Source organism: Leuresthes tenuis, unplaced genomic scaffold (genome assembly GCF_036924035.1).
Source record: "Leuresthes tenuis unplaced genomic scaffold, fLeuTen1.0.hap1 SCAF_8, whole genome shotgun sequence".
NCBI lineage: Eukaryota > Metazoa > Chordata > Actinopteri > Atheriniformes > Atherinopsidae > Leuresthes > Leuresthes tenuis.
This window is the reverse complement of record NW_027325362.1, coordinates 14,091,277-14,162,044: the sequence shown is the minus strand read 5'-3', so window position 1 is coordinate 14,162,044 and position 70,768 is coordinate 14,091,277. Positions and strand designations below refer to the sequence as shown.

The following is a 70,768-nucleotide window of genomic DNA, read 5'->3' as shown; positions in this document are numbered from 1 at the left end:
TGGGGACAATAGACCTTGTTGTACTCTCCAAGTGATCGGCTGCAAACTGGAAGGTCCCTCCAACTGAAACTACTGCACTACTGAAAACTTGGGAAGCAGCTAAAAGGCATCACCATAACGTCTACCTGACCAGGAAACAAGTGATGAGACTATCTGATTGGCAGTGACTGCACTTTCTAAATACTTGTATTCATCAGCTGCAAGTTTGTTAAAAGTGAAATCCACTTTAGATGGCTCTTCAAGTCCATTACCATCAATATTGAGAATGAATGAAAGTCTTTAAAAATGCATAGGCCATCTGTGCACGTCTGTGCAAACAAACTTTGGCTAGCTGCCCTCTTGTCTGAATCAACTCCTCATATGTATTTATATTCCCATGTGGCTTCAAACCATGTAAAAGTTTGTAGATCAGATATCTTTCTGCGGCTGAGAACTCAGTGCTGATTTTTGGATCAGACGAAAGGCTTGACAGCACTTGTCTCTCTGGACAATATTTAGGTGAGGTAGATCACACTTTTTTCTCTCTCATGCTCGGTCCTTAAATAATATTTCTAATTTTGATTGGTTTTGTGCAGAAAAAAATTTGAGAATAAAGGTAGCTCAATGGTTCAAAAAGCAGGAATGTCTAAATGTGGACTTTTTAGTCCATAACAATGAGTCATGAGACAGGCACCGGGTAAGAACAAGCCCTCTACAGGAGAGCTGGATGTCTCTACACAGAGCTCTCATCCGGCCTGGGCAGCAGCTGAGTGCGTTTCCTCTTCTCTAAGATCCTGTTGAGCTCGTCAGCGAAGGAGTAGTAGAGCGGTGATGTGTTTTCAGAGTCACTTTGCCTCAGCAGCACATAGCTGTTCCCGTTCATCCTCCTCAGGACAGTGGGTAATGCGGACGACAGCCCGTTGGGGAAGTCACACTCTGGAGAGGGAAGCTGCGGGGTGGAAGGGAGAGGTGGGGCTGGGGGAGGAGACTCTTTATTAGGTGATGTTTGACCCTCACCGGGGACGATCTGTAGAAAGCCTCCATCCTGAATGTTGCCATTATGCATCTTTGAACCTCCATTACAAATGCCGTTGCCATTACAGTGACTTGAGATGGTCTTCAGCTCCATGTGGGAGGAGTTCCTGTGTTGTTTTCTGCTCCTGTTGTTTCTCTTGTTGCTCGGGTATGCTGCAGCTGCAGCACGCAGTGAGTACTTCCCTCTGTTGCCCACTCGCAAGCAAAAGCCCACATAGATGAGGACAACGGTGAGGACCACACACAGGCCACCGAGGATGGTGACGAGGGACAGGTACATGGTCGCCATGTTCCTGGGGGACAGTAGCTCTGAGTGGGTGGGGAGTAATAGAGGTGCCTCAGATGAGGGACGCTCGGATGGCGCTGGCAGGGTGGGAAGAAGACTACGACCTGGATCAACAGGTGGGGGAGGGGGCAAGTCAAGGCAGATGGTTACGTTGTAGGTTACAATGGCGACCTTGATGTCGTTCTCAACAGCATGACAGGTGTACAGGCCACTCTGCTTCTGTTGGGCTTCGATGATCAGCAGGCCATCTGTGCCGGTTCTGAAGCCAGAGTTGAGATCGTATCCCTGCACCTCGTCACCATCCCGCGTCCACAGGGGCGTCGCCAGGTTGGAACTCAGCTCACACTGCAGCAGGACGTCATCGCCCACCCGCACACTGCGGTTCCGCTGGACAACATCTGAAACACCAGTGTGTGTTTTAAAAACAACTCAGCTTCTGATTAATCTCACATACTAACATCTTAGCTTCAATTACATTAAGACTTGTTGATGCATGAAGCCCAATTATAAATCTATAATATCAAACCGACATATTAACTTGTACAGAGGGAGAAGAAGGAGGCAGAAGATGCAACATTTTATCAGATTGAAACTGAAAAGCAGGGGGAAGGCATTTGCCTGCCTTGAATATCAAACAGATTTCTCTCCAGAGATGGCAAAGATGTGATTAAAGACGGGAGGAGAGGATTTTAACAGCACATTGTGCATAATAAACTTTCAAAGAGGCCTTCATGTCACTTGACGACAAGTGTGGATCTTTTGAGCCTTGTGTTCTCTATTTATAATCAGCCTTCAACATGTTAAAAGCAAACATTTTTTTAAATGGAGCGGCAGATGAGATTTCTGCTTACTGTATTGTATCTTCTCACATCCCATTCTGCCTTGCTGGATGTCTTGGATTAAAGCGGATCTGTGAAGAGAAAGAAAAATATAACAATAAGCGTATTAATGCAAAGAGTAACCAGTCACTGAGATTTATTTCTTCGTGTTTCTGCTCGCTGCTGCTCCAGTCTGAACTATTCATATCTGTCATATCTTTCAGGGCTCCCACAGCTGCTTTCTCCTGACTAAGCTTAAATGTCCAGATTAATCAGCTCAGTCCAAGTACCCAGCTGGATGCTTTGTTTACTATCACAGCCGGTTTCAGGTTTCTGCCAGCACTGTGATTATGCAATTGTTCTGGGAGCTGACACTGTGACAGGGCATGGTGATACTTCAGGTTACTCAGATTAAACTAACAAAAGGGCACCTGCAGCATTTTAATCACCTGATCCAACCGAACGGACACACACAGACTTTAGCACCAACCTGTCTGTCTGTGTTGTTACATCTGTGCACTCGGCCACATTCCAGGCACAGTGAGGGTCCCTGGCGAAGATACAGTCATAGCAGGAGGTGTACCTGCTACAATTAGAGAGCGGCAGCTGAACCACGCCTGATGGAGACCCCACATACACACTCATCTGGGGAAGAGAGATCATTTTAATGCTGTAGCTTTAATCGTGAACTATGTGTGTGTGTGTTTGTGACGGACTGATGGGCTACCTGCTTTGTAGATATCTGAAGATTGGTAATAGGTTGTGGTTCATCAAACAGCTGAAGCTCCTCAATAATGTGAAGCTGACCATTGACCTTTACAGCTTTGTGTAACCAGCCTTCATCTAGACGAACACAACAGAGAACAGAAAAAACAGTTAATCATTAAAACACCAAATTCTAAGTCATTGATTATGATTATATTGATATGTAATCTTCCAAACACTTGCAACTAACTTAATTCCAGAAGCTTCGGGCATCGAGTTTTTTTATAGAGCCACTGAAGCACAATGAGTTTTGGCTTCTAAAAAATTTTTGGCAGTTGCAGGCTGCTGAATTCTATTTGACTTATTTTACCAGTCACTCTTTGGCGCTTGTTTTAATAGATCTTGTTGGTTGTTTCGGTCATAATGTCTGGCACTGATTTGGAGGAGGAATCTGAAAAACCTTTGTTGATTCTTTTCCAAATGCAACATGACGTGATGATTACGAGAGTAAGTAAAACAGGTTGGCAGTAGTTTGGGAAGAGATAGATTTATTTCCAGTCTACCAGTATGTAACACAAAAGCTTTTTCTTTTCTGTTTTCCTTAACTCAACAGATCTTGAACCATTGTAAAATCACTACTACAACAAATGCTTTTTGTCAGCTGGCTCACAGCTAGCACAGCTGGCACAGCTGGCAGACATCAAGACACTGAACATAGAACAAATGTAAATTTAAACAAAACCAATAACAGCAAATACAAGGATTTGCGCCATTACTGATGCCACTACTGATGCCACTACTGATGCCATTACTTTAGCTGCCTACAAGGTGAGTGTAGAAGTGTTCAAACTAGAATGACCCATGGAGTGGGTCTGTTTCAGTCAGTCCCCTGAAAGCAAATACATATATTTCCCAAAAGCTCTTATTTCACATACCTGTGCCCATGTATAATACATGGTACATTTGTCCATCTAACCCCTGGACCATATGTGCCGCCATATGCATGTAGTCTGTTGTCCTCCTGAATAAAAGTGGGCGTCTGTCTAAAGGCTGGACCTGCTGGGACATCAGAGGATGGCGTCTGACAAAATCCAGCACATCATCGGGCAGGGAGGTGGAGATGTTTATGCCTCTGGCCCTCAGAGCGTCAGTTATACACTGTTGTAAGAAAAACAGAAGGCAGAGAGTAAAAAGAAGAGGGACGATGAGAAAGTAACAAGGCACCATGCGGGCTGCAGGGAAAAGAGAGACATGTTTGACTCATTTGTGATAAACATCTCCTTAAATAGAGGCCAACGCTAAGGGGATGTCATGAAGCTTAGTGAAACAGTCTGCGGGAAACATCAGGGAACAGGAGGAAAGTATGAACCTGTGAAGGAGTGTGTCTGGGAAAAATGTAAATCTTCACATAGATTACAATGAACCTGTGTGAATAAAGCATCCGGCTGGTGCTGACATGTTGGGTGACTCAGCTCCCTCTGCACCCGACTGAAGGAACAACTTTCTTTCTCTCTTTGTCCTTTTTCAAAAGACTTGATCCAACTCCTCTAAGAAGCTTTCACGCTCCCGAGTTAAAACCCTTGACCATTTCGGCTTTCCGTTTAATAGCAAAGTTAAAGTAAGTCAGACAAAGTGCTGAAATGACTCTGCAGTGGATAATGTCACGCCTTGCTAACAATGCCTTTGCCCTGGTTGCTAACGCACTGAGATGGGAGTTAATCGCTATGGTTTTGGCTTTCAGGTGTGTCTTGAATCTCATACTTGAAGCTGTCACTCATCCTCTATGACATTTTCCCTCCATATTTCCCTGAACAGCTTCTCTATATTCATCTTAACGTTGGATCATTTTCATCCACTCTCTGTTAGAGGTTTTCCACTCTGCATCCCTGGAGGCGGAAGAGTTTAGCCCTATGACATCAGTCCTTGTGTGAGTACGTGCATGTGTGCTTACTGTTCCAGGCCGTGGGTCAGGGATCTTTCCAATGTATTCCTTCCACTTAGAGCCAGAGTCCTGGTTCTCCATGTAGGGTCCTTCAAAGGCCTCTTGGACTTCAGGCAGAGAGAACTGACACACTGCAGATGCCTTCACGTTTTTCCTTTAGAAATCAAGTCACACAGTGAGAAGGACCAGAGCACAAGCCAGGAGCAATAACACTGGTAAACCCATGGTTGCCATAGAGACAGTCGTAGAGGTAAAGTAGATCGGTAGCTAACCTAGTCAACACGATGGGGAAGGATAAATGGAGCGAAAAACGAGAAATGGGAGAGGGGACGGACACTCACAAGAGATAGTATGAAGCTGTTTAGAAGTCATATATGTCTAAGAAAGGCAGGAGGGAAGGAGGGAAGAACAAAACAGTTTCAGAGATGCGTAGTAGAGGCTGAGGCAAGAGACAGAAGAAAGAAAGATGGGGGGGCCATACGTACAAAAGGAAAAAGCTAAAGAGAAATGAATGTTGATGCTTTTCCTGCTGCTAAACTTTTTGCTTTAGAATAATGTTCAGTCTTTCCTAAACACAGCTTTGTGGTGAAAGGAATACTACATCTATGCAGCTTTTCTCCCACATGAAGGATTTACAGGAGAACCGTGAAAGCATGAAATCCAGAGCACTTTTGTCTTATCAGTAGCAGCATCATCATTTGATTTTTTTTTTATCCTATATGAGAGCTAAAGGGAATTACTATTGAAGCATAGAGATCATCCCTCCTACTGCTTTCTATTGAAAGCCCTGAACTGCTAAGACAAGAAGGGGATTTATTGTGAAGCAGCAACATAAAACAACATATCTGTCTGACACTTGCTAACCTCAACTGTTCATGATATACTTCTTTTGTCAATTTTGTCAAGTGTTTTGGCTAAAATGGCCCAAAAACTTTTCAGCATATTGTAATTAAAGTGTCCTGAGAATAAACGAGACTGCTCCAGCTTCCCTTGGCTTGCTGATGGGAGACTTTGGCTAGTTGCAGGCTTTTTCAGAGATGAAGCTATTCTACAAATACAGGTCCCACTTGCAAGTCTCTTTAAGGTGGAAGGTCTGGTTCGATCGTGGGAAACCTAACAGGGAAAGTTGTTTTTCCAGCATTGCTAACAATTGCCTACACTGCAAGAAGCTCAGAAGGATAGACAGGGTTATCAAAATACTTCCACACAAAAGTCTCACAATGAAGAAAATAAAGCACATTCCAATGTTGGCAAAAAGATGGAGAAAAGTATGCAACTGCAACCCTCTCAAATTGGAGCTTGGGCTTGTTTTCCTCTCTTATGTGAATGGGACGGGAGAGCTGCAGGAACAGGACTATATTTTCAAATTTGGCTTTTTGTCTCCCTTTTACAGACTCCCTCCACCTGCGGCTTTAATCAGTCAAAGTAATTTAAGCAGAAACCAAGCAAGGCTACAACCTTTGAGGTGTGGATATCATTGATCACATTCTTCAATAAAACAAGAGCCTTGTAAACAGCAACAGCTGCTCCTCTTGTTTCTAATTAGGCTGCCGCTAAATGAGTACATGCTGTAGTATCAAACCACAGAAATGAAAGTTTTCGATACAATAACTTGCGAAATTCAGATTAAAACTTTTTAAAGCAACCGTAAATCCAATCGACGCTCGTTCTTCAAACATCTGGAAAACCCCTGCCTACCCTCTACTTATCAAATCATTGGGACAATCAGGTTATTTGGGCTTTGTTTCTCTCCTCCCTTTCATCTCCTCCCCTCCTTTCTTCTTCGACAGCCTCAATATTTCGATCGCCTTCATCTTTGTGTCACTCATCAGCATTTGCAAACTCAAAGCCCCCATCACGCTGCCATCTTAACGGGACAAAAATTTCTACTCACCACTCCAAGCCGAAAATGCCGTAGAAACGAGTGTCCTGTGGTGTGAGGCCAGGCATAACGAACACGCTGCGCAGCACATTAAAGTGGAAGTCATACTCCGGCAGGGAGCAAGACAACCTGGTCTTGAGGAAGGATGTCCACCGTTTCTGGAGAGTTAAATGACCTCCTCTGTCTCCCTGAGGGAAGAAGGTGAAGAACAAAGGAGAGGTGGAGGAGGGATGAGATAAGGTTATGAAAAAGGAAGGATTTAACACTTGGCCAAAGGTTACACAGTAGAGGATGTGGACCCCTGAAATGCATAACAGATGGTACAGGAGAGTAAAAAATGATTAAACAGCATTAGGCCCTGCTGTGGGTCAAAGTTTCCACTCCATGTTTGGTTGGAGGTCACTCATGGATGTGACAGCGACACATACAACCCCTGTACACACATCTCAACATCCATTCATGATTCTTTTGGAAATCCAGCAAATAACGTAATATTCTCGTTTGATTTAAAGGCTTAAACTAATTCAACCAGTGTTGAATTGCAGATGTCCCATATGGCACCGAGGCACGAAAAAGCAAATGTGTGAGAAAAACAAGGTTGTCACAGTTGGCTCTTGCTTCTCAGAAGTCATCCCAGGGCAGCAGGAAATGTAAATCAGTCACAATTTAGACAACATAAGACGTTAAACAGTCTGTCTCACCTGACCGCTCCCACTGTGAGCCACTCTGACTCTGCAACCAATTGATCAGCTACGCAGTCTGCTCCACTAATTACACTGGAGTCCTGCTCCGAATGCATCCCCATATAGCCCCTCATCTATTACCGTACATCTTACTGTCATCAGCTAAACTGATGGAAGGTCTCGCTCTCGACTGCAAAATATCACCCACACCTCTGCAAACCTGCACTCACCTTACAAACCCGGGCAACTCGTGCCACCCTGCTGTGACTGTAGGTTGTCGTCTGTTCCTGGCTCTTCTCGGTAAAGAAAAAGTAGATCTTATCATCATCACCGGTGCTGCTGCCCAAACTCTCCCTCACAAGCGCTGAGCCCACGAAGTCTGCCTCTGCAAATTGGAAAAGAGACGTACTGACTCATATTGTGTATATATTTATGGGAAAATGAAATCAGAATTTTTTCTTTTTGTTCTCTGGCTGCTGAAAATGCCTACATCCCTGTATCATTTCAGTGTAATACAATGAAAAAGGCTGCTGAGAGTGCAGGTGGTTGTTATAATATGAATAGAATTTGCAGAAGCAGCGGATAATACTGAGGCTTGACGTGATGTTAACCGTTTGCTTAACAAAATCCATTGATCACTCGCACCATCCTGCCACCCAAACATGCTAAAGTGCTCTTATCATTCCAAGAGTTTATCTCACCATTCAGCCAGCGTGTGGGAGCATCTTCTGTCTTTAGAGTGGGAGATGGAGAGTTACGGCGGATATCTGGAAAGCTCCTGAATTCATACTGGGAAGCCGTGTATATCTGCTGGTCTGAAGGAAAAACAATGTATTGAGTGGTTTAGTTGTTAAAACAAATTCCTGAAGTAACTGAACTGTTTAGAGCGTCGCACCTATAACGAGAGCAGTGTAACCTGTTGTCGGCCCGAAAGGACATTTGTCCCTGCCTTCCTCAGGCTCTGATGACATAACAAATCTTTTCTCATCCTATATAGAAGTGAACAGAGATAAAGGCCCATTATTTCAGATATACAATAAATAAGACAGGAAAATATGAACTTTTATTCAGCAAATGCAACACCGAAGTAGACTGCACCGCAGAAAGAATGCATGTGTTAGGCATGGACATACTATGTATGCACAAAGGGGTCTGAAGGCATAAGTCCCACACATGTAGAGATGAGTCGAGTTAAACCGCTGCAGGAGGCGGATGTGATTAAAACACTCTGTCTGGAAGAGGAAGAGAAAATGTATTACAATTAGGGAAGAAATATCAATGGGGAATAGAGAGAAATAAACAGATGAAGAGAAAACACTGAGGGTGAAAGAACAACTAAATACCCACCTTATTGTCTTTTCCCTTCAGCAGGCACTCACTCTTCTGTTCGGGGGAGGCCTCCCACTCAATCTATAACAGACCAGAAAACATACAATACAGTAAGAAAGAAACAGTGCTGGATGCTTTCTGGCTGGCATAAATTCTTATGTGAATAACTACATATCTTATGGAAGATACAGATATATAGAATTATCTTTCTTTGGTGTAATAAATGAATCATTAGGAATTTTGACGATCCTGGCATCTGAATTTGCCGTGTTGGTGAACTGCAGGATGTGTTTTTCAACTCTTATGTAACAAAGATTTAGCTGAAATTAAAGCGCAGCAGGAGACAGACATTTACACCATACCTTCAGGCAGACACCACCGCCGTGTCAACATGATCAACAAAACGCCTTAATGTCAGGTTGTCACCAGGTAATATGTATGACAGCATGACACATGAGGAACATTTTAAGGTTTATGTGTCAGGCTAAGGCTTGTCTTGCTGAGTAAAAGGATGGTTAACTTAAGGCATTTATTTTAAGGAGTCTCACCTCTCGGATGGTATAAAAAAATTAGAACATGAAAAAAAATGTTCTTCATGGAAGAATACAGAGCAAGTTAACGAATTTAACTAATTTCTTAATTAAATACTAACTAATTTCAGCTCTTGTTGTAACTCGAGGTAACGTGAAGAAACTCTTACCGAATGCAAGTCCCAGAGTTCTGTTTGAAACAACAGTTTTGCTTATAACTGGGAGCAGGGAACGCTGTTTCCCCCACACGTATACAACAGGCATGGCCATGATGAAATTTTAACGGCGGCAGCTATATCCAAGCAAAAAAACACTGTGTTTTCTTTCAAATGATTGCTGTTCTACTTCTATGGATTTCATAACTTAGCTGACTTATATCCATACAACAAGTTACTTCCTGGCAATACCTTCTGTATGTTCAGGAATGGGTGATAATTTAACTGATAATATATCAGGAGAACATATATATTTATATAATAAATAAACAGTCATGAATGACGAAAATACTGCCACCCCAAAATGAAATGTTGCCTCAAAAGTTCCTGCATTGAAAAATGCAAATGGCGCCATAATAGCTTTAAAGCTACATGGCAGTCGAGGTGAACAACTAGCAGCAACACAGACTCAAACAAACTCACAGTGAGAGCAGAACGGGCTGAGATGTCAGAGGCATTGAGAGCAAATACAGCCCCCCGGGCCCCGATGTAGAGACGCTCACTCTCTGCTTCCAGCAACATGGTGCCATAGTTGACTGCAGAGGACTGAAAACGCCTGCCTCCCTGGAGACCTGAGGAAAGGAGAGGAAACAAGAGGAGAGGAGAGGACAGGTTAATAAAGGTGACGTTTTAAAAGACTCTGATTCTGTTTTGCACCACCAGCTACAGCTAGTGGTGCAAAACAGTCCTTATATCACAGACATCTACATGTGAGTCCTGTGTGTTGCAACACAGGTTAGGGTCAGCCATATGATAATCAGTATAATTTTGCATTCAGGGTGATAACCTTCTTTTGTTCTTGTACTTCCTCCGATTATTTCAACAGCACATGCCCTGTGGGATATTGGACAATAGAAGCAGTTTGAAGAGTCGGGTTCTTTTTTGTCTGGCTTCACACATTGCAACCTGGGCAGTTCTCACCACACTTTCTACTGCAGCTATTGATTATGGTCTATCTCTATGGGAATGCGTGTTGGTTCAAAAATAACACTTCCAGGAAAAAAGACCTCTTTTCACAATCACACTTTCAAGTTATGGCCTGAATTGTATTGGGTTATCCTAAATATGATCAATGTCCCATCGTTTGGATGCTTATTTGGCGATTTAAGCAGCAAATGATAAAAGGAAACTTTTGAACTGATGGATTCAACTCATCTCCCTTATATGACTTTAGGAAGTCCCATCACAGCAGAGAGCCTATTAAACGTTCAAAAGCTCGAGCTTTTTCAATAAGATCTGACAGAGGATGAGAATAAAAGGTGAAACAGAATTTCAGCGTCTGTGATGGATTTGTTGCTGCATGACTTTTGAGTGTTGGCAGTGGGAAGGCCTTATTCGCTGATTCTAAGGACTAACAGTTGAGATCTTTTTTTAGACTGCTAAAAGAGAAAACTTGGATTAAACCCCTCTGCTTTGTGATGACACAGAGAACCTCTTCACCTGGCTGCGCAGTTCCTCCTGTCAGGTCTAAAAAAGGAGAAAAACACACCAACTACAAACACAGATTTATCAAGGAGCTGGCTTTTGGAGTGTTAAGAAATATGAATTCATTCATTTGAGTTTTTCTATCGACTCAAAACACTGCTTTTTAGTGTTAAAATGACTCACCAGTCATTGACTTGAAAAATCATTATCAAGAATTCTTGCCAATGGAATTAATTCTTCTCTCTGGTCACAGATATCTCACAAAAGCTTTAATAATTCAGTGATGTCATACATAATACTATATCAAACCAGTACCAGCATTTTGCTGTTAATACTTTTATAGTTTTGTACAAACATCACAGAAAGTTTGGCCCAAATGTTGGTCGTTACTGTGTCAAAAGTTGACTTCAGTCAAATATATGAATGCTTCTTCCCCCACAGCCACAGCTGATGTAAACGTTTGCATGGTTTTTACTTGATTTTAAACCAGAGCACTGAACTAATCATTTGAAAATCGTGAAAACCAGCAGTCCTCAAATACATTCTGAAGGAAATACAGCCTTTAGAGTGCAAGATAGACGTAGCCAGACAAAACAGGGCCGAATCGAGAGAACGTCGGTAAACATAACATGAGCACAAATTCAATTACATACATTCAAAATTTCTACTTATAAACGTGACCAGAAAGTGGCGGTTGAGGATAATCTAACGTGCGTATTTGAGCCCCTCCACATCTGTTTGTGGCTCATCATGCATATTCAGTCACATCCTGTTTTCTGCATGTTCCTATCAATCCAAACACCTGCCTCTCACCTCTTTTCTTCTTGCCTAACTGGCAGCTCTATCATCAATATCCCTTCTCCAAACATACCCAGCATCCCTCCTCTGCTCACGTCCAAACCAATCTTTCCCCGTTGTCTCGCCTGGGCTGTCTCTCTGATATCTTCAGATCCCCATCCTGTCCGTGCTCATCTCCCTCATAGTGAATCTTAGCATCTTCAAGTGAGCTGCTTTCAGGTTTTTCAGTGGCACTCCCTAAGCCATGAAGCATTGCTGGTCTCAAACCCATTTTTTGTTTTAAAGACTAGGTGGTGGTAATACCAACATCACAATCTTAACTTTTTTTCCCCCCATTACATCAAACCTAATCGCCAGTGTAGGCACTGAAAGGAGTATGCTTATCTTAAAAAGCTCTGTTGAGGAACAAGAAGGTCATGACACACAACATCAGTCAGTCCTTTTTTCTGTGGATCTCTGTGATGTGGGGTGTTTTGTTTTGACTTTTTCTCCCCCATCCAGTTCTCCAAGCTATATTGGGATGCATCTGTTTGACAAGTCAAGACACTAATGATGTTCAGTCTCACACTTAGAAAAGAGACATACCATACAGTGCACACGCACACACAAACAATACATGTCACAACGTTCCTTGCAGCAGTCATGGGAAGCTGGAGAGTTATGTAAGTTCCAACCATATAGTGTATCAGGAGTCCACTTAGCTTGGTGTAAACATTAAACCACTGTGAATACCCACAAACACAGAGACTCTCGAGGTCTGTTCCTACCACAACAACATGTGCACAAGACCACAGTGATGTGAAGATAAGTTAATGTCTAACGAACAGACATGCGGTGACGGATGCTGAGCAGGTTTTACTGTCATTTTGACAGCAATAAGGGTGTATAAATGCAAAAGGAAGTCACTTTTTATGCTTGCCAATGAGTACTGTAGTCAAAAAAAGATCGTCAGACTTCCTGCATTTGCAGCCAGTTCCCTTCACCCTGAAGACTGCATGGTTATCAAGTAAGCCTGTCATTAAGATTCCTATCAGCTGCTGTGAAACACAATCCACTTTGCTGAGTAGAGTAGCAGTAGCAGCAGTAGCCGGTTCCCATCCCAAGCTGCTCTTTGACGCTCAGGTACACGCTTTCTGCCTTTTTCTCAACAAAAAGAGTTTTACCTCTGTGGGGTTTTCAGTACAAGAACTTCTCCTACCCAGTATGAGTTCCTCATTATAGGTGAAAAAAATGCATTAAAGCAGAGACAAAGACTATATTTCCTCTGCGTAATGTGTGTGTGTGTGTGTGTGTGTGTGTGTGTGTGTGTGTGTGTGAGAGGGCCTAACAGCTGGAGCTAGGTGACAGAATTCAACCTAGCTGAGAGAGTGACACAGCAGAGGGACACTTATATGGGCTGTATTACAATGAAACAACGCCTCAAAGCACATTTTAGCCTAAACACACACTCACAAGTTCCTGTGAAAAAAGCACGTATGACTTGGTCTGTAGGCAAAGAAGAGGTGCTAGCAAGGCAGCAAGAGCTGATATTATTTACCGAGCAAACACTTAGAGGGACCTCAGCTGATCAGCAAAGTACACTATGTTCAGGGACAAACACACAGGCGTGCACGTACACACTAGTTGGACTTTAAGGCACTGGATTGTGACCTGACAGCATGACGTACAAAGTCTCACGCAGACATCAGGCCTGTTTATGGTTGAGAGTTTTCTGACGTGTAAATGAAAGTTAGATCTGCAGGCTGCCACTGTAAGACATATTCTGATGAGACCTGACCAGGGCATGTAAAAGCAATGTATTTAGAAGTAGTCACAGTTTTATTCTATCAACAATGGGCATTCCCGAAGATTTTTCAATTTATTTACCTTTACAAACCAACCACTGCTATCTCATAATCAAAATTCCAATAAATATATTCCTCCCCTGAAAAAAAAAATGTCCCTTTGTTTTGGGAAGGGGAAAAAACACAAGTTGCAAAATGTGTATGCTTGTGAAATGTGTCTACCCACTCGAGTTTAGAGACTTTGCCGTTAGGTTGCTAAGGAACGCAGAGATTAAATGGATTAGACATAAGTTTGCATATCGAAATCTCCTCATCAGGGAAAAGGAAGCAAAAGAAACAAAAACAAGAGGTAAGAGCAAGGTAATAGAATAAAAGAGGGCAGAGCAACTATGAAAAGTTCTAATTAATGAAAGGACCTGTGTGTCCACACATGGACAGATAACTATCTGATCATTTATAGAAACTGAAATGAATCTATCCAGAGAATTTTTTTGATTTTTTTTTCAAAATGAGAAACAGGAGAACCTCTTGTGGAAGAATTAAAATTGTATTTCAGTTAAGCTGAGAAATTTCCATTCACACATAATGGGTAAACACTTTTCCACACATGCAAAGAAGATTAAAAAAAAATCAGTATACCACCGCCTTGCGCCACACTACAACAGTTGTCATGGTTACGCTGCTTCTCAACTACCTACAGTGGTGTCAGACTTCCTGGATGCTCCTGAGGGATCCAAGTGAAAGCAATTTGCACATCAGCTTCTGTCTCTGCAGCACCTCAGGCTACATGCCATAACTCACAAGGTGATAAGTAAATAATAATCCTAGCTCAATTGAAAAAAATCATAATAATGATCACAACAGTTAACACTTGTGTTCACAAGTGAGACTGCAGGGAGTAAAACGAGCTTAAAGAGAATATAGGAATAGGCATAAAAATGTTGGGCATCTGGTCAAAGCATCTGTTACTATGTGTAGTTGAATCACTGAAAGACTGAATGATCTCCACAAGCCACTAAGTTAATGATCAAACATTCTTTTAAGGCATATTACAGAACCATTTTACAGTCTAATCTGCCAAACTTGATTCAGCTCTTAGGGCTACGATTTACTCACAGTCACTGTTGGGAAACTGCAAGTGATGCAGATTTCAAAGATTTAAAAAAAACACTTTGAACAATCAACGTCCATGAGCTCCTCTAAACAGCACTCAGAAAATGGAAGTGATACCCACAAAGTACAGTTATCAGGCAGCTATTTCCTCAGCTTGTAATGGCAGTTAATATGAAGCATGGCAGGCCAAGTTAAGTTCCAGAAAACCAAGAAGACTACCTGGGAGAACTGCTTGCAGGATTGCTAGAATGGTTAATTAAACCCCCTGTTTATTGCATCCTCACCACAAAAAGAAAAAAATCAAAAAGAAGACAGCAAAAGAATCTCACAGAACTATAAGCCTTCTGCAGGAAGAATGCGTAAAAATCCCTCAAATGTGAACTTAAAACTGCTACGAAAAGCTGTGACACTTCCCAAAGAGGACGTCACTAAGTAGAGAAGATGAGCATCTCAGTGCATTCGCCCTTTGTTGGACTGGTGAGGATAAAGTGTGGAGTAGAGAATGGACAGAGGGGTGGATGAGAGAAATGTGATACTCCTTAAACTGATGCAGGGGCTGTGCGACGGTGTCTGTACCTACCGCTGCTCAGCACGGTGACACGTGGAGTCACATCCAGATCCAGGGGCGTTCTGAACGGGAAGCCAGCCGCCGCTGCACACAAGCAGCTCAGCAGCAGGAGATGCGCTGAGGATCGAGCTCCCTGCATCTCCACCGAGCGCCTCTTCGAGCAGACACTCTCCAGCCGATGCGTATGAGTACACAAAGACACTCACATTAACATATTCACCACATACACCTCTTCACAGACACACACGCCCACGCAGTGAGACGAACAGCAGGCGGTTTCTTTCACTGTTCTGTAGAGAGGAGGGAAGAAACCTGAAAGATAAAACACACACACACACACAGAGTGCACATTATTAATAGCCGGTGACACCTTAGAAAAGCCAGGAGAAGTTGAAAAGCAAAGAAAGTTGGCGCAGCAGAGTTCAAGCACATTAAACGACCTGCTGTGGAGGATTTCAAAGGGATGACGACAGACACATGAAAGAGACAAAGTGCCTTCGCTCAATAAAATATCCGATCAGATCAGATTTGCACTGTGTGCAGAGGGTGAGCAGCCACAGAAAACATCGCTAACCAAACAAGCGCTGTCAATGTGCCCAAATCACAGGCAAACGCTTGAGGATTAAACTGCAACGTGGAGCAATCCGGATCAATAAGGTGCGAAACCGGTTCAAGCACTGGCCATACCTGACAGGAGCCAAACCAGCGAGTGGAGAAATTGTGAAACACGATCATCTCTGCGATGTGTGTGTGTGTGTGTGTGTGTGTGTGTGTGTGTGTGTGTGTGTGTGCTGTGATAAGAATGCCAATGCTGCTCTGGCAGAGTTCTTCTGGGGGAGTGAAATGAGTGATGGTGAGAGGAGGGGCGGGAGTGTGTGTGTGTGTGTGTGTGTGTGTGTGTGTGTATTCCATGCACCAGTGCACACACCAAAACTCAGAGTACACTGACAGACACTCTTTGGAGCATCGCCAGCCGTGTCCAATCGTACTCGCGGTAATGGCGACATCTCTCCTTCCTCTAAACTCGTTTTCTGTCTCTCACACACACACACACACAGACACACACACATGCAGGCTCTCCAAATGCTTCCCCAGCTCCAAATGTAAACAGTCACACTCTTAAGCCCTCTCCACCAAACATAGCAAGATCCCAGCAGCCTTAACAGCTGAACGTCCACGAAGCCTGCTCGCTTCTTCTAGCTCAAGAACGCACGCATGGCACAACTCTTCTGGCATACACCCAAGGATGCAACCAAAAAAAAAAAAAAAGAAGAAGGAAAAAACAGATTGAAAGGCAAAGCACAAAAAGCAGTGACTGCACCCTCATAGAAATTCTCAGTAGTCCCTCAAGGCTAACACCATGACGACGGCCGGCTTGAGAGTTGCACAATATGACAGACGAGCGTGGCAGTATGCAGATGTGGACAAGAGCGATGCGGCAGCTGTTAACAGTAAGCCAGTGGATCACATACCTGTGTGATATTTGCATGTCATGTAGTCCAACGTGTGATATGGAACATGTGAGACTTTTTGAACGACAGAAAGGTTCAGAATTACACTCCTGGACACGAACACGACCAAAAAGGCACGAAAAATATAACTGAAACCCTTTAAATTGTGGCATTCTCAGGTCGTTGGGTGCTAAAAGATACTACACACATTTAGTTTTTAACAGAAAACAACCGGTGTGCTTCTTGTGCTTGATTCAGATCTTAGAAAGCATTTTTTCTTTTGCTTTATTTTCTATCATTCTGAGCGTTGCAGCTGGCTGTTTTGTCATGTTAACTAAGCAGGGCGTTGTAATGTGCAGAGACAGTTAATGCATCACCCTCAACACTCAGCACTTTGTATTTGTTTATAAAACTGCATTGTGTTGCACTTAGTCAGAACTGTTCTAATAATCCATCTGAGTTAGGCTGCCAAAGGTGTTGTAGTTATGTGAAACACAATAAAAACATTAGGTGACTGAATTGACTGTAATCAATCAAGTTTCAAGTCGCATTTCAGACACATTTGCTTGTTCCGGCCTCTCAAATGTCCAGATTTGCTCTTTGCTGTTGCTTTTTAAAAAATATTCTAAATGAAAGACATTGGGTTTGTGGACTATTTGCCAAAAGGCAAGCGAGTGCAGTGAAAACAAAAACGAGGTTAATGGACTGGTTTATAAAAAGGACGTGCTTTAAGAGGGTTTATTAATTCCCAGCAGGTGACATCTTATGTGTCAGGCTTTCCAAAGTCACACCTGAAAGGAAAATAACATTAGTCCACACGCGGTCCCAGATGCCAAACTTACTACTTTCACTAAAAGCCAAGAGTCTGAGATAAAAGTCAGTTCAATCTTTATGGTGAAGGACTTCTGCTCTCTGTAAAGGGATATTTCTAAAGTGCTGAAGCTCAAAGAAATGATGTGGAAGCTGTAGAAATCCAACGGTCCTCGAAGAGCAGAACCTTAAAACGACGCATCAAAATCAAGTTTGTTTTTATGAGCTCTGGAATTTGGAAAATATAAGATTGCAGGAGTGTTGCAAATGAACTTTGGGGGATGCCAGGAATTTCGGCTGTGCGGTCCCTCTGAGGATGTACTCTTTAATGTGTGCCAACTCCCAGTCTTATCAAAGCTCCTCTCTAAAGGTGCCAGAGGAGGTGCACTGAAGGGAGATTTCACAAGTCTTTATCTGACTCGAGCACTCACTCAAATAGGCTGTCATCGGCGAAATCCTTTCAGGCAATCAAGAAGCCACAGTGGACCTAATGGGGTCTTATGATCATAAGAGGAAGAGGGGCCTGTTCACAGAGCAGTGAAACAGCTGCTTATGCAGTAAGAGAAAGGGAAAGATGGGAGAAATATCTGCAAGCAGGAGGTAAAATACTATTGTCAAGTCCAGCAGTGAAAGCAATCTTCATATTCCCAAGTCTCTGTCGCCTAAAATCAATTATTCCTGACTCGCTCTGGGGTACCTCGGACCCCCTGAATCCAGAGGCCTTCAATTGTTAATTAGCTGCTGAGCACAGAAGTCAAAATGTTGAGAAATTGTAGAGGTAGAGGAGTTGGAAATAAAGTGAGGCACACCCAGAGGAAATCACACCACTCACAATCTGTCGTCGTCCTGATCCCACGGCCAGCTATCTGTCCCGTGACATTAGTTCACAGAAATAGATTTTATTAAGCAATTATATAGTGTCTGAAAAGCTGGCTGAATAGAGGAGGCTGGCGCAGAGCGGTGACAGCTCCATTAACGAGTTGTCCCAAAAGGACTCAACAATTCTTGTTTTTGAGTTTATTTATATGTCTGAGTGACAACTGGTAGAAAAAGCCATTGAGCTGTGCTTTAAGCAACCAACGGACTGCTTTAAAACACTTTGTTTTACGGACAGACAAAAGCAAGCCAACTGAACTGAGCTCTATTTGTTCCCAGGACTAAAGCTTTACATTTTATGTGGTCGCTCTGTGCTCGACACAATGAGCTCTTTAAATCTACTTTCAACACTGGAGTTATTCTGATGACCAAACGAAAGGCACAAAACTGTGTGTGGTCAGTGTCTCACCGAAACGCTGTTTGCCATCATTTGCAATCAAGGAGCTTTTTTTTTTTTTCTCTGAGAATCTTTCCAGCCTGGCTTCGACTGGAGCCCAAATCCTGCAAAAGTCGACAGTCGAGGGTCTAAAAATCCAGCATTGCCGAGGCTTTACAGTGGCTCTCGACAGCCATCACCAGTCTCGTTCAAGTATGTAACAGGCTTACAGTCGGAAAAGAAAAAAAAAAATCTTAAGTCGATTCATTTTTCGTTTACAGCATCTAACTGAAAATCCAAAATCTGCTGCACTGAGCTGTACGATACAGCACCCGCTGTCCTTCAGAGCTTCAGTTTGGAGAAATCACAAATGTTTTCCCAATTTCGTTTGATGCAGAATGTCAGTAGCTAAAAAAAAAGAGGGCCTTGTTTATCAGATATTTTGTTAAGCAGAGCCAGATGTTTTCAGTGGGTGTCATGTCTGGACTGCAGGTAAACCAGTTAAGCACCCAGACCTGTGGCCCACAGAGTCATGCTGTTACCTCCAGATTAGCAGAATCTTTCGGTGATATTATGTACTATAGATCCCAGAATTACTTAAATTTTGTACCACGAAAAAAACAACGCTATTCCCTATCTGCCCATGCAGCCTTTCACAGATTAGTAAATCTGGAGCTTTTTTTTTTTCTCTTTACTTCTGAAAAAACTCTTTTGTTTTGCTTTTCTAAACTTCTTTTCATTTGAAGCTTTTTCCCCAGTTCCAACCTCTGACATGTCTTTGAATATCTTTAAAGGATTTTGTCAATAATTTCCCTCTGTCTGTGTTTACATTCCCCACATCAGTTCAAACGTCGGTTTTTGCACAAACAAAAGGTTACGCTGCGTTCAGTTCAGTGCGAAAAGACTAACTCCTAACACAAATCGTGGTCTTCCCACTGATACAGCTGTGGTGATTTGAAAGCATAAATCACAGGGAGCAACATCTGGATAACATAGACGTGGAAACCAGCTGCTTTGCAGGGCTCAGTGAAAGAAGAGGTAAGAGGAAGAAGACCCTATCTATGCAAAAAAATAAAAAATCCCACAAGTGTTTCCATCCAATTAGCATACAAATCACTCAAGTCAAGCCTCTATTAGCAGGACGGGTTCACTAGGTTTACACAGCTCCCCTGTGGGCTTAATGATTAAATCACAGTTACAAAACTGAGCAGGAGAAGGCTGGTGGCTACCACCCTTTGACAGATCAATAATACTCCTCCAGCACCTTTATCATCATCAGTGTGCGTTTCTAGAGCCTTCACTCCACCGCTGGCTTCTATGGTTTCTATATGGGTTTTACACGTTGGTTTCCTCCACATCTCTACTGATATGTGAAGGATTTTTAAGTCACTCCACCGGAGCAGCCCCGGATCAGTTCCAACGCAGTGGTGCAGTGAGTTTTCACCTATAGACATCAGTCGGCTTTTACGCTCATTTAAGCGGACAGTGGTGACGTTCGGTGATGTTACATCTGTCTGAATTTGACAGTAACATGAACAGTTTAATATTCGTTAATGATATGTTAATATCCCACGTTTTGGATGGATAACTGTAATATGTATTATTGGAGTTTAACAGGCTGAATTCAGAGAAAACAGAATACAACACTGAAAATGAGCAGAGCATTATAAAGTACTACAGTAGGAGAGAATAAAAAAAACATGATTGAACGTGTTCATTGTTTCGTGGCGTAATGTTCGGTGTTTCTTACCTGCATTCGTGTAAAAATCCCCCAACGAATAGGATTTATACGTTTCCTTGACTTCGGAATTATCCAAGTGGACTTTAAACGCCTGTTTACACTCCCAAACACCAACTGAAAGACGAGCAGGAGCTCCTCCGCTCATTTGCCGTCAGGTGGCCCGCCCTCCCTCGACGCTCACTTTTTCTTTCACTCATCTCCGAAGCCCACTATATCTCTTCCTTTACCAAGCCCACTGTTATTTAATGATCAAACTCCTCGTGGTTTATTGCCCCACTTTCCATGGGGATATTTATGAAGTCTCCAGTGCGCAGGGAGTTGCGGTAATAACAAGCAAAGTGAGAAAGATGGGCTACGTAAAGCGACCTGTCTCTCTCAGGTGTGCAGAGTGATGTCACGCTGACATCTAGCGTTTACAGAGGGAATTGCACACAAGCGTTGTTGAAAAATGATTTTAGACTTTTAAAACAAGATAAAGACTTCCTTTTAAAGATTAGTTCAAATTATTGACATCTGTGTAAACACTCTATCGTTGAACATGTGTGAAACTTTAGTCAAGAGATTAAATCAGCCAAACCTGACTTTCTAGCATCTCATTAGCATTCAATGCTACTTTATCAATGTAAATGATAGTATCAAAGTCCCCAAAAACGTAGGTTTTAAAAGGGGGGTGGAGGGGTGGGACTATTTAATTTAATTTAGACAAAATCTCATTTTACTAACCCACCTCTAAGACCATTACTTTGCCCGCATCATTGAACAACCTAAGGTGTAGTCAAAAAGCTTACATTTGCTAATAAAAGGAAATATAAAGTTTTCTTGTAGCAGAGGTGTCGTAAGCAATCATTTATACGCACATATGCCATCTTAATAACTTTTTGGACACTCAAAATTGACAAAATAGCCGTTTAACTTAAATCCAGCCATCACAACTAAATGCCTCGTTCGAACCCTCATCAAAATGGAGCAAATTCAGTTATGGAAAACCTCTATCTATCCTTTTGAAGGAGATTCATTAATTAACTAACTCCAATCAGTTTATTTTTCATTTCAGCTGTAATACATTTTTACTATTCAAGTATAAAGAATTGTTTCAGTGTGGATTCCTAACTTTGATGAAAAGAGAACAGGCACAAGAAGCATATCTCATATGAATTAGTAACCGCTTCATCTATTTTGCAGATCATTTTGTGGATCAGATTTGTGGATAAATGTGACGTTACATACCCAGAAATTCTTACTTACTGAAGGTGCCCGATAGAAAAACTGGATGCACAAACCCAAATAGCCAAAACACTCAGAGGGGATTAGGCTACATATGTAACTTTAGTTATTGTTATTGCACAAGTCAACAGCAAACAAATCAGATTTTTGTGTGCGTGGCTGTCCACCCTGCAGGTCTCCGCAGTGCTCATACAGACACAGAGGGCTCACGCTGCAGAGATCAACTAAAGCTCCGATCATGACAGGACAGCAGCAGCTGTCAAATCACATGTAACTGCTCCTCTCACATAAACAGAACTCTTAATCCATTATGAATGCATTTATCAATTATGAATGCACTTAGTCGCGTTCAGTGGGCAGTGTGGATGTTGAATTGCGCCTTTTATCTCCACTCCTTATTCCAATTCAGCGGGGGAATTGTGCAGCATTCGGATGGTGGCTCAAACATCCAGCTTCATTAACCCCACAGAGGACGCCGCTGAGGAAGTTCTCGGAGAGGAAGAAGGCTGTTGCTGGTTACCATGGTAACAGCTGAAATTGAACCAGCAATGCTGTGGCGGTTTTTATGCTGTAGACATATTGGTTACACGACAAGATACAGCGCTTTTCTCCAAGTGCGTAATTTAAGCCTGCATGGAGTCACAGACGAGTCTGTTCTGAACACACACCTGCAGCCAGGAACCATTTGAGCTCCGTCATTTGTTTGCCCTCCCGAGAAATGAAGCACCCTGACTGATAAAAGCACATATTGGGAGTAGTTGGTGAGTGGGCCAACGCTGGCGGCTAAAGCTTTTTGGAGGCAATTAAAGAGGAAATGAAGTTAGTGAAGTGGGAACACTAATGTCTTGCCTGCACCACAGTTGGTGTTTGTTTTCAGCTTTTACAGAAGCGGAATTAATGGAAGATGAAACAGCTGTGCCCTTTGTTGTCGTTGGTCCCAATACGGAACAAAGCTAGAGTGCAGAAATAACCAGAAAACAGATTGCAGTTAAATTAGCCTTCTTCATCATAACAAGTTGTTTTAAATAAAACTGGAATTAGAGTCACTCACCTTATCTGTTGCTCTTGTGCAGACTGGATGTGCTCTTATCAGGTTTCAGACTGTACCCCAACTATAGCTTCTCCTTGATAGCAGACAGCTAAGTTTTAATGATGACAGTAAGGAGAGCACTTTAAATCAACTGCTAAATAATGAAAAGCTTAAGATGTATCATCACCAACAGATGCTGATATGTTGATTCTGCCTGCCTGATTATTTTGTTTTGATCTTTAATCTCTTCCTTTTTCACAAATGACAGACCTCAAGCAAAACATACCTCCTAATAAAATGTATGACACTGTACTTTGCACAATTTGAATCAGCCGTTAGGTTTAGCAGGTGATTTTGCATTTGTCCTTTTGAAGAGGAAAACATCCCCTTCTGTCCAGTAGAGGGGGGTGTTTATACAGTATGGTCACAGGCTTATTTGCGTCATCACAGGGGCCAATACAGCAGTATTCCAAAGAAAAAAAAGAAGAGTTAAATAAACCGAATCGTTGTACAGAAGAAACTACAGAAATACAACAAAGCACTTTTATGACAGAGACAACTCTGCATCTCTACTTGGGTCCCAAGAAGACTAAGTGGATTCAGTACAAAGTATTTTATTGTAAATGCTTAAAATACAACAATAGACTACTATTGTGGTTATAGTTCAAATAGACAAAATGACTAAAGAAGTGGTAACAAAAATAAATACATGGTCACACATATGTGGTGAGCTGGGTCTTATGATCTTATAGGTTCCATCCTTTTCTCTTCTTTTTTTTTTTTTTAAAACTTATATTTCTTGCCTGTAGGACATGATTTATTTAAACATACTGACTTCATAAGACGTTGCCTCTGAGATTCAATAAATGAATTAAAAAAAAAAAGCCTTCTCACATTATTGTACTACCAAGGAACTGCTGGAGTAAAACAGAGATAAATCATATGCATGATTCCCCTTTTCATCCAAGGGTCTTTTTAAGAGTTTTTTAAAAAAATTGGTTTTCATAAGAACAGAATTCCTACTGCTAAATCTGACTTGTCTTCTGTGACAGAAACGCATGTATGCACAGCATCTGTGGAGTCTCCACCAAGTGCCAGTGCAGGAAAGCTGACTGGCTCCAATGGGCATCATTGACCACAGAGGGGACTACAAGAGACCAATCAGAAATCTCACGACTGACTCCGATGCCGCTCAATTCATTTTCAGTCTGTGTACCCAGAACAGCGACGGCCACAACAGAAACTTTACACCTCCAGGGCAGGTTTTTATAGAGGCGCAGTCGCTCGGCACAGACGATGACAAACTAGCTGCAAAAGATTGTCATGGTAACAGAGCCTTACAAAAGGCATCGCCCTCATCTGCTCACACCGACCTCATGCAACGTGGACCCCGAGAAGGTGGCAGGAATAACTAGCATACCAAACATTTTTCCATTCAAAAAGTGTAAAAATCACTTTCTAGGGATAAAAATACTGCTTGTTCCATTTACATCCCAACATCTGAGTGTATTCCATTTCAGATATAACTTTGGATACTAATTACAAAAGCAACATAAAACAAAGCTTAGTGTCTAAAGTACACAGTGTGTCCTGGGAAAACAGGGAGGGAGAATCCCTCGGTTGTCGATACAGGAAAGTGCCAGAAACTGTTGATCCTTCATATAGTTTGGTTTGTCCTTTTCTCTTCATTTCGGCAGTGTCCTCTTTTCCTCTCCAGTCTGTTAAAGCCTCACTGTGACTGTGTGTTCTCACAGATTGACCTCAGAGTTTCAAGCCAGGCTTCTCTGTCTTGGTTTTATTCTGGGGTAGAGCTGTTAAAGACGGCAACAAAGTCAATACGGCACACAGTTGTACAGAAATACTTTCAACATTCAATAAAACACACTTATGGCTGCAGTGACTCATAACTCACCCCGAGGAGGTTGCGGGGGATGTAACCCTCTGTGTCACCCAGGCGCGCCCACCACCATTCGATCTCATCCTCATCTTCTCTGCGGATGATGGTCATGCAGTCTCCCTCACGGAAAGAGAGCTCGTCTGGGTTTTCATCAGTGTAGTCCCACAGACCGTAGACCACGCCTCGGTTCATGATTCCCATCTTTTCTTGCACACCTGTGGGCAGTTGTAAAAAATCCAAGGGAACGATCACAGCATTAACGTTTTGATCTCAGCGACGGTTCAGAGAGAATACACAACATCAACGACACAGAAAAAGAAAGAACGAGGTGAGCTTTGAGCAAATTAACTTTTACTGACCATAAAGGAACTGGGAGCACTGGGTATAGCCTTCCTCCATCTCCTCACATTTATCAGCTGCCGTCTGCATGTCGCTGTAAGTCATGGCAAAGACTGCTGCTCCCGACTCCACCAGGAACTTGCACACTTGCACGTTGTTGCAGGATGCAGCACAGTGAAGCGGCGTCCTACATGAAGAGGGAACGAAAAGAGGAGTAAGGTTAATATTAGAAAGACGGCTAATGTGTAGAATATAGCAGGATTTTGCATGTGATAACAGACTAGGTCAGTGCATTCTTGTCTTTCAGTGGAATTTAGTTTACAGCTGGAAAAAAATAAAATAAACTAATCTTTAAACTAATAATGAGAGTTCCGCCATGCACCAACTCAGCAGTGAGGTTAAGACTTACCAGCCGTCACTGTCGGCAGCATTAACGTTGACACCAAACTGAACCAGAAACTTGACAATCTCCGTGTGTCCGGCACAGACGGCGTTGTGCAGAGCAGTGATTCCTTCATCGTTGGGCTGACTGGGATCTTCCACCTGTGTTTTGAGGAATCAAATTATTCAAATTAAGCGAGACAGGCTTGGTAAAAGCTTCATTTTACACATCAGGACAGGCATAATTTAGCTACTACTTATAGATATTATTTTTTACCTACACCACAGCAGAATAGACTCTTCAAATACAAGCATATATATCTATATATATGTATCTATATCTTGTTGAACAATGTCTTACCTCATATATGATTCTCTGGACCAGGTCAAACTCCCCCTCCAGAGAAGAGTCCAGCAGCAGAGCCAGAGGGTTGAACTTCACCCTCATACTGTGATCGATGCGTTCAGAGCCAGTTTTGCGTAAATTGGTCCTCTTTCCCTGAAGACACAATTAGAATTTCACATTACTTAAATTACCCTAAACAGCCATCCAAACATGATCAAACAGAAATGGAAATCTTCTATGAGAGACTGCTTGAGTCTCTCCTACGAGTGTGTCCCGCTGAGTCCCCTCTCAGCTCCGCTCAGTCTGAGCCGGGAGAAGAGAAGTCATTTGTTTTTCCAGCTCTCTAAGTGCATCACTAATCCAGTTTATGAGCACAAGCTAAGAAAAACTTATCCATTCTTCTAAATCATGATTACGCAACCTGATTAGGAACAATTACTGTCCACCAAAGTAAAACAAAGTTCTTTATTAGGTGTTCATGTAGAGTTGAGAAGAGGTGGGAACCTGAGGGGGAAAATGGGTCATAACACGGATTTCTCATTGGTTTGTTCTTTTAAAACCAACCACCTCACCAACAAAACTGCTTAAGGACTTTCACTAAGAGCTAAGTAACTAGAAAATGTAAACTAGGGTTATTTTCAGCAAAGAAATTATCCTCTTAGTGCGAGGAGAAAAGGACCCATTTTTTCCCTGCAACAATAGAAGTATTTTTGAAGAATTATTCAATTATATAACAACAGACCAGGTTACGGATGTTGACCAGCAGGTCAGTAAAAAGTAGAACGTGCACACACAGTAGCTCGTGACCGCTCTTGAGGAGCACAGAAATGGGAGGGTTTTTAAAAAACTCAAAAAGCAAACAGAACAGTCTAAATGTAATGTAATGGCCTCAGAACAAACAGCTGGGAGCAAAATAATGGTTATCTAACAGTTTAGGGGGGCATTTCATACCGGTGGCAGTGTGACCTGTCCAGTGACCTCAGGTGCCTTCATATTAAAGGTGTCCTCTCCCAAGCTGTCCTGCTCTGCTCCACTGGGGTATGGAGGTGGTGGGTAAGGGGGAAACTCTTCCAGGAAGCCTTCAGGAGGTGGAGGGGGCAGGTTGGGTATTGTGTCCTCCGAACCGGCAAGGAGCGGTGGTGGAAACATGGCGTCACCTGGCCTGGGGGCTGGATGGGAAGGTGGAGGAGGGGGGATGATGTCTTCACTCTCTGGGATGGGAGAAGGTGGTTTGGTCTGCTCAGTTGTGGTTGGAAGTGGGACATTAGCACCTGCAGAGTGAGATGGGAGCTGTCCTCCCTCCACAGTCTGTCCTGTTTCTGATGGAGAGTTTTCAGCACCACTCGGGGGACTTGGACCATATGGCCCCACAGATCCGTCAGCTGCCTTCTCCGATTCTCCAGCATAGGTAGGAGTGGTTGGCGTGTTCACGGTGGTCTCCATAGCTGCCAGTGTGGTTTTCTGATAGAGCAGTTTCTGAATGTTAGGCCCTGCTGGGCCCTCTGGTTCAGTGATAGAGCTGCGTTTCTTCAGGGGCCTCGGGGCATTGTAGAGTTTCTTTCTCAGGGCCTCCAGGTCACCATCACTTTGATGCCTGTAGGGGTTCGAAATGAAGGGAAGAAGCTTGGTAGGGCTGAGAGGCCGTGGGATGCGCTCCGTTTCTGGCTGGGGCCCCTCAGATGGGCTGGGACCCATACTGTTGGCTCCACCGTGGTCAACTTCATTTTCTGGAGCAGGGGAGCGACGCTCTAGGTACGGGTTCTCTGGATGCTGGGAGCCTCCACTTGGGATCACTGGTTTGCGATACACTACAAACAAAAAGCAGGAAACAGATACTGAGTGTCCACAGAGACTTTAAGTTGTTATGCGTAAACTCTCTGCTCTTCTCCCCGGCGCCTTTCATTTGTAACCTTTGTGTAGTCAAATGGAAATTGGTGAACTTACACTGAAAATCAAGACTTATGAAAATCGTATCAAAGTAATTAGATGTAGTGTGACGTGATACAAAGTGGAGCCCCATCATCATTTCTGTTATCTCTGGATATTGTATTTACCACTGCTTTTCATCATAGCAGTAAAGAATCCTACTTGTAGCAGTTTTGAGTCCTGCTGAATCAAACGTAAATAATTGGCCTTAGGTAAGATCTGTAGTAATGATTTATGAACCGAGTTGATATAAGGAACCTTTCTCTTTTCATAAATCAAACACAAGGTCAGACTTGTTAACTATACATCTACTTATTTACAATCATAGTGGACAATTTATGGTTGTTTCTTAATTTATTACAAGAAATTTATTTGGTTTCTGTCATTTGTCTTTTCAATACAGCTTCAGTTTCACCTCTGTCTGTGAAGAAGATTGTCTCTAGTGTAACTTACGCCTTGTTCAAGCTAGTATGCATTATAAAAAAAGAACAGATTAAACGCTTTTCCAGTTCATTTCGACAAAACTAAACAGAGATCGAAGGATAAGTTGCCTGTGACTGCATTTACAGGGGGAGATTAGCAGTTGACCTTGCCTCTTTAGCTGCTTCTTGGGTTAGTAACATGTGAATTTTTCTCTTGTAGAGAATGCTGAAGTACAACAGCTTCACCTTTCAGAGAACACATGTCAAATCATACAATATACCACTGAAATTACTTGTTGACATCTCTACTCTTGTGTTCAAAGTTGATATAGACATATTAATTTATTCAAGTATTCAGCTTGTATGCTCATCACAGTCCATACGAGTCAGATGCTGATATGTATAAGTGTGAAGGTGCTCCTTATTTTCCATTTCAAAGAGGACTGACTTAAGTCAAGCTTTGTCCTCCTTTCTCCTCTTATCAATATTCTTTGTCTAACTGCGGAATGTTCTTACAAAGGAAACTCGGATATTAGGTTAAATTATAGAGTGATCATCCTTGGGGTCACATCCAACAACACAGTACCGGCACTAAAGCTAAATAAAAGACCATGGAAATTCTTACCACTGGTAAATCCATTGGTGCGGTTTTGAGACCTGTTGAGAGATCCCTGGATACTGGATGGGAAGGGCTTTCCAGAGCCTGGCTGCTTTGTGTACATGGAGTAAATGGAGCTGGCTTTTGAGGTCTGTGGCTTACTCAGGTTGGCGTCTTTGGAGGATGGAAGCTCTGGGGTAAAGGGGCGTACCGTTGCGGCAGGCGGCGTGTCCTGCTTGGATGGCAGGGGGAGTGTCTGGCTCTGTGAGGCTGGGATGGGGCTGCGGCCCTGGACAGCCTGGGGCTGCTGGTTGTGAGGCTTGGCTTTAGGAAAGGTTCCTGTGTTGAAGCCTGGTTTGCCATACGGCACAACACCAGGGCCTTTTGGTTTAGTGGGGACAGGGGGCGGCACCTTGACTGGAGCCTTCGGAGCAGACTAGACAGATGAGAGAGTAGAGAAACAGCATGTTAGAACCAAGAATGGGCTTCTCCTGGTTTAGGGAAAAAAAAAAAACGAAAAAAAAAAAAACAGGTGATGATGAAAAAAAAAAGAAAGCTGTTTGGTTACTAACTTGAGCATCTCTGACGAGATCATCACTGCTCTGGTTCTTACGGAGGGAGGTAGCAGGAGCTTCTGTTGGCTCAAACATGGAGAATGGACGCACCTTCCTGTCCCTCTTCAGTTCAGACTCATCTACCACAGAGCACAAGTAGAGGCAAAAATCAGTTTCCTCCCATGCTCAGATACTTTCATCCTCTAAAAGGTCAGAACAAAAGCCCCTTCAGTAGTATCATTCTGCTTTAAAAGTTACTTTTTTAGAAAGACAAGGAAGAGCCACATTCAGTCCCTGAGATCACTTCTGTAATCAAGCTGTATTTTGTCTGGGTGCGAGTGTCATACCTTGTTCGGTGTTAGATTTGAAGTGAGAGTTCATTCGTGGCAGTGTTGTAGCTGGACCATGACCGTTGGTGTTTGAATCCGGACCTGAAGAGCTCCAGTCTGCCAGCTTCCCAGGCTGAAGACCTGGGGGACCACCAGAGGAGGATGGAAACGAGAAGGCAAAGAGGTGTTTCCATGTTATGCAAGCACACAAATAACATTATATGAAGTTGTAAAAGTAAAACAAAGCACTGACACACAAAGGAGAAGCAAACTTTAGTCTTAGACACAAAGTTTACAGAGCTTTTGTACACATTATATCATATCATAATTGCAACAAGCGAGATTAGCTTCGGTACGGTAAAAACAACACAAGGTCTGCATATTGTATTTAAATGTTCCATCTAAAGAAGAGTTGTTGAAATACACCCAGAAACGCAAACATTCAGACAAGACTGGAATGGGCTGGTCACAATCCAAACACAACGTCAGATCGAGTAAAGGTAATGCGTTTGTTTCCGACTGACCCGTTTAGAGTTACAGAAAAAGAACTGAGGCGGAAACTCAACAAGCACAAAACAAGCACACACACGACCACATATTAAGCTAGGGAAATACAAATGTCGAGCATCTTCTTGCGTAAAGATGACTCGTGAAAAAAACATCTTTAAAAAAAAAAAAAAAAAAAGCTATTGGGAAGCGCACACACACAAACACAAGTGTGTACCTTTTCTTTTAGCCCGCAGCTCTTTCAGAGGCTTAAGCAAGAACATGGCTTCTGAGGAAAATGCATTCGAAAGACAAGAAAAACAAAGTAGCCTTAAAGCTTCAGATCTCCCTTTGCTGTAGACATGATGTTGGATGGGCCCTGGTACTGTTGCACCCCCCCAGAGGGGTCATACAAAGAGCAGCACAACCCCCTGGAGCCTGCCTGATAGCATGCACTAAGCCTGAGAAGAACTGGGAATGAGTATTCAGTGAGAACAGATTCCGCAGCCTCCCCCGCCCATCCCCATCTCTCTTCTTCTGCTATTGCATATTAACCCAGCATGTAGAAATAATTACATACAACATCAGGATAGACTGAGGAGAAACTTGTTACTCTGACTGCCTGTAATCAACATTGCTTGAAACATTAAAACATGGGATGATGACATATTTAAGCGTTGTTAATTCTTTACAGTATAAGGCACATAGCTGGCCCACTATCCACTGAGGAACTGATTCAACTACAATAGTGACTCAGATGATCCGCATGTGAAATCATTTATATTTGCAGGATTGTAATAGGAACTTTTTTTTTTAAATCATGCTCTGGTCAGCAAATGGGTTTTCCAAACTTTCACCTTAACTGTATTGGTTAGATCACACTACAGTCCGCAGGCAGAGGGTGCTGATGCAATAACAACTTACCCCGACTTCAAAATTAAATTAGAGCTAAAACTATACTTTACTTCATTTGGTATAAATGTTTCTGCACAAACAGCTAATTCTGTTAAAGCAAATTTTCAGATTAGGGAATTTGGGTCTTCAAAATCTGTCTTGGACAGTCACACTAAATTGGGATTTTCTACTACCACTTTCTCTCTTTGTAAAAGTTTCCCCACTTTTTGTCAGCAAGATTTGTATAAACACCTTGCAAAACAAATATTTCTGCAAAAAGATGAAAGCGTAGCTGAAATTAGACCATTTGCAGAGACCTTAAATAATGCTTCTTGTTCTAAGCAAATTTCCCCTATATGCAGACATGTAAACAAACTGAAGTGGGAGCTTATGGCAAGAATACAACGAAAGCACACACACAACTCGGCAAAAAGATCGCAAATTCAAAAACTGTCTCACTCACTGCAAAATTCTTCAGAAAAAAATAAAGAACAAGATTGTACTATTTAGATTCAAGAATGCCAGAACACAACACACAATCCAGAAGGCAACTGGCTACCTTCTGAGCTCAAAGTGACATCACAATCAGTAGGTGTGCCAGACTTCTCTGGTCCTGCAGAAGGCACGATAGTTTTGTGACACATAAAATAATAATAAAAAAAATTAAAAACACGTGAAAGGAGTCATAGTTAACGATTGAGAACCTTTTACTAATGATTTGCTAAATCAAACCTTGGCTTGATATAAAAATGCAAGCCAAAGTTTTAACTCTGCCGATGAATTAGCTGTCACATACTCAGTATTTAAAAGTTCAGCTGGTTTATTTATAAAAATGACAGAACGACAACATGTGGACGGGTTGCCAAGTTAGAACCCAAGAGACCCAAGTCGTAGTCAGAGGGAGTTAGCGGGTGAAAGGATGAACAGCTTGTTGTCTGTGGTTTCTCACCTGTCCCGGCCTTGCTCTGCGGCTCCTGGGCTGGTAGAGTGGCAGTACCGTCTGGGTAGGCTGGCTTTACAAGCAGGTCGTGTCTAGCTGGACCTCGGGGCATTGTGGACGACTGGATATATGGCCCGACTGCTGCCACACGAGACGGACCCGACTGTTGTCCGGCTTGGCCATCAGGGGGCAGCTGCACAATGAAACAGAAGCAGAGAAATAAGAATGTGTTCCCGCCGTCACTGCAGCAGGGGTCAGTGAAAGAAGAGAGATGAGATGAGAGAGATGAGATTCAAAACCTTTTAACTGTTGAGATGAAGAGGAATACTACACAAAGCATGCTGACAATAACATCAAGGTTCACACAACCAAACATATTCTCACATAAAATTTTCACGTTTTAAAGATCCTTTCAACTGGGAAGATGAAATATAAACTTGAGCCTGTAGATGTCACCAGAGCTGACCATGTTTTAACTGAAGGAATTTATTCTGATTAATACTCAAAATTTGTAAGACTGTCTTTATTTTTTTTTAACCTGTTGGTCATGGTAGAACAATGGTCAGTTGAATGTGACACTCGAGAGTTTTTGAAGCGTAGTGTCCCAGGGTAAAATCTGGGACAAGTGTATTACTGATACCCACGGAAGGAGGTGTTAACAGATCAAGCAATCAAAGTATTTTGAATTTATTCTGTACATCCCGTCATAAACAGGAAACCACATGCTAATAGTTCTATAGAAGCTGCTGCAATTGACAGTTAAATGTGGACTGCAGGTTTAATTTCAAGCCGAGCTACAGAATCTTACAGGTAGAGGAAAGTATCTTCACTGTGGATTGCATAGAAAAAATGACCCGTTTATACTTTGCAAACATTCCTAACAAACAGAACACTCCCCTTACAAACAACTCTTTGTTGCATTAACATTGGCCATAACCCTAGATTTTGTGAAACTGTCCTTTTAATAGGAAATCAACATGATCCCAATGCCATGGCTCGAATGAAACTTGTAGAATAGCTAACAAAGTCTGATGCACGTCATACTTATGCCATAAGATTAGAAAGCAAACAAAGACATATGTACAGCTCCAATATTTATTTAGTTACCTGAAGGTGAGTGTCTTTTGAAGCCCTCTCTTTACCAGGATAGCCATTCTTGAGAAAACAAAAGCACAAACATGCAGAAGCAGTTCAAAATGCCGAATAATCCTCCTTTTTTTTAAGCTAATATTGGCCTTTCACATATTTTCTGAACTATGTAAGAAAGATGGTGATGGAGAAGTCAGCTGGCAACTCTCAGAGTACTTCTCCTCAGTCAATATAACTATATGCATTTGTTGGGTGATGTCAGCCAGCTGCTTGCTGTTTGGTTGGAGGAAAGCAGCTTGGATGGAGTGTGTCTTTGTGCTGGTGAGAAAAAGGATCACTCATTATAATTCCAGGCAGGGTGTGGGTAAATCACCTCCTCACTTGGGCCTATTGAGGTCTTCATCTCTAAAAACGCACACATGCAGCAAACTGCAAACGCACATGCAAACAGTACTTGTATGTATTACAAGACAAGCAGGGCTGCTTTTTAAGTACAGTCAAAGTTACTTAGTGAAGGCTTCTAGGCAAACCTCAGATGGATGTGTGATATTCCCCTTCCATCATTTTTTATTCATGTTCTAACTTGCAGGCCACTTCAGTTCTCATGCATCTTGGTAAACATTGTGTGTTACATACTTATGAGGCAATTTCTCTGTATTCACAACATTGAGAAAATTACATCAGTATCAATCGACAATCGTTTTTCAGTTAATGGGTTATTGGTTAAAATTAAATTTTCTTGACAGGAAGACAGTTAATTCTGAAAGCCAATAAAAAAAACCCATATTATGTCCCTATTACATCTGAGAAGAATGAGAGAAAATTAGAAAACATGAGCAGAGAACTGCGAAGGGGAGAGTAAACAGAGCAAGAACGACTGAAAGTACAGTCATTCATTATTGAATACGATCATTTCATATGATTGGGTTTTAATTAAGTCACTCCCTGATCTACCATCACAAAGCATATGAGCTCAAGCAGTGACAAAGTACATTTTCTTCCTCATATTTTGTTTCATAAACAAGTCTGTTGACTCCTATTTACAGTCCCATGGAAACCTGTGTGAAAAACAACTCATGGAGAGGGAAGAGTGGAGCAGAGGAGCGCAGCTGTTAAAACCCAAACCGTATGTTGAAAATTAACTCAGCTGGCAGATTTTTAACATGCACCCACTTTAATCCTAAAAATGCATTTTACCTTGCTGCATTTCTGTGAAGCGCTGATGTACCTTTAAGAGAACTGGTTGTTCGACTTGTCTTGTTTCTGTTACAAAGTGCTGCCAGAAAAGATAACATCTCCACAGACATTCCTGCCTGCATGTGATGACAGCCTGCACTCATTACTCCGCTCTCATCTTCAGGATTTGTTTCTGACAAAATGGGGCTGAAAACTGAGCGGCGTGAGGAAGCTGGAATGTAAACTCTGTTTTATGATCAGTACAATGATCCAGCCCCCGAAAGCTATGTCAAAAAGGAGACCGAAGAGGTGAAAAAGACAGAATTGGAAAGAGTTGCATTGAGAGTTGCATTGGTTTGCCCAAAATAGAAGACTTAAAATTTAAGTAGCCTTACGTTAGCATGGCTGAGCTCTGACTGCATCGAGATCTCAGGCTTAAGGGGTAAAAGAGATACAGACAGCCTTACAATAAGGCCGCAAGAGGGAGTTCTGATAAAAAGCATCTCTACCACTGAGCGGTAGAAGCAAATATTGACATACCAAACAAAAACTTGGAAAGAATTAAGGCTATGTTTGAATAGTGTTGTGGCGTGATAATCCTTACAGGCAAGTTCTCTTTCTGTTGAAGGGCTGCCTTTTTCTTCCACAGCCGATCTCGGAGCTCAGTGATCCGTTTGTCCATGGCAGCCACCTCTAGGTTGCGCTTGTTTAGACTCTCCCTCTGTTGCTGCAACTTGGAGTTTTGATCTTGGTTAAGTTTGTTCCTCATCTGACCGCACAGACAGAAAATGACAAAACATGATTCAGCCTCACATTTGTGTTAATCTCACACAAACATCATATACAATATCACAAAGTTCCCTTTTGTTTTGTCTGCACACCTGCAGCTCCTTGTAGAGGTGGTCTAGTTCAGCCACTGAGCTTTGGTTGTCATGGAAATTGTCCCGTTTGCCATTTTTAAGCGACTCCAGCTGTCGGCTGAGCTCCTCCACCTTGGACGCAGCCATAACGAGTTCTCTTTGCTTCTGCTGGAAGAGGTTATTCATTTGCTCGATTTCCTCCACTGGGGAGGGAGAGATGGTGTGTGAGGATGTGGGAGAGGTGGGGAGGAAAGATGCAAAGAATAGAAATCATTTTAAAAAAGTCAAGAGGAATGCTTCATATTTGAAAATTTTCCATAAATACTGCCATAGAATACTCTGAGAAGACACACTTTCATGACTAAAATCCAGCAAGCTCACCCAATTTGCCATTGCTGAGGCGTTTCTGCTCCACCTGGCCCTTAAGGGCTCTGACCTTCTTGAGCCGAGCTTCCTGATTTTCGATGTTCTCTCTGAGACGCTGGAGCTTCTCCTGCTCGGATGCCTGCTGCTGCTGACGCTGTTCCTGCTGCTTCAAATAGCGCAGCCGCTGCTCCTGCAGGCAAAAGTTCATTTCCATCAATGAGAAACGTGCGACTCATTGTGCTTCCCTTAACAGCTATAGCCATGCCATATAGAGTCATGGGGTAAAGCACCACACTATGAACTGTGGTTAAATGTTTAGGGGCTGGAAGAAGAAGGGCTGTTTGCAGAGTATAGTTTCTTTGTGGTGAAACAGACATAAAGAAAAGTGTTAAACTAAAAAGTAAAATCAATAAAATCACCAGTTTTGTACTGTAACATAGAATGCTCCTTCATAGCAGATTCTAAGATGAGCACAGCACAGTCTGCTAGTTATCAGGCGACGTGTTGAAAGTAATTCCTGTTTGTTTACTTGACTCGTGAATGTGAAGGAAGTCACATTCCTTGGCTTGCTACGTTGCCCTCAGGCATACAAACCGACAAAACAAAAATAGAACGTCATCAGATAAGTTGTTTTTTTTTAAAGTAATCTTAATACAAAGCATGTATGTGCATGATCTGCACATTTTAAGGGAACTCGGTAGGAACTGAAACGCTATCAACAAATGTCAAAGTTTTCTCTGATCACATTTTTCTTGCTGTGTCCAATAAGTCAGTCACAGTGAAGAGAGAAACAAGTCTGAAATAAGAGAATAGAAATTTATACATAACAGACAAGACCCAAGCCGTGAGAAGCTAAGGCAGGAAGTCATCTCAGGCTTCTCAAATTTTAAACATTACTCTTGCAAACATCAACAATTCAGCACAGCCATCTATCACAACCCCCATAAACACTCTGAGAAATGTCAATATCATAAGCACACCTGCACCTGAGACAAATGACCCCATTATTTCAGTCTTCACTCAATCCCCCTCCCCCAGTCTGATTTTTACTTTGATCTCTACCACTCAACCCCTTCGTCTCTTCCAGCCATCCACATCTACTGGACCCTCTCTCCTCTTTCATGTTGTACTTCTTTATGCACCTTGGAAGCGAGGAGTTGTTGTTGACTTTCTATCTGTTGCTGCTGCCTGGCAGCCATCTCTTGAAGCTCGGCCAACGTCATGTCCATCCGAGGCGTTGTCACCTGGACAGGGAAAAGGATTAAAAAGAAAAGAACTGCATGAAACACATCCATCCTTGTTATTGAAGCTGAGGGTGTTCCATTCACAGTCACTCAAAGTGTAGCCTTTTAGTCAGAAACAAACTGTTTTTTTGTGATCTCAGGATACAATAGTACAATACTTATTTATTGCAGTCATGTTGAAGTTATGATGCAGTAAATAATTTCTGCTTAGCATCAAGGCACCGCAGGGTGTATGAACTGACTTGAACTGAATTAATCAGCACCCTCTGGCACGCCATCAAGTCTGCTTGTAAAGTATTAAGGGAAAAAAAACAAAAAAAAACACGCCACATCACAGACTTTGAGTTAATATTAAATATGGACCCGATTTGACACGTCAAGTCACCAATATGAAATGAACCACAGACACCAATTGTTGAATTGAAAAGAACTTTCTTTCCTAAAGATGTGGACAATGTGCTTTTGGTGCTGGACAGCCTGGCACACAGTGTTTTAACCATTTGCCCAAAAGAAAGTTAGGAACTCACCCCGTTCTCCATTCTTCTGTCTGGGGGTCCCCTGACTCCATTTCTCTTAGGATCTGAGCCTCTGGACCCTCCTGAGAAATCAACATGATAGAAGACTTCAGATATCACAATCTGCTATAGAGTTTCAACTAAGGCTGCTTTGTTGTCCAATTTAGACAAAACCAAGAGACAGCGATCTATGTGAACCACTGGCCCTCACAGGCAGCTGTGAAAAATGATTGGAACTTCCTCTTAGCTTTTTGCCCGTCAGCGTCTCAGACAAACAAGTATCCACAGTTAGTGCACAGGGTGCCGTAAACTTGCTGGAGGCATAGGACTGGCTTGCATCTTTAGAAAACAGCTGGGATCAGTGCTCTTTGTGACTTGAATAATCTCAGGTTTTAGCCTAATAGATAATCGTCTGTGAGTAGGTCCAAAACTGTGTCTGTATAAACTTTTATCCAAGCACGCTACCAGCATTTGACCGAGTGCATTCCATGACCAAACCCCCTTATCTTGCATAATGTTTTTCTTTCTGTATTTTTTCGATAAACTTGCACACACAGTATTGCGTGCTAAATACATGCTGTTCAAAAAGCATTAGTTGAACATAAAACCCTGTTAAGCGGAGTAGGTGACATTAAGCGTAAGGCTGAATTACACATAAAATATGTTTAAACTTCTGCCCTGTTGAAAAGCAACATGCCATCACAGAATCAGGTTGAGATAAACATTAAAGAAACTGCTGCTGTACCAATGCAGAGTACACCAGTATATCGACATCTAATATGGAGAACCAAATTAACCCGTCTTAGATATACATCTTTGACAGAAAAGGTAATGCGGAACTATATTGCAAGGACTGATAAGAGTTAAGTGAACAGAGTGGAGAAAAAAAGCCCAGCCTAAGATAACAGGAAGGGAAAACAGCCATCTAATCCCTGGGCTAGACTCAAGCTGCGAGGGGTAAAGGGGCTTAGTTATGCAACTGAGAGCTGACAGGACAGCGTAGGACCAAGATACTGGACTTTTCTGTGTTGCTAAGAAAACTGAAAAGTAACAAGCTTCTGATAAAGTGACTACAACACCCTGCTTTCTGTCTGGCCTCCAAACAGCGCCTGCTGATATAATATCATTTCCTGGATGAAGGCAGTGTTATCTGTATCATTTCCAGGTAGTTTGTTTCAAACTCAGCTTTGAAAAAAAAAAGAAAACGAAAGGCAAAGTCAAAAATGTTCATAAAAGATCGAACAAATGTATGCTTAAAGGCTGCTGGCATCCCTGGAGTTTATTATGTTGGTGTCAAATGTCTTTTCTCCAAGGACAGCCCTCATTCAGTCGTCACTCTTGTGTGAGAGAAGTGACCATAGTAACCATTTCATTTTATTATCTGTTGTGTGTTGGGTTGGGTCAGCTGTCATAAAGAGACACTTACCTGATTCCCTGCTCGGGGCTCGGTTGTGACGCAGAAAGAAGCGCACCTCCGACCTGTGCTGTCCCCATCTTTGGAGCAAATCCAACATCCTCTCGCCCTCACCTACAGCTCTCTCTGCCGATGGAGAATGTAATCAAACAGAAGCTCAAATGGGAGGTTAAAACATCCATAAATTCAACAGTGAGGCACTCATTTTAATAATCCTGCCAAGGGTTAAACACATGACAAGTATGAGGTAGGTCAAATGAGCGTGTGCTGTTTGCTTTGTGAATCCTGTGCAATCTACACTGCAAGACGCAGCTCGTTGATCTCTTCAAGCAATGACTTCAGGCAAACCAACGATAATGTGTTGTCAATTAGTCAGGCTGGTACTGAGCCGAAGGTCTCTTTAACTACTCTTCTGATATTTTCCTCAACAGGCTTTAAAGTTAATTTCATTATACAGAGGTACTGACGCCTTACAGTCAAGGACAGGTCAAGGAAATAATAAACAATAATAATAAATTAACAAATACGGTAACACGAAGAGCAGAAAAATGTCACGTTTTGATGGTAAGTCAGAAGTGAAGGCTGATGAATGTGTTCAAAAGGAGTCTTCTGTATCTTGCAATCTCTTTTCAGACTACTCCTGGAAGTACTCAAACACAATAATTGGCACTTTCTTCACTCTTATGGCAGCATCTCCATGGAAACGACGATGAAGCCTGGCTCCTTCAGTTCTGATTTTGAATACTTATGGATTCTCAGAAAGGAGAAAAATGAGCCAGGCACGAAACCTCAACCCCCCCCAGAGAGAAGTGTGAGATGTTTGGGGGTTTGTAATTGTCACAGGGATTATGCGCTCTCTTTCATTTGCATAGCAGAGTTCAACTAAAGCGATAAACCCTTGTAACAGAAATCAGCCACATGAACACACTTCCCATCTCCATATATAATATTCTCCAGAAAAGTAATTGTGCCAATCCGTTAATAAATCACATGTGAACATCTTATGTTTGCATGGTAAGCAGACAATAGGGATAACACTGGGTACACTAACCCTGCTACTTACCAGAGCCCCGCCACATCTCAGACAGGTGGCAGTCAGTTTCCCCCGGCTCCTTGCACAGCTCCACCACATCCCGGCACAGCGTCTCCGGGGTAACGGGAACCTCAGTAAAATGCTGGTCATTGTTACTGAGGTATACAGTCAGGAACATCTGTGCACAACAGGGGGGCAGGCGGATTAGACAGAGATAAGTTAGACAGGGATACAGGGCCCTGGTTTCTTGATAAATTGATGGTGACTATAGAGTACATGCCACAGTTTTCTGTAACTGGTATCTGATTCCTCTATGGTTCAGTGTGTGTGTGTGTGTGTGTGTGTGTGTGTGTGTACAAAATATGGGTTCCATGATAGCGGTGTCTGTTTCCAAGGCTCCACTATGTCAACAGAGAAATCAGAGCGCAACTCCTAGAATTCCATTAAATCCCACACCATCCAACTGTGAACGACTGCCGTCACCACCGTGAGAGATTGAACATTTTTCCAACACACTAACATGAAATACCCCGGAGGATTCCAGAGAAGATGGACTCGTACGTCAGTGTGCGAATCACAGATTGTGAAAACTGTTTCTTGACAATCCAGAGACACTGAGGAGTTCAATGAAGCTGTCCAAGACAGAGATGGAGAGGGAAAGCCTTCAGCTAAAGAACACCACCATGAAAATGAGCACAAAATTGATCTATCAGGATGGATCCGTCATGAAGATATTTCCATTCAATGACAGCTACTGAAGTGCTTAAAGCCCGTTAAATCAATATATGCGCGATAAATTCAAGACTGGATTCACGATTGTCAGTCTTATGGGAAATATCTCTTTGACTATTTAAAACATATATACTCTCATTGTGTAATTATTGAAGGATACTTGCAAAAAGAGGCTTGTGAGGCTGTGCTGGAATATGCCTCCAACCATAATCAGATCACACAATGGGAGTACGCTCGCATAGAGCCGCAATAAATATCAATATCATAACAAACAATCTCCAGGCCCTGGCATGTGCTGAATTTATTGAACAATTTTGTTTCAGCACAAGATTTGATAGTGTTTTGTCTGTGCAGTAACTTAAAATAAAAAAAATAAAAAAGACATGACCTGGACAGGCAGCGGCTCAGGACCTAGAATAACATGAAAGTGGAACAGTCAGAGGAGCATTGTTGTACACATCCTGGACCTCCAGGTTAGACTGTCAGGTTTTTGTACTGAGCAACTCTGAAAGGCCGTGCCTGCAGGGGGCCACGGTGGGAACGTCGGGTCAACTAGTACACAAGCACAAAGGGCTTGCGGGGGTGAGCACACCGAGCAGCTGCAGCCATGATGTAGAAACAAAACCATTTTGAGTTGCTTTTCAACTGTTGGCTTGAGCTAGAAAGATAGCAGGCTTTCTCTGCCTTTTCTTCTTCAAATGAAACTTATCGAGTGAGTAAGAGAGGAGGAGACATTTTTTCCCTCTGAAATCTCAGCAACGTAAACAACCATCCAGGGCTTTTTTTTTTTCCTCCCCTCTTTCACAATGACTGAGTGACTGAGGAAGCAAAGGATGGTGGTCTGACTCAGAGGACCTGATTCAACTGGTTTGTTTCATAGGGATGCAAATGAAGATCCATATTATCAGAGTTAGTGACTCATCCTTGTCAGTAATCTACAATAGATAAAGCTGGAAACAGATTTAGCCCTTTTAACCTAACAACTGATGGAAGCCCACTCTGGAGAACCAAGCTTAAAACATATTATTTGCCTCCTTATTATTACAGTTATAGGGTTTGTGTTACTTACATTAAAGTTGCCTCAGTGTTGTTGGCTAAAAGAAAAACTTAGCTGACTTTATTTTAAGTAGCCTGTCTTTAGCCAGAGATTTAAAGAAAAAAAAAAGACATTCAGGGATCAGGGATTAGCACAAAGTAGCTGACTTCATCACAACCTCCCAGGGATGATGTAGGGCATTTAGATGATCCTGTTAATATTTGGACAATGAAACAGAAGACTGACAGAATGTGAGATGGTGGAACCGTTATTAAGAGGGGAAGATAGTCCTGGAGGTGGCAATTCCTACACTGAAAGTCATTTCTCCACAGCACTAAAGTTAATGATCCGGGGCCCACAAGTACCCAGTGCTAGCATCCATCTCGATGAGTTAGCACTTTGCTGCCAATCTCGATCCACATCATTCATGTGGCCACAATTAAGGACGACAATTTTCCACAAAAGTGCTACATACAGATCTGAACACATGATTAATCACGAGAATGTGACCAATTTTCACATTGCTTGAGAAACAAAAACACACCAAATAAGATTTGGATATACATTATGATTTCATTTTGTTGCCCTTTTGTCTGAAAAGACAGTACCAACACGTGCCAAAAATGATCAGCGTGTCAATATCAGCAGAGAAAAAAAGTACACCCATGATAAAAATATGTAGTTTATAAAATGATACAACAGCAGAACATCTGCCGGTATGAAGAGGTGAACATAAAGGAGCCAAGAGTACCCAGACTCTGTTTTGCCTCAGCCAGACAAATTGAGTGTTCATTAAATATTCATAGATACAACAGCAAGCTAAATTAAACAGCCTGATAGATCCACTGCTCAGCATCTCACCAGAAAGCATAGCCATAGCTCGCCTGACATGACCACGGAGCTGAGCAGGATTTCTTCTTATTGTGCATGACAATCTTTGACAAAATCTGATATACTCTATCAGGTGTGGAGCAGATGACAGAAGCATTTGCTGAATTGCAGTTCTTTCCCATCTGAGAGGGGGTAAAGAGATTGCCCGTGGAGGGACACCGGACAGGCTGCCTCTGCTGCTGTGGCTCCTCATTATAGCAATAGTTTTATAATTCCATCATAGCATCAAAGTCAAAGCTGTCGCCCAGGATTTAAGACCGGTATGACAACTGAGGACAGCAGAATGGAAAATGTAGTATATGCAATGAAATGTGAAGCCTGCATTGTAGCGATGTATAAAGAAGAAAACAAGAGGAGGTCATTGGGGATATATCTCAGGGATTAAATTAATCTGCTATATAAAAAAAAATATAGCCTTTTAACAGTTTGCTGGCTCAGTACTACAATAGTAAGCTTAAATTCAATAGCACGCAGATAGGCAGCAGCCTTATGCAACAGTAAAGGGGTCATTATTTTCTCCACCAGATACAATATTCAGACACTGGTATGATGTATTTAAACCTCCTCCCCCAGAGTACAATAGTAATACCTTGGGCGGAATAACAACAAAAAAAATTGAAAAAAAACCCCACAAAAAACTACAGTTTTAAAGGTCAATTTTAAGACCTTCTGTTCCAGGCACACTGGTACAGATGATGAAAGCCTGCAACATCAAAACCTCCAGAAAAGAAGAAGAGTGACTACAGCTGGCAGTGCTTGACCTGCCCTGTTGAAAGAAGCTGAAAGGATCATAAAACAAAGACATACTATAATGTTTGCTCTTGGATAATGCATAGAAACTGGCTTCTTTGTCAGCTATTCTAGCCCAGGTTCATTTTGATTAAGCTTGAATGTCTGTGGGGACGTGCAGCGAGCAACTATATAAGAAAAATATCGGCGACAAAGTCTAAAGATGCTGAATTTGCCCTTTGCTTTGTGATTGGGATCCCTGCACCCATTAAAGAAAGAGCCCTAAAGGGAGAGACATTGATTGCAAAGCTGAGCAGGCTTTTCAAGACGTACGTCTCTGAGATGACTGGGGGGTTAAATATCAGAAGTGTGCACGTAGCCAATTACAAAGAGGAATGCTATGTGGCTCTGTGTGCGTCCTACTGATCGCTGAGATAACGTACAAGCAGCAACATAAACAAAGCAGCGGCTCGTGATACAAATGTGCTGCGACAGATCAAAATAAAATTAAGTTAGTATGATCCTTTGATAATGTTACGTCCAACGGTTCTGAAAGCCTCTTAGTCCTTGGAAATGACCCTCTGCACGCTGCTGTGTAGTCCAGATACGATTAGTCCCACATTGAATTAGGTTGATCAAAACCGTCTGCCGCTGCAGTTTCCCCATTTCCAGAAATACACACATCACCAGGGATTTTGCTACAAAGGAATAAGTTTGCTACATAGGAGTAAAGCAATTTAAAGTTCATCCAGTCGGCTTAAAACAACTACACCGACATCTGAGAAAATAAATCATCTTAATACGGTCCAGTTACATGTGATCCTAACGGTCCCCTGTAACTGCAGGAAGAAATTGAATTTTAAATGGGCAGTTTTACTGGGAAAACTTTAATCTTTTGTTCCTTTGTATGGTTTGAAGTGAAACGGCAACATCATTGATAGCCATGTGCATGCGTTTTTGTAAATAACAGCAAAGGTTACATGCACAGCTGAGCTGAGCTAAAGTTACATCTGGACCATCTAATTGGACCCTGCATCCATGCACAGGAGGAAAATCGAGGTATTGGCTGAAGTACGTCAGACGCTGCGACGCTGCAGACTGCGAGAATGAACATCTTTAAGTTACTCCAATGGTCAATGGTGCGGGAGGGTTGACATTACCCGTGTTTATGAAGAACAATTCTGAATCAATTACTAAGGAGAAGGACAAAAGAAAAGAAAACGGAACGCAAAAGTAGAATTACACTTTGGGGGAAAAAAAGGAATTTTCCATTTTATTTTACCTTATTCTTTGGAGCATGTGTGGAACACCTACCACCAGTTGAGTCTTGTCTCATGTAAACAACCATTTTCAAAGTCTGGTTTTGGTCATGCCGACACAATTCGATGATGATTTTTTTTCTTAGTCCCATATAAACATACTTAACGTTTGGGTGAAGGTTAAACTTGATTCTGGATAAACCTGCCTCACATCACACGAAGGGGGCGAGTATATAGAGATGAACTAATAATTTAACACAACGAGTAAACTAATGAAGTGACAAGGAAAGTGGACATCCTCAGGCAGGTTGCCAGCAGCAGAAATAAAAAGGACGATATCTTCAACCGTGTCTAAAGGCTCTTCGCCTTAGTGCCGCTGGGCCTTCTGTCCACACACACTTTCAATTACAGATATTGCTGTGGTAAGCGAATGAATCAACTGGGTGTTGTTGCCGAAGTCACCTCTGAATCTAATTACTGCAAGTTTGTAAGACACTGCAGCGTAATCTCTGTGCGTGTGTGCCTTAGTTTCCCTTTTACGGTTTCAAGAGTTGACACAGTTCCAGCACAGCCGTCCTTCAAAAAGGTGAGGCAGCAGAAAACTCCCTAATGGCTGCATGCATTATTTCTCTTCATTTCTCTTTCACACATACTCTGTTTCACCGTGCTGCATTAAAGGATGAGGCAGCGAGGGCGATGGGTCATGAGTAACATTTGTACAACGCATAAGGAATCAGTACACAGTGACATCACTCACCTGTAACTTTAGGAGATAAAAAAAAACAAACGAGGAGCTTTTACATGCAACTCAAGTGGGGAGAATCGCTTCTCACTTTTGGCACTTAGCCTATCACTTCATGATCTGCGCTCTCGCAATATTCTTCCTGCTCTACGTGATCAGACGTTTCCCAAGTTGGGCTTATTTGGAAGATAAGGGGAAATGGGATCCAAAATGAGGCAGAAGAGAGAAGATGTACTCATACAGTGAGGACTATCAACTGTTGAATTAAGTTTTTTCTGAGAAACAAAAACAGAAGATATAAACAGACTTAAATGACTAAAACGCTGCAGAAATAGATGACAGAAAAAACATGAGAATTACCAAAATTCCTATTGTCTGAATAGCTGTATTATTTAATTTATTTTATGTAGAAAATAAAAAGGTAAGAAGCAGCAGAAATGTTGGAGACACACTCATTTCCTTAAAAAAGAAAAAGGATCTGAATGATGTCATTGTGTTGTTTAACCTGTCAAATGCAAACGAGAAGAGCTGGCTGCACGAGGCAGGTGTACGTGAGGTGTTTTGTCGATGCGGAAACTTCCAGGTCTGAACACAAAAGCAACAGTTTCTGCGCTGAAAAGGGCTCCTGGAATAAGGGCGCTGCTAACAAACCATGAATTGTTAAATACTATAACACGGGTTCTTTAAATGATTATAGTTACACTTTGGTGAATTATAAAGACCGATAGAAGAAATGCATTTCTGTGTCATTCTCCCCATCCACCCAACTTACAGCAAAGAACTGTTTAGATTCAAAACTGCAGTCAAAGTTCAGGGAATTTGGAACCAAAGCAGATACCAGTGGGAAATTAACTTAAATCTTAACAGTATCTATATTATGAGTGGGTGCGTACTAAACTTGGAGGACTTCACTGGAGTGGGAACTGCAGGCAGAGTTTACTTAAAGAACGGCAAAGGATGGCTTCAGTAGATCAAACTACGGCATTAACAAGCTGAAGAAACTAAGAAATGGGTACAATGACTTCAAATGAAAAAGACTGACATTAGTCTTCTAGTTACAGTTTCTGCAGGTTTCTCTTTATATGCATCACACAGCTAAAGTGAGTGTTTGCATTCACGTTTAAAATACCCCGTCTAAAAGAGCTGTCAGTTAAAGCAATGGGTCTCATCATAACGGCGAGGGTTAGTCCACGTGATCTTTGCATTCATCAAGACCAGATTAGTCGTTCAACATTAGGCAATGCTGTGCCACAATGTCTTTACTGTGCAGTAAATACACTTGAACAGTAAACAATCCCTCTTTTCACACGGATCGCTCACAGCTGTGAGTTGCTCAATACTCCGAGGTGGTGAGCAGACACTTGCTGATGAGGGTCCTTTCAGGCCACCGATGAGCTGCAAGTAAATCCCTCAGCATCTTAAAGACATCATTTGGTGGGAATTACGCTCTCAGCTATTAACGAGCTTCAGCAATAATTTTTTTACTCTACCAAATGTGACCGCCCAGTGGTGAATCTTAAATGTTGAGGGGAGATACTGGGTTTTTACAAACCTATTGTCTTTTCAGAAAATACAGTCGCAGGTAAGACAGTCTGTGCACGATTCTGCTTGACGCACAAGTCAAAAAGACACAACACTTCGGTGTCCTTGTCTGTCACATTGACCGTCTACTTATGCAACCGCCACAACTCTCCCACAGAGTAAACAGAGGCCTGTGGTGGCCACAGAGAAATATACTCTATATTTTGTTGACACACATGGCAAAAAACATTACCCCACTTTCCCCCCACCATAATAACAGCAGCATCGCGTAAGATTTGTTGCGTGTGTAACCAAGGCTTGGTACAAATGTGACGTAAGAGAATGATAAATTAAACGATGTGGGCTCACCGGGGTATATCTACTCGGAAAATCTACATACAAAGCAACTTGTATCATGGGAGAGGAATAGGGAAGTAATGGGATACGTGACTGCAACAACAGAAATCCAATCCAAACATTTCAAGATTAATTATGGGTCGATAAACCGCTGCAAAATTCAGGCCTAAATGTGGCATTTGCGAGTGTCTGCAGAACAAAGTGGGCTTTAGACAAGATAACAGTCATTCATAGGTAAATGAGTTACAAGATGCTGTGGTTCAATAAAAAGGGTGAGTATCCCTTATCGGGGGGCTGCCACAACACGAGCGCACAAACAATGCGCTCCACACAACACACACTGGCAAAGAGTCCCTGCAGCCCATTGTGCTAAAGGAACAGTGACACTCCCCATTTACCATCCTGACTAGCAATTATGACACTACATTCTCGCTACCCCCCAAGCCCAGGCCCGCACAAGTGGGGTCGCGGGGTATTGGTGTAATTTATAAGACAATGCCTCACATCAGACATGGTTAAATAGAGGCCACTTTGTGTTTATCAGGCAAACACCAGAACCTGAATCTCATTCAAACACACGCAGGGGTGGAGATTAATTCTGAAGGGACAGAGTTGAATTAAAAGAGGTTGTTACTAAGGTTGCAGTTGCCTGGTAAACAAACAGATCCGGTACATGAGGGGGATCATTTATATCAGGGTCAGTGAGAGTTACTTGATGGTAACAAATCGCTATGTGCCAAAAACAGCCTGGAGGTCATGAGCGAACAGGAATCATCCAAATGTGACTCTGCCTGCACTTGTGAGATGATTAATTAAGTGACCCAGCTGTTTTACTGGAGGCAGAAGTCCGAGAGGAGGGAAAATTAGTAAAAAACAAACAACCAAAAAAGAACATGTCTACACAGAATTACACCGACTTCGCCACAAGGCGACCCACTGAAACTAAGCTGCTACATGTTCAGATAACAAATCAATCATTTCAGTCAGATTAAAAGATTCAGAAGGCCAAGAGATGTCTTAGTCCAGCTTCTAAAAATATGCAAATTTCCTCCACTGCTTAAAATTGTGAAGGGAGTGTCAGGGTATGCAATACAAATGTAGCATATAAAGACAAAAACACTCGCCTTTTTTGCAATTATAATCATAGATAAATAAATTCCAGACAATATCATCTTAACCTGCTTTAACTCTAAGTCGGCACCAGTCCAGGGACCGCTTCCCTACAGTAATCGCATGCAGGAACCCTGCTGGTGTCCGCATCACCGAAGTGCAGAGAGATTGAGTCTTGCACTGCAGCAAAAGCAATGGACCTCTGATGATGAAGAAAATGACGGTAATGACACGGCAAGCGTCCAGCGCTGAGCTTAACTTGTGCCAGTAATACTTGGCAAGTGCCCCCTGCTTGATGCGTGTCCCGAGGCGGAAATGTGTGTGCACTTTACAGTACAACTGAGTTCAAGAACATCTCTTCCAACTGGACGAAGAGATATGACACAGACTTACAAAGGATGGCCTCAAACTGCATCCACTGACTCGTTTAAGCGTCGTAAAACTCACAAAAGCGGATAAATTGCGTCATTCCGTCTCGTCTAAAAACTCCGATCGTACTCATGGCAAATAAACTCCCATAACAAGTCCGTGTTAACGGAGTCATGACACAAAGTAGCCGCGGGGTCAACTTGCCACGTCAATTTAAATGTCCAGGTAATTTACAACTCGGTGTTGCTGTGGCGACTATGGAGGGAAATTGACTAATTATGCTGCAAGACGGGGTAAAAAGACTTGTGTAAATAAAAACAACTCACCGGCATCATTTTAGCTTCGTACCGCATTTAGCTATCCAACACAGCATGAATTCCCACTGGCAGTTTCGACGAAAGCGGTGAGACTGGCGATTTCTTTAATCCCGAAGCCTAAACCTGACGACAGGCAAGGCTACTTTCTCCAGCTTGGGATGTGGCGTATGTCTGTGTGTGTGGGGGGGTCCCCTCCTGCATTAAAAACAAAGCACAGGTTAAAAAAAAAAAGAAAAAAAAGAAACGCGACCAACATTTTTCACAAATAAAACACACGTATGTTAATGGCATCCCCGTTTCGTGGACCTGTTGCTACCAATAACAGGGCCTTCGCGACCAAAGTTTCCGTTGTAGTTGAGTGAGCAACGCTTAACTTTGAAACTGCTGTAGTTGTGGGCGCGAGAAAGTGCGAAAACCCCAGAGTTTCTACAGTAACACATAAATAGACACAAACCTGAAAAAAACGGCGATAAATATGTTATCTCTAAGCTTTTACTTACCAGTGGAAGCGTATGTAATCAGCACGAAACCCCGTTGGCTGACAGCGTTGCTTGATAGCTCGCAGCCTATCCCAGAGTGACGTAGCGAGAGGAAGTTCATTCCACTTTGGAATTCAGGCTCCGCCTCCGCGTCTCTATGGAGCAGAAAACACCCCCACTGGTCAGACTTGTCCAGTGTGAACCAAAAAGAAAAGTACAGAAAACCCATCTGCTAATTTCCTAAGCTATTTTCCCTTGGCAACGTGCTCTGCTTCAGCAATATTCACTTGGATAAGAAAATCAAGTTAAACGTGTACTTGACAAAGGCATGATTTTTTAGGTGAAATAGTCAGAAGCAGGAGGTCTTACTCTGCTTATAATTGACAAGTTGGGAGGTAAAGTTGAAGTGGGTGGAGTTCTGACAAGCGGCTTCATCATGTGACGTTTCACAGATCGACCTTCCATGAATTTCGAGAGAAGGTTTGGAAGGATTATCCAAATCCACAGAAGAGCGCAGTTAAGCCCCAGATCATGTATAGCTGAGCTAAATATTTTATTGAATTTGAATATGTATTTGACCTATGTTTGTCCCCTGGCTGGATGTAAAACACCATGTCCACAATTATTCAAGCCATTTTCAAGTCATCAGTTTGCCATCACAACAACAAACGACTATTTCAGTTGATACCACTCTTTTGTATTTGTTCTTTGCAACATTAGATGCCTTCTGGCTCTCTCCGCAAATTCCTGATGGGATTCAGGTCTGTTTGTCTCTCTGATCTTGTATGTGTTGGCCCTGTGATGGATTGGCGAGGCCCTCGATGGTGGTCCTATAAAAGCTGATCAATGGGTGTTTGGGAAGGTGAGCTTGCTTCAGCTCTCTGAGAAAATATAGTTTCTGCAGAGCTGTGTGCATACAGACCAACCGTAATGCTCAGTGGGACACATGACATACTTCTGTCACCCTGCATGTTTAGATCAAATCACATGATAAAATTCTTACAGTGGATCGCTTTTATCCTAAACTTGATGTTATTATTTCAATAGGCTCGTATTATTTCAGTTATATGTTATGTGTCACACAATCCTTGATTATTTGGTGCCTAATCAATTAAACCTGGGACATAGAGAGTTAGAAGAACAGAGTGTGGCTCCATTGCCTTCCACCTCTTTTTTCTGCATACAGATGAATCTGTCCAAAACTAGCTGAGTTTTAAAATGATAAGTGTATCCTAACAATGTAATTTAATGAAATTTGATGGATTTTATGTTTGTAATACTAAGAGTTTAATTAAATTTCAATGCATTAATTTTTTTCTATGTATACCTTTACCTATCATGGTTTTCTACAAAGCAACGGCTTTAGACACAAAAAAATACATTTAAAATAGACAATGTAATAACCTAGTAATAGTATGATAATTTGATTTCCTGAATAGTCAAACGAGTGCCGCAGCCTTACTATCGTGAAATTGTAATTAAACATAAAGGAATTCTAAAATGATTATATTTTTAAAGGATTTTTGCTGATTTTTCCATGGGGAATATGATGAGGTTAGCCATGTTTGAAACACTGTTTTGAAGTATTTAATTTAATATTTTGTTTGTTCACATTATCATTATTATAATGTTTTTATTCATTACAAAGACTTTTAGGGTCACATATTTATTTTACACTTGATAACCATACCGTGTTTAATGTTTATAATAATAACAAAATGATGATAATAATTTAGATATGATTTCTCTGTCAGTTCATAGACGATCTTTAAAGAGCCATGCTTTGACTACAACGTCCAGAATTCCCTTTCAACGGCAGGCCAAAAGGGTCAAATCCGTCCGCAACAGCACATTTTGAGCACGTTGGTCGACGTACCTCCCTGTCCGCACGCAGCACACTGTAGTGCAGGTGTTTTGCATAAGGGAGTTGCTTGCGTTCGTCTTAGCAGTGTGCCAGACGCTACCTGAAGTCATGACTGACCAGGTGGCTACCGTGTGCGAGCAGCTTATGAAGGCTGTGATTGTTATGATGGATGCAGAAACAAGCCAAATTTACCGACTGGAGGCCCTTAAGGTAAAGGCGATGCCGGTTGCTAGCTAGCTGCTAGTTAGCCGAGCCTGTCAGTTATTGATGCTTTTTTTAAGCCAAAAATGATGTTCTTGTTTAGCAGACCAGATTACCGCTATTATTCAACAGGGTGTTGGTAGCAGCAGTTTGATAACGTCCGTTTGCATGAGTTAAATATGTTGTTGGGTTTGATCTGATGCTTGTTGAGCTGGCCGAGTATGCCATTCACATCACTTCACCCACTGTTAGCTCTTGGTTATCCATTCATACAATAATAATATCTCAGGGGTTTGGAAAATGGAAGTCGATTAAATGAGGACGGCTAACGGTTAGGTTGTCAAGGGCAACGGGACTCCTAGCTTGATTTGCTACTGTTTATGTTAGCCGTGTACTATTCAATTGCTGTGATGTTTACTAGCCGTTATCTGGCACGCTCCACGTGTGCAGTAATAACTGAGTTATTTTATACCCTCACCACGTTTAGAGGATCGAGTGGACATTAAAAATAACTACGCTTCTCTTTCAAAACAGTTTTGTGAGGAGTTTAAAGAGACAAGCTCCCTCTGTGTCCCATGTGGCTTACAATTAGCCGACAAAGCCCAGCCAGCTGTAGTGAGACACTTTGGTTTGCAAATACTGGAGCATGTCATCAAGTGAGTGTGACGCAAATGGCATAAATAATAAATAACAAAATCTAACATGATTAAAAAATAATAATGATAAAAATGCACGTTTAATTTTTTTCGTCTTCTTCTTGCAGGTTCAGATGGAACAACATGCAACAACCGGAGAAAGTCCAGTTGAAGGAGTGTGCCATGCAGCTGTTGTCAAACGTAGGTGTGAGAATGAATATAAACACCTGCCTTTTGTCTGTCCGGCTTATGTCCGATGCCCGTCACTGTCTCTTTATTTCATCAGGGTACTCATTCTATCCTTGAGGAGGAGAGCCATGTCAAAGATGCTCTGTCAAGGATCATAGTGGAAATGATAAAGAGAGAATGGCCTCAACACTGGCCAGACATGCTGAAAGAGATGGAGGCTCTCACCAGCCAAGGGGTGAGTTGCAAACTGTATGGTTCTTGGTCAGCTGGTATTAAATTTGAATAGGATTATGTCATAACAAGCATGCAAATAAATCTCAGTGGAGCAATCAGTCATACTTATTTACATGTTTTACATTACCTTGTGTTTTATCTCACCTTTCTTCTGTTACCCTGACAAGCATCTTTTCCCCCCACCTTGTTGTTTTATCACTGTAATTGTGCTCTTGCCTGTTTTCCGCGTGGCTTTTCAACAAAAGCGGGACTTTAATGAAAAGTTGTCTCTCAGCTCTTAAGGCTAAACAGTTGGTGGATAAAGTGAAAAGTCGTGCCTCGTTCACAGGAGGCGCAGACGGAGCTGGTCATGTTGATACTTCTGAGGCTGGCGGAGGATGTGATCACCTTCCAGACGTTGCCCACCCAGAGACGCAGAGACATCCAGCAGACACTCACTCAAAACATGGACAACATCTTCAGTTTTATGTTGGCAATTCTGCATATTAACGCCGAGGACTATCGCAAAGTGGTGAGGGGGTCATAACAATATTATTTGCTATTAGGAGGAATTTAACTATGAAGTGACTTGAACAGGAGTCTTATACTATTTTGTTTTGGTTTTTTTTTACTCAGAAAGGGTCACCTGGACATGAACTGCAGGTGAGAAAACATTTACTTTATCCGTGCTTCACAGTGAACCTGCTGTTGACCTAATTACACTGATTAATGTCTCTGTTCCTCTTTTTTCCGCCCGTTTGTCCACACATGCAGGCCAGAGCACACTGTCGAGTCGCTGTGGCTGCGCTGACGACACTCGCAGGCTACATTGACTGGGTGTCTCTCGTGCACATCACTTCTGGAAACTGTCATCTGCTGGAGATGTTATGTCTGCTGCTGGGTGACCCGGAGCTGCAGCTGGAGGCTTCGGAGTGTCTGCTCATCGCTTTGAGCCGAAAGGTGAATTCGAGGGGAAAATGCGATTTTTGATTTGACCGAATTAACTGTCGCGTTGTTGTGATTCGTCTCGGATGGATTATCATCACAGACAAAAAGAACATATTTTAACACTGGAGTGCCGTAAAATGCACGACATCTGATGGAAACTGGGTGCTTGCTCCAGAATATGTTTGGCTCCATTAGACTCCCTTTCCAAAAAACATTAGCTTCTCTCATGAAATGCTAATCTAATAACTTATTACCCCACAAGTCATTGTGGCGTCAGCTAGCTAGAGGCACTCCCTCGGATCAATGTGCTGGTTGACCTTTTGAAAACAATTACTTAATATCTGTTATAATACCAATCAGTTTTATAGGGCGAATGAAGTTTTACCCTCTCGTCCAAATAAGAACACTTCTTGCTCCGAAAAGACCAAGATGGTAACAACCAAGTGTAGAGTTTTAGCATTCCGGTCGAATACTAAAAAGGAAAAAAATCCTTTTGTCTTTCCCGAAGCACTTTGCCTTAACGTCTTTGGCAAATGTCATGCGGTTAACCCTTTCACTCTCATATATACATTAATCCCTGTCAGTATGACCTTTTTGTAAAAAGCCAGGAGGATAGTATTATTTCTCGTCCTAAAGCCTGTGTTTCTCAGGATAAAGAAGCTGATAAAGGAAGCATCAACTCTTCTCTCTTAGTTATTTTGAGACGTGAACTGCTCAAACCATGACTGCTACTCAGATACTTGCAGGTTGTTTCCCTCAGAGCGGCTTTTTTATCACCAATGTTCTTTTATTTCTGTGATCATGGTACATCCCTGAAGCGATCTGAAGCAACAGCACCACAATGTGGCCATTCATGACACACGTTTTAGCTTCTTACCCCTGAGCTTAGAGCTGTGAAGGAGTCTTTTTCTAACCAAGTACAAATGTAATCGAGCTCTCAGCAGAGTTGATTAAGTTAAACTATTTACAACTCCCTCTAATAAAACCCAAAACCTTAATTTTGAATGTTTCTTTGCATGCAAAGAGCCATGTACGGTACCTGTAGCTCATACTTATAAACTCCTCTGATCAGTTATAAACACAGTAGTATATCAAATGGACTTATCACGATGAGAGGTCCTGCAAAATTTAGAGAATCACCATGAAAATGATGTTGCAGGAGCGTCTTGCATTCAAATGGCTTAAGGATCGGATTTAGAAACTTTTCAGATTTGAGAAGTTCCCAAAAAACAAAAACGTAACCACCATCAAGCAATCGGTAATAGTCTGTGTCCGTGTATTTGATTCCATGTTTCAGTATTAAAATAATTACTGCAGGGGATTGCTATTGGAGTGATATATCCTCATTTTTTTCTGGAACTAGAGTTTAAATGAATAATTCTGCAGTAAGCTTAGCTACAATCCCCAAACATTACATTTTTTTCTGGGAATTTTTACTGGTTAGTAAGTTAACAGTAAGAAGCCGTTCTCAGTCTTTCATGTCATCCTGCTGCAGGGCAAACTGGAGGAGAGGAAGCCGTTCATGCTGCTGTTTGATGACGTGGCCATCCAGTACATCCTCTCTGCAGCCCAGTGAGTACAGCAGCTTCTCTCCATCATTACTCTGTAGACTTCAACCCGCTGCTCTTTAATGCTTTGTGTGTCCGGGTACAGGTCAGCGGATGGACTGGCAATATGCACGAACTCCACTGAGTCGTCGTAAGTATTTGGACGCGCCTTTCCGCTGTGCAGCACAGCGACAGGTGTAGGTTTTATTCAGCATATCTGGCTGTGACTAACAGCGGAGTCTTCTCTGCGTATCTTCAGAGCAGTGGAGGTGGTGGAGCGGCGCTACGTCTTCCTGAAGAGGCTCTGTCAGGTGCTGTGTGCTCTGGGATTCCAGCTCTGCTCGTTAGTGGTGAGTTTGTTGTCTTGTGTCCAAGCGTTTGCCTTGGCCGGGCTCCACAAAGCGCTTTACTCTGTTTGGCCATTCACCCGAACACTCTCGCGGCACCTCTTATTACACAGTCCACACCAAAATGATTGTCATTCTTACATTTTTGTCGGGCAGCTACTAACCTGAAAGCATTCAATTAGAAATGCTTTGATTCTTCTCATGTGTATTTTTGTTGCTTGCCTTGGAATTGTACAATGAAAGCAGAGAAGAAAATCTGAGACATTTCATACGACTCAATATCGAAATGGAGAAAAATGATTGGCGCCTTTTCAAAGCCATAAGAAAAAAAGTTGTAATTCAAGCATGTGGCGCTCCTTTACTTTTAAAGTAAACTTCCTTGTAGCAATTAGCAGGTGCCGGAAATGTAAAAATGACACTTTCAACCAATGAAACCTTTGTGTTGCTTTTATATGTGTAGCACAGAGAGCTTGGAGAACAGATTAATTAGATTTGCGACCCAGATTTATGGAAAAGCACGAACTATATTAAGGCCACAAGTCCATATCCAGAGATCTTGGGGTTTTTTTCTTTGTCCACTGGACAAAATCTAATGAAAGATTGCCACAAAAGATTGTTCAGATGGTTGATACAGAACCTGAATAAATTCAAGCAGACGTGCAGGCACAGGGTTAATAACACCAGCTCAAACTAATCAGTCACCATCTGAATGAAAAGTTTTTCAAAACTTACCTCTGACAGCCGAAGTCCCTCTTGGAGGATATCCTGTGGGCAGATAAGGGAAAAGCACATAATTTAAGAGAGAATAAAATGAGGCCTTCAAAGAGTAGACGATCGAATCGGAAATAAAATGTCACTTTTTGATGGTTTCATTGTGCTTGCATTCTTAAAGATGTCAGAAACGCCTCAGGACTACCCCATAGGCAGGTGCCACATCTCACTAACTAAAAGTATCGGCGTCTCGTCGTTAGTATCTAGGCTCACGTGTTCAGCTTCACAACTGGTCTTTATCCACACGTGCATATAAAAAAAAACTGTCTTTATGATTTCCACAGGGTTCAGATGTAAAAGTTGAAGTACCTGCAAATCTCAGCAAGTACACCGAAGCCTTATTAGCCTTCACTACACATTCCAGTCAGGTGAGGTGGTGATTAGTAGCACTTGGAGCTATCTACTCTGAAATCCTTTTGTCATTGGCTGTGTTTGTATTGGTATGAATCCTCTGTGATGCATCCGCCTCGTCTTTTTCTCCAGTTTTTAAAATCCTGCACGATGTCAACGTGGGGAGCTTTGTTCAGACACGAGACCCTGTCAAAAGACGCCGTTGTTGTGGAGATGGCTGTCAAATACCTAAAAGCATCGATGACCAACCTCGTCAAGGTGAGGCACAGTTGTGAGTGCCGCTGTTCACGTGGTGACTCAGAGCCAGACTAATACCAGTTGTTGTTTCTCTCCAGACCGGGTTTCCATCCAGACACGACGGCCCAAGTTCGGAGTACTCCCGCGTGGACTTTGACAGCGACGAAGACTTCAACTCTTTCTTTAACTGTAGGTGATATATTCAGACTAAGGCCAGGTAAAGGTCCCTTTACCTTACTCTCTGACCTGTTTTAACGGTGCGTTGTCCTGCTCGCAGCTTTCCGAGCGCAGCAGGGAGACGTTTTGAGGAGCGCCAGTCGCATCGTTCCTCTGGAGGCTTTCCAGACAGCCGCAGAATGGCTGCAGTATCAGCTTACCAGCCCAATAGATCCCGGAGATACCACGTGTAAGTGGGTTTTTTTTTTTTCAGCCACAGAAAATGTTGGTTTATTACAGCGACAGAAGGTCACGCATGCGTTGCACTAATTGAAAACAAAATGAAGAGTTGGTTGGTGGTCATGACCTTTTAGTGTTCATTTAATCAACTTCACTGCTCACTTTGCTTGTTTTCCAGCTAAGACTTCAGAGGGCATGTGTTCCCTCCGGTCTCCATCAGTCGTCCAGTGGGACGCAATGACGGTCTTCATGGAGTGTGTGGTCTCGCAGATCTTCAAAAATCTAGAGGAAGAGGTGACGGACTCGCTGTCAAACGACAGAACAGGAAAAACTGTGTTTTTACAACAACGAATCGATTGATTAAGCGAGTGCCACTAATGCAGAGCTCTCTCCTCTTCTCGCGTCAAACCTTACAGAAGCTGCCCATAGATCAGAGCATGGAGCTGCTGGGGGCCGTGCTGAACTACGACACAAAAGACCCGCTCATCATGTCCTGTGTGCTCACTAATGTCTCTGCGCTGTTCCCATTTACGGTCCACAGACCTCAGATCTTGCCACAGGTTCTCTACAAGGTCAGATGAATACATGTCATTGGTTTAAAGAGTGTTTGTGTGCATCCCACTGACTCCAGTGGACTTGTGGAAGATGGTTCGTGTCCACATATCGTTTGTCGGTGTTCCTGTTCTTGTAACATTGTCACTTGTCACCTCTTTAGAAATGCAATTTTGTTTTGTACGATGCTGTCTTCATCTTCAGCAGCAAGTTTTACCTCTAATAAGTGCCTAGTAATAACCTTTTCCCTTCTTGTTTTGGCCCCTGCAGCTGTTTAAAGCCATCACATTTGAGATTGATCCGGACAAACAGGTAAGCTGCCTTCACAAATATTGTCATTTATGCCAAAGATGAAACTAAAGAAATTTATCTCCAACCGATAATTTTTTTTTTTTCCAGGTTCCTCGGACTCGAGCTGTAAAGAACTTGAGGAGACACGCCTGCTCTTCTATCATTAAAATTTGCCGGGATTACCCACAGTTTATCTTGGTAATTGTCCTTCTATCCCGGTTAAAATGACACGTCTTTCCGTTCTACTGTGTAAGCGAGGGGAATGATGGGCGGAGGTGAACGCCTGTGACTCTGCTCTGTTCTTCTGCAGCCTTGCTTCGACATGTTTTACACTCACGTGAAGGAGCTGTTTTCAAGTGAAGCCGCACTGACGTACACGGAGAAGTGCGCCCTTATGGAAGCTCTGGTGCTCATCAGCAACCAGTTTAAAGACTTCGAAAAGCAAAAGGCTTTTCTGGACGAACTGATGTCCTCGGTGGTCACGCAGTGGACCTCAGAGGAGATAAGGAGGTGTGTGAGTAATTTCCACTTCCCTAAAGTTGTGCATGATGTGTTTTGAAGCCACGATGGATAATCCTGTCTTGTCTCTTTGTTGCGTTTCAGCGTGCTATGGGACCCTGTCAAGTTCTTATCCTTCATTGGAGCTGATCAGGTGGTCACGGAGCCAAAGGAAGACACGGATACAGCCGGCCTTAATAGGGGGCGAGTAAGTATTAAACAAGTTTGAAGACTTGCTTTTTTTTTTTCCAACTCTTTAAGTTTAACACTTTAAAGTTTAATAAAACAAAACGAACGACCTTGAATATCTCTCAGAATTTATATCCTATCTGTGGCACACGGACACGACGGTGTGTACATTTTAACATGGGTGCTGTCCACGTTTAGGGCGCAACATGCTGAAATTACAGTATGTTGATTAGCACTAAGCAGCTCAGCCGAGTGGTGAGCGTTATTATTCTATATTTATGATATCTGTATGTGCAATCGGCCCATCTATAAGAAAGATATCCGAGACCGATGGCGGTGGCCGGAGTTTATCTGATGTTGCTTTGACTTTGCTCTGAAACTGACAGGATTATCCTGCAACCGCAGGTTCAGCAAACGTCCAGTAGGTGGCAGCCTAATTCCATAGCAGAGCATTCATTTTTCATCAGAACATTTTATTTGGCAAATCAAGTCATTGAGTAGGTAATAGTTTAACAAGCCACTGATATTAAAGTGACAAGCCTTTATAATATATATAAAATGATATAAAAACAATTGGTTTTAACCATCGGCTATCACAACAAAATCACTGTTTTAAATTCTTCAGTTAGGTAAAAATGTTCTTTTTTTGTTTGTTTGTTTTTTTTTTTTAAGCATTTTTAAAGTTTCTCCATTGATATGACTCATTATGAAACAAGTTCATGAAAACATCCTAATGAATCTGGTCCTATCAAAACTGTTGAGACGACCAGACATGTTGCTTAACAGAAATGATAATCATTATCATTCACCTGTAGAGTAACAAGAAGTGTGAAACCGTAACAAAAGTCATATTTCCATCACTAGTGCCGGCTGAGAATATTTTACCCATAAGGAATTCTGGGTCTCAATAGCAAACATGTAGCTAGTGACATCAAAATGATTTAACTCATTTTCTAACTATGCCTCGACTAATATGAACACAGCGTGATGATGGAATCGGTTGATTTGTATCAGCTGTTACTTGTAAATGATTAAAACTGGTGAAAAAAGTCATGATCTCAGTTTTATAGCGAATACAAGTGTTATCTGCATTTTTTTCAAGGTGAACGTTTTCAAACAACCTTAAGGTTACAGCGGGGCTGTTTCTTTCATCAGGTTTTTCCTGACCTTCCAGTTGATAAGATATTAAAGTACTGCTATAAAGTACTGAGCTGATCAACAAGGCGATTAAATCATCAGATTAAACCGATCCGTCACGAAATTGCTTTGAAGTCTGCTCCGAAACGTCTCTTTCTTCTAGGTGAGCTTCTGTTTGAATGCCATGTTGGTGGTGGTGAAGCGCGCCCGCTGGCCTGCGAGTCTGGAAGAAGCCAAGACCGGTGGCTTTGTGGTGGGCTACACCTCCACTGGAGCCCCCATCTACAGAAACCCCTGCACCGCCCAGTTTCTGGCTTTTCTGCCCAATCTACTGGCTTTAATAAGGTAAACAGAATCTTTATTTATTTTTAATGGAAGTTGCACTAATATATGGAAAGTGACATCAGTTTTGTCATTTGTACACAGGCACAGTGTTGTTTTATTTTTATTTTTTATTAATCAGTCAAGCTGTTAAATTGTAGGGCCAGACTTTAAATCCTTCAAGGTTGATGCAGCATTTTTGCTGAACCGCTTGAAGCTGAAAGTGTATTCTTCACCGCTCAGAGACCAAACTGAAAAATGTCTCTTAAATTTTGTTTTTTAACCTTACCGAACATTAGAAATATGTCTCGGAGAAGTTCTGAGCTAATGCGCCGATCCGTGACCAGTAGATTGAGTTTGTTTCTCACCGCAGGACTCACAACAGTCTGTTTATACCGGAGAACATGGCTCGCCTCGGCGACACTTTCTCCAGAGCCCACGAAATGATGGATGGGGAGAAAAACGTAGTTCTTGGTAAGAGGAGTTTTTCTGTTTTTGTTCGTTTTATAGTGAGCTGTCGTCTAAGCAGGTTGTGGTGAAAACCTTCTCGTTGTTTTCAGGTCTCCCTCAGTGTCCTGTGGATATTTATGACACTCCTGTGTATAGAAGCAACCTGGAGCGCATGCAGGGATTTTTATGCACATTATATGACAACTGGTGTGTTCTGCAGTTAGATTTGACATTTTTTCCCCTCCTACATTGTTTATACCTCTCCTGTCCACGCTGATGCTGTTTAAACTCTGGCCTCTGCTGCCTTTACCTCTGCAGCTTCCATGTTCTGGGTAACGCTGGCCCATCTCTGCAGCAGGAATTCTACACTATAGACAGGTTGGCTGAAGGAATAGCTGGCTCTGCATTCGTCTCCCTCGACCACATGCCTGACCACAGAGTTCGCCCGATGATTCATATCCTTTTTTTTTTTTTTTTGCTTTTGATTAATTTCGTTTGCCAGGTTTTTCTCTTGCCACGCCTCATTGAATGTTTCGTGTACACAATCTTTAGACATACTATTCCACATTAATGAAGCTGAGCTGTTGCTTTATGGTAACATTGATTTGCCTTGACTAAAGTGTGTACGGCTATTTCTGAAGCAGCTGGTGCTCTCGTGTCCTCCAGAATACTACGAGAGTCTACTCCGCCCCCTGCTGGGCCCTCTGTTCACCTACATGATGCAGGTCAGGGTCATGTTCTGTAACACATCTCTGAAGTAGCTCAGTCACAGTCGTTTTTATTGATTAGTTTCATGGCTGTACTTGTGCTTTATATTACAGAGACTCAACATGAAGTGGCAGGTTATCAACCAGAGGACGTCAGTCAAGTAAGTTGTGGTAAAATGTTTCTATGTAATGTGATTTTTGGAGGAATGTATTTATAAGAGCGCTCATTCATAAATCCCTGCTAACTACTTTAGGACTTTTTATCATGGGCTGATTGAATTGAAAGATCATGTCCAGGCACAAACTGATTAAGCCATATTACATGGCTTATGGTGCCGAAATAATTTTCCAAATGGTATTTGTTTGATGCTTGCAGTTATAAGGAGAAATGCAGCACTAACTGTAGGTTGGGGAGTCTTTGTGAATTGGGATTACTTTTTAACAGATGCCACCAGATGCGGCCGCAAATCCTCCAGAATATTTACCGGCATGTTTACGCACGTTTGTGCAGGTTCTTTCAGAGATTTTCCACCCAGTCCCAAAGTAAAATCTGCAGTCCAGAGCAAATGTTGTGGACGTTTTGCCTTCTCGCGTGCCATCACCCCGGAACATGTCTATAACATTTCAGGGTTGTTCGGCTTCAGTCTCTTTTGTTGTGTTTTTCCAGCCCTTCTTTAGTAGTTTTTCCAGGGCCGGTGATGTTTTGCTGCCACTGTTGGGGAGCTTGAAGCATTCTGGGCAAAAGAATTGCTAAATCTAGTTTACTACGACAGTGGAACCCAACAAAGAACTCCCCTGTGTGGGATCAAGCACTCGTTTGATGTGTCCATTAGATAGCTCTTCAATAGTAGATTCAGCTGTTTTGGAGTGGATTGTCAAATATATTTTGGTGGCTGTTGATACATCTATATTATTAAGTATCGTCTCGCCTTTTCTAAGAACGCTGGTTGAATTGAATGTGGAAAGTCACTGGGAACCTCGTTGTGCTTTTAGTGGTGAGGATGAAGAGGAGCAGGTGGTCTGTCAGGAGAGCCAAGTGACCCAGGAGATGTTGGAGGAGCAGCTTGTGCGCCTGCTCACCAGGGAGGTCATGGATTTCCTCGGTAAGCCACTCTAATAACTTAAATGTAGTACCTGCATTTACAGGATATATGTCAGAGGCAGATCAAACATTTTGGTAGATGAAGCGGTGTTAAAAGGTAGATATGGACTCAAAGTGTTTGTCTGGCCCGTGTTGCTGCGTATTGAATAGTTTTCCTCAGTGGCCAAGTTCGAATTAACAAAAACTTGTTAATTAAATTAAACAAATTAAACAACCTGATAGATTTCATTAGTCTGGATTTAATAATCTTGCTAATGCACTTGGGTCGCACGGTAAGGTTTTGCCAGCCACACAAAAAGCAACGACTGGTCTCACGACTGGAATTTACTAAGCAAATATACCCCATAATTCTCAAAATGGAGCCGAGCGTTGGCATTTTTCTGCTTCGAGAAAGATTTGCATTTGGTGATTCAGAACTTTGTCTGAATTTATCCCGACAGAGCGCTGAAGAAGCATCATTAATTAGACTGGTCTTCAGTCAGATTTCTCAGCATTTGGCCACTACTCATAAGACCAGCTGTGTTTCTTTATCACGCACACATAGGGCGAAACAAAAATGCCAGTAAAAACGCAACGTTCAGCCTGTTTCTTTGCTGCTTTCACACTTGGTGTCTGACATATTCAGCGTCGCAGGTCACAAAGTGGGTGGAAGAAGCTTGCTTAACAGCAAAATTAAAGTAATGTGCGTTGAGGACGACTCTGAGCTGCGAGTCCTGTTTGATTTCCTGTACTGAGAAGGAGACAAAAGATGCGAGTTGTGAAATGTTCAGGATGCAGTGCACAACTGCCGGATCAGCTTTTACCCCAAGACTGAGGAGAAAGTGGGGAGTTGAGTTATGACGGGGTCCTGATACTCTTCCTCCTCCTTCTCTTTTAGCTGCGAGCTGTATTTCCAGAAAAGTGTCTGAACCCGCAGCGAACAAGGAGGAAATCGATGGTAAGAGTGAAGTTATGATTGTAATTTAGTTTTTTAGTGTGTGGGGAGTATTGTCACTTTGCTTGAAATGTACCCTTGTAGAGGAGGACGTGATGATGGAAGCGGGGCAGACGGCATCTGCTGCGCACCCCACTGATGAGCTGACTGAGCTGGGGAAATGCCTGATGAAAGACGAGGTCAGCCTGAGACGCCTGAGACACATTCAGAGAGCTGTACTTAAACTGTTTAACTGTATACACATAGTTGTTTTCCATTCTCAGAACATCTACATGTCGCTGTTGACCCTGTCCTTCACGTCGCTGGCATGGAAAGACGCCTCCAACTGTCACCGCACTGCTTCCATGGTCTGCTGGACCCTTCTGCGGCAGGTAGCGCTCTTAATTCAACGTGTTTTTCCGGCCGTTTCTATTTTGGCTGCTCGTGCCTACCGAACACATTTTGTTCCGACCAAAGGAGCAACTTTTAAACTGCCGGACTCCTGTTTTTATATGTTGTCTTATATGTTCTCTCAGATAATGTTCGATCATTTCCGGAAACGAAGGGAGTACATTTTCTCGAGAACGCTCGTTGCTTGTTGCTTTACTAACTTCCCTGTCATTACGAGATATGAACAAATGAGATATAAATAATTCCCTGCCTGGAATGCCAATAATCTGTGGATAAAGTTTATGACATGATTCATTTCATTCATGCTAATTGTGGCTGTAAAAAGTCTCATGTTTACACATCCGCTCTCCCTCTCTTTAGGTCGTAGGGGGTAATCTCCTTCCTGAAGCAGTTACCTGGTTCTATACCAGTGTTCTTAGAGGCCTTCAGGTCCATGGGCAGCATGAAGTCTGCAACTCTACCCTCACTCAGCTGGCCATGCTAATCTATGAAAACCTGGTGAGGCCCGAGCCCAGAATCTCCTCTGCTGTCTCTGCTCTTTATTTCCGCCTTTATTTGTCCATTGTTGTTGTTTTTTGAGATACATTTCCCAGGACAGCATTTAACAATTATTTATTTAATCAGCGTTATGTGTTCTTTATTGTTTTATCTATAAACTGACTGAAAATGGTGAAAAATTCCTGTCTCGGACTACATTTGCAAAGCTGGAAACGGTGAATACTTTGATGATTTGAAGTTATTTTTCCATTCAAATCATCACATTAACTTCAGTTTCCTTTTAAATTGATCAAAAGTTCATTTAGCGCCTGTGTTATTATAAAGAATACAGAGACGTACTGTATATTTCCGGATTCAAAGTTTAATCTGTGGAACATCTTCATTCTTGAGACTGCCGATCTGTTAATCCCTGTGCTTGCGTGTGAATCCGTCTGTCCATCTGTGTTAGCGGCCTCGCTACGTGGAGCTCAGAGCGGTGATGATCCAAGTTCCAAATATCAGTGTTGAGGCGTTGGACCAGTACGATCACAAGCTGTTGGACCCCAATGCCCAGAAGGCTGGAGAGAAGAAGAGGAAAGACCAGTTCAAGAAGCTCATTGCAGGAACTGTTGGGGTAATGCAGTCTCTTTTGTGACATGGCACCATCATGCGATGCTTTGCATGTCTTCATCGAGATATAACACCTTTCTCAGGCTTAATGACACGCAAAGCTACAATTGTCTGTGACCGTTTGCTAACACAACACGGCAGCTTGGCTCCTCCCACTTGACTACTACTTCGATTGCTGTGTTTACAGCGTTCACGGCATGAGTTTGTTAAAACAAACAAACAAACGAGAAAAAGATGCATTTTAGTTATAAGATATTATTTTCTTTAAAGCAGAACATTGAACACATCCACACCTCTGCACACGGTCCTGTTTTCTGTTAATGTCTTTATAGACAAGAGACATTATCTACAGCCAGATAACCAAGTGACGGGGGGGGGGAAGGTTAGGAAGAGAGACTTTATGGAGTTATCCTTGACCTGAAATTTCTTCGATATACTCGCTTCTCATGAGGGTTTTCAAGATTATGAGAAAGTGGTGACTGAACACTTATGAGCCTGAGAAGTTATGGAAGATATGAAAAGGAGTTTGCAGCCTGTATTTTATGCTATTGCAAGATATAAATCAATCCAGTTTATTAAACTATGAGGACGTTGTTCTGTTCATTTATTTATTTTTATTTTTTTTTAACACTCTCTCTTTTAGTGGCAACAGCAAAACTGTTACAGTTGTTACAGATTTACAAGTGAGTGCACTTACTGAAAGATTTTGCGAGTAGCTTTGCACACTGCTATCTGTATCTAGACCGACTCTGATTGGGGTGCAGAGCAGAGGGATGCTTCGCCTTGGTTTGCTTACGGTTTATGGTCGTTTCCCTGTCAGATTTGGTAGTCTATGCGCACGCACTCTGCAGCTCTGAATCTACGGAGCTTCCCCCACATAACAAATCCCAGTTAATCTGCTTTTAACCACTAGAGAGCAGTGCTTCACCTGTGTATCTCACTGTAGACTGCTCTTCAGAAGTGGCGAGACGCCGGCCCGGTAGTGCAGATCATTACTCAGCAGTGGGTTTCTGGCTGTGCTGTAAATCCTCTGTGTGCACCAGCAGAAAATGTGCAGCAGCTCAACAGTGCTGAAGAATCGAATGAAATTCCTTGTTGTATGTCTTGGATTGCTCTGCTTAACCTCTCCTCTCCTCTCCCCTCCCCTCCCCGTCCCCTGCCAACAGAAAGCTCTGTGCCAGCAGTTCAGGAAGGAGGTTCATATCCGAAATCTTCCATCGCTGTTTAAAAAACCAAAGCCAGAGAAGGATATCCATAACAGTGAAACAGTGGGCCTTGCAGCTCTCTTCGCCCCTGAGAATGATGCCCTGTAGAAGCGCTCAATGATTCAAGCGGACTTTATAGTGAGTGAAGATGGAGTCCTGTGTTACACACCTCAGTTTTCTTCACCATCCTGCGGCCGGGACGGTGTGGCGCAGCCCAACGTGTCCTTCAACGCTCCTGTTATTCAAAAAGTCCTCTGTTCGCTCTCATCGAGCCACGGCGCCGTTCTCGTTCACTCTGAGACCTTTCCTCGAGTCACGCTTATGAGAAATACCACACACTTAATCCTTTTTTTAAACACCTGAGACATTCTTCTCCGTTCCCTTGTACGGACAAATAAAAGAGCTGTATCAGCTGTGGAAATTTGTTGGAAATATTTCAGATTTACATTTTATTTTTTTCCTCTTTCTTCCAGATTTTGTTTGGAGAAAATCCTCAACTTAAAGTCTCCATGTTTTTCTTCTGCTGAAACTTTTAGCCGCAGACCTACCTTACTCTGCATTCTTTAAGTTTATTTGGGTCCTTTTTTCTTTTTAATGACACGTAGCTACACACACACACACACACACACACTAAGCATGCCATTGATTTATGGAGTTGGTAAATCAGTACAGGAGCTCAGCGGCACTTTTTATATACTGAAAATTAATCTAATGATATCCAAACAAACAACGCCTGTTTTGCTAAAAGCTGGAGAGGGAGCCTGTTGCAGTGCTATGAGGAAACAGAGGTATGTGTCTGTATTATATCTCTGCTTGTGGTTTAAGAATTGGGGGGGGGGGATAAGTCTAATAGTTTGGGAAGCTGATGTTTGGAGAAGCGTCGTGTGACCATGCTGCTGCTGTCGAGGCTGATGTGTCCCAGTTAGAAACAAAGAGGAGAAACAGGACAAATCCTGGTGCACATGTCCGTTAACCGTTGTTTCCTCTTTTTCCTGGTTGGGAACGACGTGCCAACGATACCTGTGGCGCAACGTTCATTTCACATCCACAGGATGGTGTTTCTGTAAATGGTTACTGTGTATTTGAATATGAAGAACGGCTCTCTTATGTTGCATTTGTTCCACAGATGGTGGTTTGCGATTGGTTGCGATATCGCCACTAAACATGACCCAAGTACTCTTTGGATTTGTTCATGTGACACAGATCACGCATTGTGCGTCAAATAATGGACACATTTGGTGCCAAAAACACTGATTTTAGATTTGTGCGCGGGCACTTCAGTCAGGAGTCTGTCTATGTTTTAAAGACTATAGGATGGGCTCGACTAATGGGTAGCTCAATCCAAGTGTATTTTTTTTTTTTTTTTTTTTTAGCTGTTAGGTTGTCGATCACACTAGTGATGTTTTTCACATGAGCTTTTTGTGTCTATTTGTTTGTGTTTTGCCTGGTGTGGAAAGAAAAAATGAACCAGCACTACATTCCTTCTTTGTCTAAGGGATTTTTCTTCTTGCTGTAATAGAGCCGTCATGCAGATAATTATTTCCTTGTTGTATTTTTTTTTTCTTACTTTGTGATCTGCTGTTTTGTAGATTCAGACCAAAATGCACAAGAGCTACTTTGACTTGAAGTGAGAACCCCCCCCCCCCAACATCCTTTAACGCATCTAAACAGATCAACATATCAAATGCTTTTTCACTGAAAATCATGGAAACATTCTTTTTAAACCTTTTTAGTTATTTGCCTTTTGTGAGGAGTTGTTTCTCTTCACATGTGGCCGTTTTTTTTTTTTTTTTTTAAAGTGCTTCTTCAACACTAACATGTTCTTTACAAAGGACAGAAAGCATTTTTTCCAAAAAATGTAGTCTGGTTTGTATCTTTGTCGCAGATGGTGTTTGTTTTTAATTAAATACATGATTTCAATGTGTCTAAAAAGATCTTTTGAAAAATCTAGAATAAAGTGAGAAACCCTCTGATTCGTTGGTTGAATATCATTTGGGATATTCAAATGAAAACGTTTGGCTATTTTTCCAAAGATTTTGCTGAGATTTTTGTATTTGTGATGTGTGTGTCGGGGGTGATTTAACCGAGTCTTCACATAGATGTAATGTTGATTGAAATCTAAGGATTTGAGGTTTTTTTTTGTTTTGTTTTTTTAACCCCCATTTTATTGACTTTCATAATAACAAAATGGCTTCCAGTTTATGAATTAAATGCAGTATTTCAAACTTTGTAACTGTTGATTAATTTGTATAGTAGACTGATTTTTAAACATTTGGTTACCTGCGTGGGCAATTTAATTTTGTTTTAAATTTCTTTTGAGTTATTTATTATGATGAAAAGATGATCACCGTTAAGACTAACCAAAATTATAATAATTATGCGAGAAAGGTAGTGAGATTGTTTTAAAAGTTTGTCTTTTCAGCAGTGGTGTCCCTTTTATTTTAGTTTCTGTGCCATCTTCATCCTGAGGCTGCGATACTCATTCTATAGTCAGCAAATTATTGCAGCAAAAGTTCACATTTTTTTAAAGTCTTATTTTAGTGCATGATGTACTCTGAACCAAATTTCTCTTCTGTAAGATGCTAATTTGGCACATTTTATTGTGGATGAAGAATTCTTATGGTTAATGGGATTCTCAATTGTCACTTTATTAGTGGCATTAATGAGCTTTTTTTGGAGTTTTATTATTGTGGTGGTTTTTTTTTTTCCTTTTCGTAATATATAGGAATATCTATACAATCATGGAGAGACAGTTTTTTTTACAAAAATACCTTGGCTTCAGGCTTTGGGGGATAAGCAGTTCACACTCCGGCCGTCTGGTGGCAGTAATGCAACATTTGCTATTTGCCAACGGCCAAAATATGTTGTAAATGAACCGCAAAGAAACATTAAAGAGCAATTGCTTGATGATGGTTTATCTGACTGTTGCTAATATATATCATTTGGAAATCAATCAATGTACTAATGTCGGTTTAAAATGAATTGTTAACAGAAAACCATTTAGATCTAAAAGTGCCAAACGTTGCCCGTTTAAACGTAACAGATAAACGGGTAACTACATTTGTAATGCAAACTTTTTACAGTTAAATACTCCAGTTGGAAGTTAAAGCACTTAATTCTTCTTGTCCAAATGCTTTGGAGATTTTTTTTTAAATTAGCTTTTAAACTAAAAAGTTATATTTTGAATTACAGGATGAAAAGCGTTGGCTCATTTCTGTAGGATTGTGTATTGCTGAAGTACCTTACTGACATGTCAATACTTTAATAATGATTTAATACTATAAATAATATTGATGACAGTTGCGTTAAATTACTTTCAACAGTAGCCAGTTACTGAATACTATTGGATTACAAACTATGTTGTCTTTATAGCCTCCTTCAAGAATATTTATTGATGGCTTCACATTTAAATATTTAACATTCTAATTGTTATTTTTCTCTTTAGACACCTTTGTAGTTGCAAATAAGTTAATTTTGAGTTGTACTTGAGCTGTACTCTGCCTTCTCTGATCAATCCCTGTGGAAAACTTTGTCTTTGTGATTGGAGTCCTCAGAATATTCCTTCTCATAGTCAACAAAAAAGGATCAAAGGGTGAATATCTATAAATTGTCTCTAACCATGAACTAATCCAGTACATGTTCAGTATTTTGAACTGATGACAAAAAAATTGCCATTAGAAAAATATGCTGGCAATAATTTCCTTGGGTGTATTGTGCCGTTTTTTTGGCTTTCAGTTTTGAAATATTCAGTTCGTCATCCTTGACAGTCTAACTACAACATGAATAGCTTTTCTATTTTCAATCTGGGCTCATTTTGGTGACATATTTTTCTAATCTGTTAATATTTTCCCAATTTTATGTCCTCCATTAAGGCTCAACCTTCAAGAGACACAAACAGAGTCCATTCTTCAGAATGAATACAGTTACTTTTGATACATTATCTACACGCTTCTCATATAATATTCTACTGAATTTAATTTTTGATACTAAACCTTTACTGGTGAGTATGTTTATGGTGTTATTGCTAATGTGTGTCACTGAAATACCATTTCCAAATCCCCTCTCAAATTTTCCCGTCTTTGAATTAAATTTTTACGTGCATGCTGCACTGATTCGACCCCTCATGTGATGTATACATATGTGATGTATTTTACAAAAAAATCAAATGCGGAGTATTAATAAATGGTAATACTGCGCTATGCAATGATTTATGTCTGCCTGTGATTCTGAATAATATGAAGACTAACTCATGTGACACTTTTAAGCTTAAAAACTAATAAAAACTCACTCACATAGTGCTTTGAAATAAGAGGTCTGCTCCAGTCTAGATTCTACACGAGTAACTGGTTAGTATTTCAGGAAGAAATGACTCTGGCTGGAGAAGCTGTAACAGCCAATGGTTGTTGTACTGGTGGTCAAATATCTGCTGGATTTGGATTGTTACTCCGAAATACATAAAATTTAAAAATTTAATTTCTCCGATTTCACAGTTTTGACATCTGACATAACATTGCTATTTCATTATTAATAAAGAAGATAATGGTTGCTCGCAGCACTACTTCAGTCATTCTTGTGTATGTGATGGCCTTGGAGAAATGTTTTCCTATGCTGCACTCACCTTCAGTATGCACTCTCCCACACACGCTGCACAACAGCGTTTACTAAGCTTAAACTAACTATTCATAATAACAGTATAACAAAGAAATATCTTTGACATGATGCTATTAATGATGCTTTCTTTATAGCCTTCAGTGATCAATTGCCAATCCAGTGGCACCATTCGCCTTTTGCTTTGCCCATCATGGCTCCCTGCCTCCATAATTCCCACATCATTGACAGTGATCGTTGTCTGCAACAAACACGCAACCCACAACCCACCAACACACAATGAGATTTACAATGCCACGACATCTTCAGTTAAACACTCCCTTAGGCAAGACTTGATCAAAACAGACACCTTTGCTTGATCACACATACAGTTATTGTGAACTTCTAACCTATTATTACTCTCAAAGTATATTTCGAATCATTGACTAACTGAAAACAGCAAGTAAAGTCTTAGTTGTTTACATTTTCTGAGGCATATTCCAAAAGAGGGATAATTGGCTGCGATAATCAGTGTGGCTGCTCCTTGGAAACATAGAGCGTGACGCAAAAGAAAATAATTTCAATGGACCCATTAGTGACATGCTAGCTTCCCCAATGAGGTGGGGTTTTTTGCCTTTAAAAGCAAGA

The 70,768-nt window shown here is 41.9% G+C and overlaps 3 protein-coding genes across 7 annotated transcripts in view; 1 reads left to right on the top strand and 2 right to left on the bottom strand.

The window, feature by feature from the left end:
• Window positions 1-20,655, bottom strand: part of LOC140313020 (semaphorin-4G-like) — a 23,549-nt gene extending 2,894 nt beyond the window's left edge. For 2 of the 3 annotated variants that reach the window (XM_072390947.1, XM_072390949.1), the window contains exons 1-15: window positions 20,356-20,655; window positions 15,105-15,404; window positions 9,828-9,976; window positions 8,678-8,740; window positions 8,464-8,562; window positions 8,226-8,319; window positions 8,032-8,145; window positions 7,561-7,715; window positions 6,660-6,835; window positions 4,775-4,919; window positions 3,759-3,981; window positions 2,846-2,961; window positions 2,609-2,763; window positions 2,152-2,210; window positions 1-1,698 (exon numbers count right to left, since the gene is read on the bottom strand). The exon at window positions 1-1,698 is cut by the window's left edge. In XM_072390947.1, coding sequence (XP_072247048.1) covers window positions 713-1,698; window positions 2,152-2,210; window positions 2,609-2,763; window positions 2,846-2,961; window positions 3,759-3,981; window positions 4,775-4,919; window positions 6,660-6,835; window positions 7,561-7,715; window positions 8,032-8,145; window positions 8,226-8,319; window positions 8,464-8,562; window positions 8,678-8,740; window positions 9,828-9,976; window positions 15,105-15,231 — 2,661 coding nt within the window. In that variant the 5' untranslated portion in view covers window positions 15,232-15,404; window positions 20,356-20,655 and the 3' untranslated portion in view covers window positions 1-712. Of the gene's footprint in view, window positions 1,699-2,151; window positions 2,211-2,608; window positions 2,764-2,845; window positions 2,962-3,758; window positions 3,982-4,774; window positions 4,920-6,659; window positions 6,836-7,560; window positions 7,716-8,031; window positions 8,146-8,225; window positions 8,320-8,463; window positions 8,563-8,677; window positions 8,741-9,827; window positions 9,977-15,104; window positions 16,329-20,355 lie in introns of those variants that run through there. The other variant, XM_072390948.1, reaches the window with a different exon arrangement.
• A 2,183-nt stretch (window positions 20,656-22,838) lies between these two features.
• Window positions 22,839-49,053, bottom strand: tp53bp2a (tumor protein p53 binding protein, 2a). 3 transcript variants are annotated; one of them, XM_072390944.1, is made up of 21 exons: window positions 48,973-49,053; window positions 48,482-48,667; window positions 39,440-39,587; window positions 38,389-38,502; window positions 36,975-37,045; window positions 36,346-36,447; window positions 35,219-35,393; window positions 34,859-35,040; window positions 34,582-34,746; window positions 34,373-34,411; window positions 32,820-32,867; window positions 31,722-31,905; window positions 29,411-29,533; window positions 29,082-29,203; window positions 28,537-28,945; window positions 26,515-27,371; window positions 25,579-25,716; window positions 25,246-25,379; window positions 24,857-25,023; window positions 24,513-24,712; window positions 22,839-24,411 (listed from the first exon to the last, which is right to left on the bottom strand). In XM_072390944.1, the coding sequence occupies exons 2-21, from the start codon at window positions 48,506-48,508 to the stop codon at window positions 24,370-24,372; spliced, it is 3,447 nt and encodes a 1,148-aa protein (XP_072247045.1). In that variant the 5' UTR covers window positions 48,509-48,667; window positions 48,973-49,053; the 3' UTR covers window positions 22,839-24,369. The 3 variants fall into 3 exon arrangements, with proteins under 3 accessions (XP_072247045.1, XP_072247046.1, XP_072247047.1); XM_072390945.1 differs by lacking the exon at window positions 34,373-34,411; XM_072390946.1 differs by lacking the exons at window positions 32,820-32,867; window positions 34,373-34,411.
• A 1,765-nt stretch (window positions 49,054-50,818) lies between these two features.
• Window positions 50,819-67,440, top strand: xpo5 (exportin 5). The gene is made up of 33 exons (XM_072390943.1): window positions 50,819-51,025; window positions 51,551-51,672; window positions 51,780-51,852; window positions 51,938-52,075; window positions 52,403-52,585; window positions 52,690-52,716; window positions 52,828-53,013; window positions 54,497-54,573; window positions 54,655-54,699; window positions 54,808-54,898; window positions 55,951-56,034; window positions 56,150-56,275; window positions 56,353-56,443; window positions 56,532-56,660; window positions 56,829-56,944; window positions 57,067-57,222; window positions 57,473-57,514; window positions 57,602-57,691; window positions 57,804-58,003; window positions 58,097-58,199; window positions 59,481-59,662; window positions 60,012-60,112; window positions 60,199-60,295; window positions 60,407-60,543; window positions 60,716-60,813; window positions 60,910-60,956; window positions 61,789-61,898; window positions 62,775-62,834; window positions 62,916-63,010; window positions 63,095-63,202; window positions 63,582-63,719; window positions 64,168-64,332; window positions 65,495-67,440. Exons 1-33 carry the CDS (start codon window positions 50,924-50,926, stop codon window positions 65,639-65,641), a joined length of 3,666 nt encoding a protein of 1,221 aa, XP_072247044.1. The 5' UTR covers window positions 50,819-50,923; the 3' UTR covers window positions 65,642-67,440.
• Window positions 67,441-70,768: the final 3,328 nt, after the last annotated feature.

Bases quoted from the DNA above. Each gene is read 5' to 3' on its own strand.
- xpo5 (XM_072390943.1), top strand. From the start codon at position 50,924: ATGACTGACCAGGTGGCTACCGTGTGCGAGCAGCTTATGAAGGCTGTG. The intron at 57,223-57,472 runs GTCAGATGAATA...TGGCCCCTGCAG, and splicing joins TGCCACAGGTTCTCTACAAG to CTGTTTAAAGCCATCACATT. The intron at 57,692-57,803 runs GTAATTGTCCTT...GTTCTTCTGCAG, and splicing joins ATTACCCACAGTTTATCTTG to CCTTGCTTCGACATGTTTTA.
- tp53bp2a (XM_072390944.1), bottom strand. From the start codon at position 48,508: ATGCGGTACGAAGCTAAAATGATGCCG. The intron at 35,041-35,218 runs GTGAGCTTGCTG...CTCCCTCCCCAG, and splicing joins CCTCAGCAATGGCAAATTGG to TGGAGGAAATCGAGCAAATG. The intron at 25,024-25,245 runs GTAAGTCTTAAC...CTCTTCATGTAG, and splicing joins GCTGCCGACAGTGACGGCTG to GACGCCGCTTCACTGTGCTG.